The sequence below is a fragment of the Oryza sativa genome, chromosome 5 (genome assembly GCF_034140825.1).
Source record: "Oryza sativa Japonica Group chromosome 5, ASM3414082v1".
NCBI lineage: Eukaryota > Viridiplantae > Streptophyta > Magnoliopsida > Poales > Poaceae > Oryza > Oryza sativa.
Window position 1 is genome coordinate 1,077,552 of NC_089039.1, and position 50,510 is coordinate 1,128,061.

At 47.4% G+C, this 50,510-nt stretch overlaps 3 protein-coding genes and 1 long non-coding RNA gene across 4 annotated transcripts; 3 read left to right on the forward strand and 1 right to left on the reverse strand.

Moving 5' to 3' along the window:
- Positions 1–15,482: 15,482 nt before the first annotated feature.
- Positions 15,483–20,966, forward strand: LOC4337647 (calcium-transporting ATPase 4, endoplasmic reticulum-type). Its single transcript, XM_015784287.3, has 8 exons — positions 15,483–17,397; positions 17,651–17,720; positions 17,843–17,964; positions 18,100–18,378; positions 18,749–19,126; positions 19,426–19,535; positions 19,741–19,969; positions 20,072–20,966. Exons 1-8 carry the CDS (start codon positions 15,997–15,999, stop codon positions 20,648–20,650), a joined length of 3,168 nt encoding a protein of 1,055 aa, XP_015639773.1. The 5' UTR covers positions 15,483–15,996; the 3' UTR covers positions 20,651–20,966.
- A 17,373-nt stretch (positions 20,967–38,339) lies between these two features.
- Positions 38,340–40,162, forward strand: LOC4337648 (uncharacterized). The gene is made up of 5 exons (XM_015782509.3): positions 38,340–38,587; positions 38,672–38,748; positions 39,310–39,439; positions 39,723–39,820; positions 39,906–40,162. Exons 1-5 carry the CDS (start codon positions 38,392–38,394, stop codon positions 39,942–39,944), a joined length of 540 nt encoding a protein of 179 aa, XP_015637995.1. The 5' UTR covers positions 38,340–38,391; the 3' UTR covers positions 39,945–40,162.
- Positions 40,163–40,240: 78 nt separating this feature from the next.
- LOC136356587 (uncharacterized) lies at positions 40,241–42,638 on the forward strand. Its single transcript, XR_010741570.1, has 4 exons — positions 40,241–40,380; positions 41,095–41,147; positions 42,075–42,154; positions 42,282–42,638. It is a non-coding gene; the product is annotated as an uncharacterized lncRNA (long non-coding RNA).
- A 1,132-nt stretch (positions 42,639–43,770) lies between these two features.
- On the reverse strand, positions 43,771–44,974 carry LOC4337649 (probable membrane-associated kinase regulator 4). The gene has a single exon (XM_015782508.3). It carries the CDS (start codon positions 44,913–44,915, stop codon positions 44,037–44,039), a length of 879 nt encoding a protein of 292 aa, XP_015637994.1. The 5' UTR covers positions 44,916–44,974; the 3' UTR covers positions 43,771–44,036.
- Positions 44,975–50,510: the final 5,536 nt, after the last annotated feature.

Consider the following 50,510-nt stretch of genomic DNA (forward strand, 5'->3'; position numbering starts at 1 on the left):
CTGCTGTCTGCTGCTCGTGTGCACGGCACTGTACTACTTGCTCGTACCACACAAGGACAGCTGCACTACAACCTCTAATTTGATCCATAATTTAGTTAATTAATTAATCAGTCTCTTGGCAGAATTAAGCTGAGCTGAGCTGCATGCCTCCGAGACTCAAGGTTATTCCTCAACGATGTGGTTAATCTAATCTCTATTATTCGAGCTGTTGGTTTCACTCCAGCCATGAGCTCTGCAGACTCTGAACTGCCACTCTGTGATGCCTGCTTAACACAGCTGGCCTCCCTGCTCACGTGCGGATAAACTAAGCGCTAATTCTGCACTAAGTACTCCACTGACACTATCTTAATCACTTTCGAATCCATTATGCTTGCATCACTTCACATGCAAATTGTGTACTCCAATGTTCAGTTCTCCAATGCTAATATGTCAGTTCAGTTGTCCAATGTTAAGGTCGAATTTGCGATTATTTGTCTACTACTTGAATTATTTACTTGAATTTGGATCTGTTTTATTTCTAGGTGCATGTAGGATTTGGACAGAAAAAGTAGTACTTTCAGTCATTTATGCTGAAAAAGATTTGAGCTGTTGAGCAAGTAAATTAGCAATTTATTAGCAGTCACTCCTCACTAACAAGTGTCCGTACAGATAGATAGGGACTTAGGAAGCTCACAGGAAGGAGCTGCAATGGAGACAGCATCCAACCAGAGAATTGTTAGCCTCTTAAGTCACCGAATTAATTAAACCAAACAAGTAATCCTGCAGATCAAGACGTCCCCTTTGATAGACAGAAACCTAATTACAATAACATTAGTTGCCATGCATGATTACACACTCCTTCAGATCTATAGTTTGTGCCACCTTTAGTTGATCATTATTAGAATGATATAATTGAGATCGATCTGATCCATCCAAATTAATTACATTTACATCACCTTTGCTTACATCTTATATTTGCTTGTCATCTGCTTGATCATGTTAATTTTCTTTTGCGAAATAACGAAAGCCTCACTCTCATTCTTTTCATCCTTTCCTTTTCTTACATTTACTGAACTGTTATTAATTCAGAGATGCTGATTGACAAGGATGCCCATGTACATAGGACGGTCGAGATCGAGGCAAGGAAGAATCATGACCGTTGGATCGAACCGGGCGTAAACTAGAAGGCTCCTCGTGGCCGTTGGATCGCTGTCAATGTTCACCTACTCTTTTGGTTCTTTCGTGTATCATCTCATCTGAAATCTGAACCTGACCAAGAAATTACTTTAGAAAAAAAATGGAGTAAAATAACCCATTCGGTTCAAGTTTCACCGTCTTGTACGGACATTACGGACGGCTCCGTACATAAAGGCATCAATTTGATGACTGCATTTCACTGATTAATCAGTTAAGAGTTCATTAACTAATCCATCACATGCATTTCAAAATCATGCAAATCTTTCTTCCACAAGCAACCCAACCTGACAGGCCAATACATACAGGTCATCAGACCAAGAGCTTTCTCCTGATTTATCTGCCAAATTAAACCTGTCATATTTTAGGCGTATCTTTATATGCGTATATTCATAAATATACAATTGTGACTAAAATGCTAGTATTTGCTATTCTTTTTCGTGGCATCTAGCAATACCTTCTCCATGCTGCCTAATTAACAAGACATTTCAAAAATATTCTCCTTAAATTTCAATGTTCAAGGTCAACAAATGGCGTCGAGTATTTGCAAACGGAGAGAAAAGGGAATTAATACTTTCTTCATCGCACTAACAATCTTCCAAAAAGGACAAATGCATATTTCTTTTAGACAAAAAAGACGACATATGTGCACATTTGGTGTTATCTTGTGAGTTTCGGTGAAATTTCAGGTGAAAGCAATCGCTGGAATGATGTTGAACAACCATGTACTCAAAAGTACTTTCAAAGCGATGACTGATACAAGAAGAACTTAAGCAAATTGGGGTTCTTGGAACAACTTGTTGCTCACGTCGACGAATTGTCTTTTTTGATCTGTGATTTGACAATAATTGACCATGCCCAATTATCCAAAACTTGCCTTTTATCTACAAGATTTGTTGACTTGACATAGATGAGAATTATTTTAGCTGGACCAAACAATATTCCAATGGTAAAATGTTAGGCAATTTTCACCTTTTATTCCATGCATCAAGAACAAGGAATGTGCTTAAAATCCCCCAAAATTGAATTGTTTCATGTGAACACCCTACTTTACAAACATTTTCACATGGCTATATTTCAGCGTATCTGAAATGTTAGTACAGTGGCAAAGTTGACAATAACATGTGTTAGTGTGATTGCTCCATAACCTGTATAAAGGCCAAAATAATTGTACTTAAAGAAAGCTTGTCTTATCTTCCAATTGGTGATTAGTGCTAATATCAAATAGTGTGCTCCATTATGCTAATTTAACAAACTTGATAGAATCGGAGAGATCCTTGTTGGTGCACCGGAACTTTCCAGGAAGCAGCAGCAATCAGATGAGATTAATATTGTTTTAATTTTGTAGAGCACCCATGATTGTGATTTGGGAATCGGTAAAGTAAGATTAGTGCTAGTAGGAGTACCTAGTTTTAAATATTTATTAACTAAGCCTACTTGTACTTTCATCCGGTTAACTGCCCACTAGGTTTAGTACATAGTTCTAAATTACGATGGAAATTGGCTGTAAATTATGTTTTGGAGACCATGAAATTGACATAGCAAAAATGACATGTTTTAGTGGTATTTGAATAACTCAGATCACCTAGGACAATCTGGCACAATTAACTATTATTACTCAGTACTAATCTATTTGTCCCTTGGCTGCTAGTTGTTCACGCAGATACGTTGTTAGATTACCAGTAATTAATTGCTTCCACGATGCTTATTATGGAAGGATTAGTGGAAACAAAGATGCAAACGTATATACGGTCCTATCAAGAACGTCGTTTGGTTGAGTAGAACAAAAGCAACCAGCAAAATGTCCCTATCGTTGGTGCCTGCCTGAATGCAACTCCCAACCAATATTCACCAAACTCAACGGGTAATGATGTTGAGACAGGAAATACTCACCAAACTGAAATTTTACGTTGTGCATGTTTGAAGCGTTTTTTTCATGGATAATTGAGACGGATTTTTTTACTTGATTAGCATGGTAAATTGATATTTTTCAGAAATAAACTTTACAAATACTTCAGAATAATTGGCTAAACAATGCAGTAGAAGAATTTTCTTTTCTAAGAAATTGTATCTTTAGAAGCATGGGCAAATAATCCATGAAAAAATTAGAGAGAAAAAAAAAGCTGAGCAGAACAAGACCTAGTATATCGGAGTAATAGAAACTAAGTACACAGGAAAAAAAAACAATATTTGATTATCTTAAAAATTGAGAAAAATTAAAACATGGTGTTAATTTCAATCTTGCGGCAAGTGGTGACTTGGGGTATTTTTGATATGACAGAACCAGAAGAAGATACAAGCAAGCAACCTTGCATGTCCATCTATCAAAGTCTTTTGAATAAATGGGTTACTTATCTATCTCTATCTATCTCCGTACTGTTCTTTCTTGCGTCCAGACTCTTGACGACGTGTGACACCATGGTCTTCTTGTTAGACTTGTGCAAGAAACAAATTTTTAGAGATGCAGACAAAGATGGAACCCGGCAATTTTTCCAAAGTCTGCACCTGGGGCCTTAATTTCTCTGTCTATATACTACCTAGCTACCTGGCCTTGCTCTGTCTAAAAACCTAGCCATCAACCAATCTTTTATGACATACCTCTCTCTCCTCTCGCGTCGTCCTCCCCGGGCGACTCGGAAGGCGACGACGCCGCCGCCTCTTCGTCTTCAGCGCCTCCTCCCCCGCCTCGCCGCCGCCTGGGCGGGCACTGGCAAAGCCGTGCGCCCGCAAGGACGGCAGCGGCGGGGCCTCTCTCCCCTTCGCACCCGGCGGCTGGGGACGCCGCTCGTCGGCGTCGGTGGTGCCCAGATCCGCCATGGCTGGCCGGATCTGGGGGAGCGGCAGTCGGCGGCGGGGAATGAAGGTGGCGGCGGTGGACGACGTGGAGCGGGAGGTGGCGGCTGGGGACGCCGCTCGACGGTGGCGATGCCCAGATCCGTGCGGTGCTAGCTGGATCTGGGGGAGCGGCAGCCGGCGGCGGGGAAGGAAGGTGGCGGCGGTGGACGACGCGGCGGCGCTGGAGTTGGCGGTGGCGGCTGGTGGCGACTGTGGCTGGCTGGCGTTCGCGTCGGTGACTGCGGTTGTCGACGGTGGCGGCTGACTGCTGGCGAGGAGGCGGCTGGTGGCGAGGCGGTGGCTGCTATGGTGACTGCTGAAGCGGTGACGGTGGCGGCGGCTACTGATGCACCGGCTGGCGACGAGGCGGCGACTGGCGAGCTGTGGCGGCGGCCGGATGGCTACTGTGGTGGCAGCTGGCGAGGCAGTGCCGCGGCAGTGGCGGCCGTGTCTGGCAGCGGCGACTGCCGACGGTGGCGGATGCGGCGGCGGGGAAGGCGCGGAGAAGTAGGCATGGCGGCGGGGAAAGATGCGGCGACGGGGGTACGAACGCGGTGTCGACGACCGGAAACGGGCGTTGATGACCGCGAAAGGGCGGCGGTGGCGGTGGAAGGAGGCATGGCGGCCTCAGACGGCTAGTCGAGGGTGTGGCAGACGGCTGCATTTGGCCGGCGCGGCAATGGTTGGAGGAGGGTCGGAGACCGGCTTGGCGCAGAGAGGCGCAGCCGATGGTAGCGGAGGCCGGCTCGGCGCGAGAGGCGCGGGCGGCGGAGATGGAGGCCAGCTTGGCGCGAGAGGCGCGGCCGGTGGAGGGAGGCCGGATTGACGCGAGGCGCGTCCGGTGGAGGAGGCCGGCTTAGCGTGAGAGGCGCGGCCGGCAGTGGAGGAGGCGACCTTGGTGCGAGGAGGAGCTGCCGGTGGATGTGGCGCGGTCTTCGGCGCATGAAGGCTGGCCGGCGGGGGCGCCGGTGCAGTGGTCCCACATGTCGGCAGAGGTTGAGTGGTGGTGGAGCATCTGTGCATGAGCCGTGGATTCGCACGTATTGAGCAGCAGGTGAAAACCTAGCCCGGCCTTGGCCGGGCCGGCAACGAGGGTTAATTCCCCCTCCTGAGGGCGTTGTCGTGCTGTCTCATCCCTCACGGGTGGTTGCTGGGCGAAAGCCCAGTCTTGGCTCCTTTAAGCCCCGACGGACGGCGGCGGCGGTTTTCCGTCGTTTCTCTTCTTGAAGACGTCGTTTTGGCATCCCTTAGCCGAAGCCTCTCGATCGGTGCAAGCATGCTCTAGGAGTTGGCTTTGTGTTGGTTCTGAGGGTGTTCTTTTGGGCGATCTCGTCTGTATTCCTTTGTCATCTAGCGGCGGTTAGTCCGGTGTTAGCCTTCTCCCGATTATATGTCTTGGCGCTGTTGGTGTGTGGGTGGCAGTATATTTTTTTCTTTTTCCTGGTTACGACCCTCCAGGGTTGTAATCTTATAATTTTTTTCCTGCTCTATCAATACAACTTCGCACCGTCTTGTGCGAGTCGTTCAAAAAATCAACCAATCTTTTCTTGTGAAGAAATTCTGGAGATTATTTGGAGGCACGATAAGTGCCGCTTGCTGATTCTTCCTGGAAAAGGATGTGGCAGAATTTTGTTCTTGTTGCATTGCCGGGGACAAATAAAAAATACAGAAGTTTTCAATAATTGTAGGACCCCCTTAAATATATATGCAAAATGGCGCAGCGATAAAAAAGTACTCCCTCTATATCAGTTATATCAGGTTATAACATGTTATAAGTCGTTTTGACTTTGGTTAAAGTAAAACTACTTTAAATTTGACTAAGTTTATAGACGAATTTAATAATATTTATAATACCAAATTACTTTAATCAATGATTGAATATATTTTCATAATAAATTTGTTTGGGTTAAAAATGTTACTATTTTTTTTATAAATTTAAAATAGTTTGATTTTGACCAAAGTCAAAACGACTTATAAACGTAAAACGGACGGAGTACATGCTAATGTTCTTCTATATACGAGAGGAGCTGCCTCGGAGCTAGATGTATTAATTGTTTGATTAGATCGCATTAAGGATACACATATAAAATTAAGTTTTACTCACAAATTAATTTTTATAGTTAATAAGCCGTTACGGTTTATAGGACACGCTCAAAGGTAGCTTGGGATGGACATTTATTCACCCTATGTCGGAAAAAGGACTTCTCCATACAAAGGACTATCAATTAAAACATGCTAATTAAAATATTGTGTGATGTGTGTAAAGATCGGATATAAAAATATACTCTCTCTGTCTCAAAATAAATCAACTTTTAAAATTTAAACTTTATCCTAAAATAAATCAACTTATACATTCTTATCTACTTTCGGTTCGCAAACCGAAAAATTCTATTCCTTTGATATCCATTATCCACCTATTCACTGATACTAATTTGCTATCAATAAGACGTGTTTTGGACTTTATCTATATTGTTTGAAATGAATGAACTGTTAGTTTTTTTTAATTATTGAGGGAAGCATTATTATACATGCTGAAATCATCTATAGTTGAAGCGATGCAACAGTGGTGGTAAATCTGTCACCCACAAACTCTCAATAACTACCCTGAAGTCATTTAATTAGTATAATAAAATATTGCTTCTAGAGTTAATGTCTTCTTCCTTCTCTGCAATATAAGTTTATCATACTAAAATTCGATGGTGAAGTCACATACTCACATACATATGTAGTTCAAATGCTATTTTAATAATTAGAGTACGTGCATAGAATTAAAAAAAATCTAACAGTTCATTCATTTCAAACAATATAGCTCATGTAGCAGTGCTCGTTTTTCGTAGCAAAGCTCAAACATTTAGCTAGTGATGACGAAAAGTATCAATGGGAGCTTGATTTGCATATATCAGCATTTTTTCATTAGCACGCACAATATCATTCACATTACACACACATTTATATAAGGGAGAATTTACTATTTGCCATATATAAGAGGTAGCTGGTCTGTGATTACTTTGTACAACAAAAGTTTCATCCTTCAGAGACCAGATAATACATAGAGGATTAATTAAACATACATACATAATTAAGAGCAGTCTACTTATAAACACCAAACGCCTAATATGTAATTAGTACTACTTGACTGTACAATAGTTAAGTCCATCTCTTGAGTCCACAACTCCACAACAGCCAAAGACCACCTGACCGAAGCCTAATTAAGGGCATGTTTAGCTGGAAAAAGAAAATCCCTGATGTGATATATGCAGACACATATTTGAAGTATTAAACGTAGTCTAATAATAAAATAAATTACAGATTCCACCAGAAAACTGCGAGACGAATTTATTAAGCCCAATTAATCCGCCATTAGCAAATGTTTACTGTAGCAACACATTTTCAAATCATGGTGTAATTAGACTTGAAAGATTCGTCTTGCAATTTCCTGGCGAATTGTGCAATTGGTTTTTTTGTCTACATTAATTTAATGCTCTATACATGTGTTCGAACATTCGATGTGACAGCACGAAAAATTTTGTTTGGAAACTAAACAGGCCCTAAACAGCATGAACAACATGGCTACCTACATGGAAATGAAATAATAAGTACGGTCAGAAGAGGTAAATAAAACTACAACTCCTAGCTAGTTTCATAAATGAAAAATTACCTTAGATTGGGTGTAATAGATGAGGCGATGAAGATGCTGCATATTTTTCTACTGCCAATCCACCGTCAGGTCAAGGCGCCCATCCAGTAACATGAATTCTATTAGCTCGTCCATGGCTTCCACCACTACTGGTGCACTAATCCATGCGCAGAAGTTGTCACCCAACAAGATGACCAGACGATCATATGCGATGGCTAAGTATAATTTGGCGAGAAGAGCTAGCTAATCCCAGAGCTACCAAAGTCTCTACCACTACGTACCATTATCAAGAATCTGAGAGTGAAACAGAGAACGATCGAGAGAACCGTGAGCAGCCATAGCTTGATCCAGTATCGATTCGATCCGGAGTGGAGTCCATGGCGATTTCCAGCCTCAGCTCCAGGTGATCGATCGAGTAGCAGATGCAGCAATGGGATGATGTGCCGGCGCCAGATGAGGCCCAGGATGGTGCCTTCCACCAGCGAGAGGAGAGCTCGGAGAGGATGGAGATGGAGCTCCGGCAATGGCTGCAGGAGGAGGAGGAGGATGATTGATCCCCCACGCAGCGGTGGCATTAATTCTGACGCCATTGATGCCTAGCTCAGCTCCCAGCTTGTCGACCCAGCTTGTCGCAGATCAAGGTCTTCTTCCTTCACCTCGATCTCCACCTCCAGGCTTGGAATGGTGACCACCACCGACAGCTCAGCTTCCCGGCGAGGATTCAGCGCCGCCATCTTAGGGCATGTTTAGTTCGCGAACGAAAATTGTTGACGTGTCACATTAGATACATGGACACACATTCGAAGTATTGAACGTAGACTAATAACAAAACAAAATATAGATTCCGCTTGAAAACTACGAGACGAATTTATTAAGCCTAACTAATCCGTCATTAGCAAATATTTACTGTAGCACCACATTATCAAATCATGGAGCAATTAGGCTTAAATGATTCATTTCGCAATTTACACGTAATCTGTATAATTAGTTTTTTTTCCTATATTTAATAATTCATGTATGTGTATAAACATTCGATGTGATATGGTGAAAAGTTTTTCTTTGGGAAGGCCTTAGCTGGTAGATGCATCTTGCATGCATTGAGGCACTGGTTGGGATTAAATACGGATCGGTAAAATAGTAAAGTTATTAGTGTATAATTAATTAAATTTTAATTATTATAAATTGAAAAAACGAATTTATTTGATATTTTAGATAAATTGCTATATAAAGTATTTTTGCATGAAACACCATTTAGCTATTTGAAAAATGTGTTAATGGAAACAAAGATAAAATCTGCATGTTAATAAAAAAAGAGTTGTGCCTGAGAGAAGCTATGATGTCCACAGTAGCTAGAATGTTTTCGCACGAAACATCGTTTAGTTGTTCCGGAGGGCTGAAGTTCTTGAACTGCAATTCAAAAACTTTGGAGAGCTGATACATTGAAGGTTCTTTTTTTCTAATTAAGATGTGGATTGTACCTTAGTTTTCATTAGCACTAGCACGTTTTTTTAAAATGCTAAACAATGTGTATCATAAAAAAAACTTTCTATATAAAAGTTGCTTTAAAATATCAAATAAATATAATTTTTAAATTTGTAATAATTAAAACTCAACTATAATTGCGCTAATGACTTTCTCGTTTTGTGTGCTAACTTTCGTTTGATGATGTAAAATGAAGTTAGTGCACACAAAGCGAAAAGTAAGAAAGTAAATTTTATAACTCATATCCACTATTTTGTCATATAATTCTCTCGCAAAAACTTGCGGGGTTCTTATCTAGTTAATACATGATGAGGTGATCGAGATTAGAAATAAGTATGGGAAGGGTGCAGGTCTCAGAGGGCTGATGCGATGATGGGGCCTATCAGAGTTAGTAATGGAATAAAACTCATCTTTTTTAGCTATATTTATGACAAAATTTACACCTAAAATAGCTACATTCTATATTCTGTGAGGAATTTGGTATGCAACTTTTTAACTTTTGATACCATTAATATTATTGAAATTTACATCCAATAGATTTAAAATGTCAAAATGGATTTGATATATAACTCTTAGCTTCTTTTTCCATTGACACAATTGTATTTTCTATACAATAGTTTTCCAAAGTGTTTCACAGATACAATGATGAGAAAATTCCCTATGTAACATCAGAAAAAAGTTGCTCTTCCCTCTATAGCACCCAAACTTCAAAAGTTCCCTTCCCTATGTAGCACTTTCATTAGTTTTTACACTTGACGGTGTTAACTAGCAAGAGAAAAGATGGTTTTGCCATTCTTTAGTTTTCAGATTTGCCCGTACATGATCGTTGGTATTTAGACGTGCTTTCTCTTGATTTAATGTAACACTGCAAATATAACATGTTGATCCACTCTTTTGAAAAAAAAATAATTATCCTCTTGTGGTTTCACTTGTCATTAATTAACTTAAGTAATTAATAACCAACATCATGTATATGCAAGTCTGAAAACTAAAGAAGGACAAAACCGTCTTTTCTCCTGCTAGTTAACACCGTCAAGTGTAAAAACTAACGGAAGTGCTATATAAAGAAGGAAAATTTTAGAAGTGCCTAGATAGGGAACTTTTTAAGTTTAGGTGCTATAGAGGGAAGAGCAACTTTTTTTTGATGCTAGATAGGGAATTTTCTCTACAATGATCATACTTCCCATACGGGCAATTGCTTATTTGACTCTGTTTTGAAGTCTAATAACTAATTTGACCCTACTTTTTTAGGTTTGCTCATTTAACCCTGTTTTTCAAAATTGAAGATAAAGGTTGACCCTATTCTGTGAAGTCTAGATAACGGTGTTAACTGAGTGACGATTTCTCTTTTTTGCCCTTGCTCGTTTGACCCTAATGCTACATTTTAACATATTCGTAACAAATTTGACATAGATTTGAGAAAATTTTGACATATTTGATTTCAATTTGATAAATTTAGCTTTAGTTTGACAAATTTGACTTTAATTTTTTTAAAAAAAATTAAGAGCATTTCTCCTATCTTATCCATCCCAAAATGTATAAAATAAAGCAAAAACATGGCAAAGAGCGCTGCAGTCGCCGTCGCCGCAATGGCTGCCGCTCTGAGCACGATAGCAACCGACGCCACTCCCTTCCACCTCCCCGAGCACAGCAGCTGCTGTCGCTGCTCCCTTATTCCGCGTGCAGCTGCCGCCGCTGCTCCCTCCTCCAGCGCGCGGTCACCTCCTCCGTGCACTCAGATCGCTGCCGCCGCCCCCCTCGGATCGCCGCCGCCGCACGAGTCGCACGGATAGGGTTTGCCCGGTTGGATGGATAGGGTTTCTGAGGGTATTTTGGGCATTAGGAATATTAATAACATTTTCTTTTTTTAATCCAACCTTAACAGAGTAGTGAAAAGAGGGTTAGACGAGAGCTTTATTTTTGAAAAAGAGGGTCAAATAAACAAACTATAAAAAAAGTAGGGTTAAATTGATAGTTACAGCTCAAAACGGGGTCAAATAAATAATAGTCTCTTTCCCATAAAACTGTATCAATCAATGTACACTAGACGAAGACAAGGATGTTTTTGACACAAGGAGAAGAAGACAAGCATGCAAAGCTGCAAGCATTGACCCTGTATGTCCATCTATCAAAGTCTTTGGAAAATTGGGTTAATCTCTATCTATCTCCATAGTCGTCTTCTTGCGTCCAGACTCTAGACGACGTGTGACACCATGCTCTACTTGTTAGACTTGTACAAGAAACAAATTTTTAGAGAACCCGGCAATTGTTCCAAAGTCTCCAGCTGGGGCCTTTCTTTGTCCATCTACCTAGCTACTACTCCATCAATCAATCTTTTCTTGTGCAGAAATTCTGGAGATTATTTGAAGCATGATAGGTGATGCTTATTGATTCTTCTTGGAAAAGGATGTGCAAGAATTTTGTGCCTGTTGCATTGCCGGGGGCAAGTCAAATTTACAATAGTTTTTGATAATTTTAGGACCCCCTTCTCAAATGTACATGCAAATGTTCTATGTATCCGAGGAGCTAGTTGTTTGATTAAATTGCTAAGAACATGTATATAAAAGTTTAATCCAATAATCTTTTCTGGAGAATATTTGAAAGCGTGATGGTGCTGCTTGCTGATTCTTGGAAAAGGATGTGGCAGAATTTTGTGCTTGTTGCATTGCCGGGGACAAATCAAAATTACAAATTTTGTTTTGATGATTTGAGGAACACCCTTCTTTCGCAAATAGAAACCCCTTCTCAAATGTACATGCAAATGTTCTTCTATATCCAAGAAGCTATACATAATATTAATTATTTGATTATATATGTGTGAAATTGCCGGTAATTGGAAAAAAAATCCTAATGTGAAATTGTAAAAATAGAGAGTAAAAAGTACACGTATTCAGAAATTCAGATAACATAGGATATGCATACTATGAGCTTTTGATTAGACTCTACCCAATTACCAATAGTTTTGTCATCACTTCTACAAGTTGTAATTGTTTTGAAGATACTAGTACTAGTAGTAGTACGTTTTGAATACACAAATACAAACATATCCATGCATTGCTTGAACAGGACTACTGAAATAATATATTGTCAAGTTTAACTAAGGTCTATTGCGTCAAGGAAAGCTTTTCCACCAATAATTCGAGGCAGGTGACATTCTCCTTGATAGTGTCACTATTAGTTAATTAAGCACTGAAAGCTCTGACTTTGCTAGATGAGCCTATTTATAATGTCCAAAATATTTCACAAATGGGGGGTTTCATTTTCTCAAATCCAGCTAGCCCTCTGTAAGTCTGTATACATCCACCATTCACCATCAAGCAATAAAGAACATAAAACTGCTGGTCCCTCAAAAGAAAATCAAAAGAAAAAGGAACAAAAAAATAATTATCATTGTGCCCATATTTCTTTTTCTTTTAAAAAAATTCCTGTTCCATATCCCACGTGTCAAGCACCCATTGGCCAAGATGACGAAGTGGAGAAAAGTCAGAAGAAGAAAAAAAAGACATTAGAAATGGTATTCACTGTAGCGCCTTTCTGTGCACCCTCCAACAAGATGGCGCACTAGCCCTATGGTACACACCTTTGGTGTGTCCTTGTCTGTGGGGCCCACATGGAAATCCTGGAGGTGGGGCCCACATGTAAAGGTGTGGGAGCAAGGCAGGTCAAGGCAAGAAGGCAACAACTCTGGGGTCAATTCCGGAGTGTGCTTTACAATGATGTGTGATTAGTGATTACTACTACAACGGCAGCAGGATTGTTGAAGACGTCAGCTTCTGTAATTAAACATGCAGATGCAGGAGGAGGAAGGATCCATGCAGTTTCTTGCGTTTTATTATTGCAATTTGCAACCAGTTCAAGGAGGCATATGGACAAAAATAATGAGAAACCTCGGCGTTTGGATGCGCATATTCGTAGCCACACGCTGGTTTATTTTTACATAACAATTCGTTATCTATCCCACGCTCTAGTACTACGCTATAGTCCTGCATCGTTTTTAACACGTGCGTTTTTCAAACTGCTAAATGGTGTGTTTTTTTTAAAAAAATTCTATACGAAAGTTGCTTAAAAAATCATATTAATTCATTTTTTAAAAAAATAGTAAATACTTAATTAATCACGCGCTAATCGCTACTCTGTTTCCCGTGCCACCCTCACTCCCGAACGCAACCCTAATGGTTGATTCTAAATAATGATCATTTTCTCGTGCTTTTCAATGCTAGTTTTGGTTATATTCTTTTACAATTTTGTACGGGCTATGTGCTAACAAATATAGTATTGTGAAAAAAATAATTCGATGACAAAATTACTGAGATTTATGTTGCGAATATCTAATCTAGATGGTTTCAATTAAATCAACGGTCAAATAATAAAAGAGAAATGATATACATTTTTTTTCTTATGAACTCTCTTAAAAAGTTGATGTAGTAAAATGTGATTGCATCTTGGCTTTTTTTTTCGCGGGGAACAAGAACTTTGATTACTCAGCTAAATTGTCCTCCCACACAAGGTGAGAAATGGAATTACAACTTCCATGCGGCCAGAGTCCGTAAGGGACTCACACCTGGCTTTATTAGCTAGAGTATGACCAGCTAAGAAATGTGATTGCATCTTGGCTTTTAATAACTAAACAAAATGGTTAAGAAATGTAGTGCATATATAGCACTACTCACTATTTCACTTAGGGCCTCTTTAAATCGCAGGATTGAGAAAACGTAAAAATAGGAAAAACGTAGGATTTTAATTGGAATGTAAGTGTAAAACAGAGGATTGCAAAACGCAGGAAAAACACAGGAATGACCGTTTAATTGAACCGCAAGAAAAACGTAGGAATTGGACGAGAGAGATAGACTCAAAGGAAAAATACCAAGAGGTTAAAGCTCCGCTAAATTTCCTCCAAAATCTCTATAGGATTGTCCATTCCATAGAAATTTCAAAGGATTGGATATGATCAAATCCTTTGTTTTAAAGAGCTTCATAGGAAATTTTCCTATAGGATTGAAATCCTCCAAAATTCCTATGTTTTTCTCCAAATTAAAGAGAAACAACATAAGAAGTAGGAGTACATAATCAGCTTTACACGTGTTTACTATTTCCTACCGTTTGCCTTTCTTGATACAGACAAATTGTATGGGTTAATTAGCAGAATATCCATGAACCTCTATTGATATATGCAAAACAGAAGAGGAAAATAAATCGTTCAATCTTGGTGTACAAGCACAAACTGCGCGTGGAAAAGACGCCAACCAAAAAAAAAACAATCCAGGGAGCTGCATGAATGAATGAATGGATGGTCATGGAAGTAGTATGATATGATTCCATTGGAGTGGAAAAGAGTGGACAAATCATAGAAAAAGCAAACCCAAACCAAAGCAAAATCACTGCCTTTTTCGTTCCTCAATTCCGTAGTCCTCCAACTCTACTCGCCTTCACCTAGCACATCAGATAGGTATAGGTGCGTGCGTGCCACTTGGCTGCTGTACAGTGTTAACAATTTTTACCGGTCCGGCATTTCGAACCATGTCACGATCATAAATTGCTCGGTTTTTCGACCAAGTCTAAAAAAATGAAACTAAAATTTTAGTTTTTTATAAGATTTATCTAGATTTCACCCATTTGGATCCAACGAAATGAGAATATCGTGAGGCGGTTTTTCTGTGTTTCTTCGTACACACTAAAAATTTATCTATTCTGAATGTAAAACATGATAGTTATTATAGTATATTAATTAAGTATAAGCTTAAAAAAATTAATATGATGTTTTTAAGTAAATTTTTATAAATTTATTTTGGAAAAGTAATGTTTAACAGTTTAAATTAAGGTCAACAAAGAGATAGGAGCGAGGTTTACGTTACCGCTGGTAACCGCGCGGTTACCGGGCTTACCGCGGAGTACAGTAATATAAATACGTGGTAACCTTCTTAGATTCAAATAAATTTAAAAAATAATTTAAATGTTTGATAAATTTTACACGGTTTTGTATGATTTCACGGTTACCGTGGTAATCGTGTCTACCGCTGGGGCGCGGTAGCCTCGGCCCCAGGCGGTTTTGGGAAACCCTGGTAGGAGCTGAGAAGGATGCGAAACCAACGGTGCTGGCTGCTCTGAACGCTGTTGGTTGCTGCTGCCCCGTGGCGACGACACCTCACCGGAGGCAACACAACGCAACGCATCGAAATCGAACCGCAGCGATCCAGCGAGCGGTTGAGTGTTGCCGCATCACCGAGTCACCGAGACATTTTTCCTTTTTTCTTTTTTTGTAATTGCAGCCGCCTCGCGAAGCTTCGTGCCACCTTCCTCCCGTCGCCACTGCGTCACCTTCCCTCTTTTCAACTCTCTCCCTCTCACACACCGCATTGCAGATTTCATTTGCTGCACCGCCCTCCCCTCCCCTGCAAATACTACTAGTAGCACAAGAGCCCCGCATGCCGTTCACACCTGCCCACCACCACCACTCGTAGCCCCCACCGCAACCACCCACACCCACACCACTCTCGATCCTTCTTCCCCGACTCCGGCCGGCATTGGCGGTGGTGGAGGAGGAGGAGGAGGGGAGGACTCTGGGCTGTGTCTCTGTCTTGCGCGGCGGCGGCGCGAGAGGGAGAGATTGGTTGTGATTTTGGGAGTCCCGACGTCGCACGCGCGCGCGTGTGGAGTGGAGGAAGAAGAGATCGCGTCTCTTCGCCCGAGGATTTCTCGGGATATTTTTATTTGTTAGTTAGTATTTATAAAGACGCCGCGGCGGCGAGGGCGAGGTCCCCGATTCAGTTTGGTTTTTCTTCTCGCCGACGCGCAGATCGATCGCGTCGTGGACTGGGAATTCTTCCCCCCGCATTGTTGTTTGAGGTGAGGTGGTGGTGGTGGTGATCACGATGGGCGAGGCCGGGCAGGACGCGCCGCCGCCGCCGGAGAAGGGCGTCGAGGTGGAGGTGTTCCCGGCGTGGGCGCGGGGCGTGGAGGAGTGCGAGGCGCGGCTGGGGGTCTCGGCGTCGCGGGGCTTGTCGTCGCGGGAGGCGGCGGCACGGCTGCGGGCGCATGGCCCCAACGAGCTCGCCGAGCACCCGGGACCCACGCTGCTGCAGCTCGTCGCGCAGCAGTTCGACGACACGCTCGTCCGCATCCTCCTCGCCGCCGCCGCCGTCTCCTTCGCGCTCGCGCTCTCCTCCTCCGCCGGCGCCGTCACGCTCTCCGCCTTCGTCGAGCCGCTCGTCATCTTCCTCATCCTCGTCGTCAACGCCGCCGTGGGTGTCTGGCAGGAGACCAACGCCGAGAAGGCGCTCGAGGCGCTCCGCGAGATCCAGTCCGACCACGCCGCCGTCCTCCGCGACGGCGACTGGCTACCCAGCCTCCCCGCGCGGGACCTCGTCCCGGGCGACATCGTCCAGCTCCGCGTCGGTGACAAGGTCCCCGCCGACATGCGCGTCCTCCGCCTCGTCACCTCCACGCTCCGCGTCGAGCAGGGCTCCCTCACCGGCGAGACCGCCTCCGTCAACAAGACCGCGCACCAAGTGCCCCACGACGACGCCGACATCCAGGCCAAGGAGTGTATGGTCTTCGCCGGCACCACCGTCGTCAATGGCAGCGCAATCTGCCTCGTCGTGCACACTGGGATGGCCACTGAGATCGGCAAAATCCACGCGCAGATCCACGAGGCCGCGCAGGAGGACGACGACACCCCGCTCAAGAAGAAGCTCAACGAATTCGGCGAGGCGCTCACCAAGATCATCGGCCTCATTTGCGCTTTGGTGTGGCTCATCAATGTCAAGTACTTCTTGACGTTTGAGCTCGATGGGTGGATGCCGAGGAACATCCGCTTCTCTTTCGAGAAGTGCACATACTACTTCGAGATCGCTGTGGCGCTCGCTGTCGCTGCCATACCGGAAGGACTTCCTGCCGTGATCACCACGTGCCTTGCACTTGGTACAAGGAAGATGGCCGCCAAGAATGCTCTTGTCAGGAAGCTTCCAAGTGTGGAGACCTTGGGATGCACCACCGTGATTTGCTCTGACAAGACCGGGACGCTGACAACGAACCAGATGTCCGTGGCGAAACTTGTGGCGATCGGAGATGCTGAAGGGAAGGTCAGGAGCTTCAAGGTCGATGGGACGACATATGATCCCCGGGATGGTAGAATTCACGATTGGCCTGCAGGGAGGATGGATGCAAACCTTCAGACGATCGCAAAGATTTCTGCTGTGTGCAATGATGCCAGTGTGGCACATTCTTCACATCAGTATACTGCAACTGGAATGCCGACAGAGGCAGCTTTAAAGGTGAGAATCGATAAACTGTATGATATTCTCATTCTGTTAAAATGCTCCAGTTTTTGGTCCAAGAATATGGTGCATAGTTTGTTAATCCACTAGTTGCACATTTTTCAATCATGATTTGAGCAGTCTAGGAACATTGCCTACTGAAAGTAACGTTCTGGCATGTGTTGGTTCTAATTCAGATAATGCTGCTTGATGTTTGGAAACATTCTGTTGTAAAGCTCTGATATAACTTTTCTTTATTGGTTTCTTCTAGGTCTTGGTTGAGAAAATGGGAATACCTGAAGGAATGAACGGATTGTCCTTGGATCCATCTGAAACATTAGGTAAGCTAGAAATGCCTTTTCGGCTTAGCTTAGTATTACCTATCAGTTTCAACTACGTGCTTCTTAATTAGGATATTCTTCTAATCACGCACTGAGCTGATTATGAAATTGTTTGCTAACAGGCTGCTGCCAATGGTGGAGCAATGTTGCCAAGAGGATTGCTACTCTTGAGTTTGACCGTACAAGGAAATCAATGGGAGTAATTGTTAAGTCCAAATCAGGAAGGAATGCTCTACTTGTGAAGGTGTTAATTCTTTATTTCTTGCTATATAGTCATCTCTTACTGATCTGCTGGACATGTATTGTTCACTGCATCTTTTTAGTATGTTCCAGTGGTTGGCGTTGTCATTAGTGCCTGATTTTGTGTTCTTAATAACAGGGAGCTGTTGAAAACTTGCTGGAGAGGAGTAGCCACATTCAACTGCAGGATGGTTCAGTTGTGCCGTTAGATGAAAAATCAAGGAAAGCTATTTTGGAAAACCTCCATGAAATGTCAATTAAAGCTCTGCGCTGCCTTGGTTTTGCATACAAAGAGGATCTAGCAGAATTTGCAAGTTACGATGGTGAAAACCACCCCGCTCACAAGCTTTTGCTGGATCCAGTCAATTATGCAGCAATTGAGACCAATTTGATATTCACTGGTCTTGCTGGCCTAAGGGTAAGATGATGCTTCTCATGATATGTTTTCAACCAGATTGTTTCCTTTTTTTTTTAACTCCAATCAAGGAAAATTCCTGTTTCTTCTTGGTTCAACAAAATATGCATAGTAAGCACGGTTATGGACTTCAAGGCATATAAGGTCTAAATAAGATATACTTGACTAGGAGATAACAGAAAAGGCTAAGCATGAATTCTGTATAGCTAGGATAAGCTAATCCAAACAAGTACAGTCATCAATTATACAGAAAGTGATTTGCTGGGGACCAGTATTTAAGATCAATGATCATCTTGTGTAATTTTCTTTTCTTGGCAACCTATCTTCTTACAGTATTAATGTATCTTTCTCATTGATGTTTTAAATATGACAGGATCCTCCAAGGGAAGAGGTTTTTGATGCTATTGAAGATTGCAGAGCTGCAGGCATCCGTGTTATGGTGATAACAGGAGACAACAAAGAAACTGCTGAAGCAATATGCCGTGAAATTGGTGTGTTTTCACATGACGAGGACATTACCTTAAAGAGTCTTACAGGAAAGGAGTTCATGGCACTTGAGGACAAGAAGACACTGCTGCGAAGGAAAGGTGGCCTACTGTTCTCTAGGGCAGAGCCTAGGCACAAACAAGAGATTGTGAGACTGCTCAAAGAAGATGGTGAAGTTGTTGCTATGACTGGAGATGGAGTTAATGACGCCCCTGCGCTAAAGCTGGCTGACATTGGAGTAGCAATGGGTATTACAGGCACTGAGGTATGTACTTATTTCAGCACCATAGGTTGTTTTCAGCCAGTGCTTTCTTTCTTTAATTTCCTGTGCAGAAATATACAGGCCTTAAAATTTTCATGACATTTCCCTTTCAGTCCTTTTTTGGTTGTTAGCCCTTTGTACTTGTCTGCCAATATTTCAGCTAATCATCTATACTGTTCTGAGTTAATTTGAACAACATTGGTTAGAGATAACATGAATTTATAGGTCTTTTATTGTCCCAAAAGTACTGATATCTGTGACATAATTTGAATTGGTATCTCACTTATTTTTCTTTTGTTCAGGTTGCAAAAGAGGCCTCTGACATGGTTCTTGCTGATGACAATTTTAGTACCATTGTTGCGGCAGTTGGTGAAGGAAGGTCTATTTACAACAACATGAAAGCTTTCATCAGGTTAGTGATCTCAGAGCCTGTTTTTGTTGTTGTTCTCACTTTTTGCTTCAACACTTGCTTTTGTCACTTCTATTTTGGCAGAAACAAACAGACTAATGCTGCAGTAAAACATTGTTTCATCTACATTTGCACCTCATAGTTGTGCAAGTTATCGTGTTTTTTTGTCTGTTCTGAGGATTCTAGCTGTCTTTCTTCACTGCTGCAGATACATGATTTCCTCAAACATTGGTGAAGTTGCGTCAATTTTCCTAACTTCTGCTCTGGGTATTCCTGAGGGGTTGATACCGGTTCAACTTCTATGGGTAAACCTTGTCACCGACGGTCCTCCTGCAACTGCATTAGGTTTCAATCCACCTGATAAAGACATCATGAAGAAACCGCCTAGAAAGAGTGATGACTCACTGATTACTCCCTGGATTTTGTTCCGTTACCTGGTAAATGATCTTTCTGATCTTCTATCATTTATGACAAAAATGATTCATCTCCTTGGCCTTACATTTTGAGATGATTTCTCATGAGCTATACCTTATTCGCAGGTCATTGGCCTTTATGTGGGGATTGCCACGGTCGGCATCTTTGTCATATGGTACACACATGGATCTTTCATGGGCATTGACCTCACCGGAGATGGTCACACCCTTGTCAGCTACTCTCAGCTCTCAAACTGGGGCCAGTGCTCTACCTGGAACAACTTCACAGTTACGCCTTTCACTGCTGGAGCTAGGACTTTCACCTTCGATGACAATCCATGCGAGTACTTCCATGGTGGCAAAGTGAAGGCGACAACGCTCTCGCTGTCTGTCCTGGTGGCGATTGAGATGTTCAACTCACTCAACGCCCTCTCCGAAGACACTAGCCTCCTGAGGATGCCTCCTTGGGTAAACCCATGGCTGCTCCTCGCCATGTCAGTGTCGTTCGGGCTCCATTTCTTGATCCTCTACGTGCCGTTCCTCGCGCAAGTGTTTGGCATCGTGCCGCTCAGCTTGAACGAGTGGCTGCTGGTGTTGCTTGTTGCACTCCCGGTGGTGCTCATCGACGAGGTTCTCAAGTTTGTCGGAAGGTGTACAAGCTCATCAGGCCCCAAGAGGCGAACCAGGAAGCAGAAGGGCGAGTAAAATGCTAACAGTGATTCTTCAGACTCATCAGTAACAAAAGTCACTGAATTTGTTGTGATCAAGTAACAATGATCACCAAATGATGTTTATTCAATAGAAATATGTCCAATACAAGAAAGTTCAGGAAAGAGATTTTCTCAAAACAGGTCATCACTCTTTGGGAAGTTGATAACCTTTGCTGTTCTTTTATTCCTTGTCCTAAATGGTACTATACTGAGCTCACAGCAAACCAGCAGGCAGCAGCATTGTTCTGTTGGCAACATTTTGCTTCTGTGAATTATTATATATAGATGAAATATTTAGATCAAATTATACACATTTCTGCCTACCTTATTATGCTTCTGCTGTGTGGTTTCTGAGCTGGTTGATCTGGCAGGCCAATACTCAATTAATTCTCCCTGTGAATTGTCTCTACTATCTACGTGTGTATTAACACCTTTATATATTAATTTTTACTAGAAAAGATGCTCTGTTGCGCAACAGGTGAATACTATTTAAATCTTATTATTGTTATACGGTTTAGCTAATGTGAAATTTATTGTGGGAATTCACTTGGATATTTTTTTGTTAGAAAACCATGAGCTGCAATTAGGAATCCGGCATTTATCTCAAGTTAGCATGCGTGTTTTTAAAGATATTTCTTATACGACTCCTTTTGTATTTTTAAAAGATCCGACTTAAGCACGGGTCCTTATTTTTAAAAGCAAACGAACTTAAAATCCGTCTCAAACACGGATCAGTATTTCCAAAAGCGAACAGAATACAGACAAAAACATATTCAATTTTTATAATAGTAGAGATATGCACCACTTCCTGAATTCAATATGAGCTGAAACTGGTAGCCAGGTCTGCAGAAGTATGATATCTACACCGAGCATACAAACACAACTCAAGGCATAATGGATCGAGGAAGGATAAATGAGTAGATTGATCCACCTCTCCGTTGAATCTCGCTGGGCCATCAGCCACGTGCACAACCGAGCGATCAAGGTGTTACGAGAGGAAAAGGGAGGACGGGAAAAACTCAAAAATAAAGTCGCTTATCACCTGGTGGGGCCGTGCGGTTGTGGGCTGGGGCCTGTGGGCTCGCCGCTTTATTGTATCTTCGTGAGCAGCCGGGTTGTCTCCTTAGCTCCATGATTCTTGCATCCGATGCGAGCGATTTCAACAGATGAAAAAAACGGAATGAAACGGGAACGTCGGAAGTTTACGATAACTGTGTCCGACACGATCTCGCAGTGACGTACTAAAATCCTTGGCAAAAAACACCTTGAATTTTTATAATAGGTAAAGAAAGTGCGTAGTATACAGTGTTACAATTCGATTCAGTTCGTGCTCAAATTACTCAAAGAAGACAAGGGCACAAGGCCCATGGGATTAAACAAGACTATATTTATATATTCTCTACACCTTACAACACTGCCGCAGCGTGATTGTGTGTTACTTATACACTTCCGCATGAAACATGCAAACAACACTCTTCACTCTCATCTTTTGCTGCTTGCTTAATCTTTTCACTGACGATATGCAGAGTTTCAGTAAAACACCTGTCATCTTACATGCAACCATATACGAAGGCTATCAGCAGCTTCGAAAATAACAGTGTAACGTACTTCGATATAAACTGGCTCAAAGATACCAGCTTAAAACGCTAGTTGGTTTTCAGGATTTCGTTCAGCTGAATATTAGGCTAAAGCAAGCACGCAAGAAAAGAAGAAGACAGTGTAACGTACTACATATAAATCGCAAAGGGTGGTCGGAGTTTTAAACGCCGACCCCCTGTTAATAACAGAAACATCGAATTACCACTCGGCCCAATTGCGATTCGTTGAGTACGCTTTGAGCAGCTGATCTACTCAATCTGAGTCACATAACTTGATCCAACGGCCAGTAGAGACCCTAATAGGGTCGGAAATTTTGATCTCCGACCCACCCCGCTGAGCTTCATGATGTGCCTTGCCAGAACGCAGCCGTACCAAGGTCGACAACACACAAGAACACAAGCAGTTTATTTTCCGGTCGACAATGACTTTCTCTTCCCTCAGCTGGTCACACCTTTTTTTTAAAGGGACTGTCTTAAAAAAAAACCATCTAAATCTTCGGTTTTTATTTTTTTAAGGGAATGTCTTAAAAAAACCATCTAAATCTTATAATTGTTAGATCATTAAATTGCTTTAAGATTTATGCACGCTCCCCTAATCCTAACCCCCTCTTTCTTTTCCTTTCTTCTCCTTCCCGACGATTCGATGCCACGACGCGCTCCACCGCTTCCTGCCCCACCGCCTCCCATCAAGCTATTGCCTGGCCTCACCGGTTGGCCGGAAGAGGTCATCGGCGCTCCACCTCCTCCTCCTCTCCTCCTCCACTTTGATGGCCTAATGTTTACTAGTGACCCAAATGGGAAGTCGGAGTTTTAAACTCCGAACCCTGCTGCGTGCAGAAATGGACATAAATTTGAGGCAGAAGCGCTATTGTTTTTTAATAATATATAATAGAGAAGATGAAATATTTAGATCCAACATTGCTGCCTCTTGTTACTTTGCTTGTGCTGATATGATTTTTGAGGAGGTTTCACTGGCAGCTGGTTCATGCATGAATTCTCCCTGGTGAATTTTTATCTCTACAATCTATGTGTATTTACACTTTCATTAGTTGTGTATTAATTATATCATTATCTTTTAAAGTATGGTTAGTACATTGTTACATTATCAATTCAGGATGTCTTCAGCTCAAAGACAGCCCATGAGATTTGGTCTTCCTCCGCCATGGCCGCTGCTCGGCCTCCTCGTGGCGAGCTTACATATTGCTTCGTTGAGCAAGACGTACGAAGCACCAGTGGCGACACTACAAGAATCAGGAATTTTAGCTAGAAACCGTCAATAATAGAATTATAATCGCCAATATTTTATACAGTATCCATCTTATTGACCAACCTGAAAGTACCTTAATGTCGCCTAGAGAGGGGTGAATAGGCGTTCCTAAAAATTATCACAACTTCATAGCATATTAGAATGATGAGAACTTTCGGTTCAAATAGTAACTTCCGATATGAGATTGGAAGTTCCGGTCTCAACCGAAAAGTTCGGCGGATAATGGAAGAAAACACTACTAGCTATGAAATTGTAGCTCAAATAAACAAAATGTATATGAATAAAAAAGGTGACAAATAAGGTATCTAAACAAGATATAAGGTCACCAACTAAATCAATTAAGCATGCAAGTAGATTAGGTAAAAACAAGCTCAAGCACAATATGAGAGAATGCACAAATGGGCAAACCAAGAGAGGAGACGCGTGATTTGTTTCCCGAAGTTCGGATCCACGGATCCTACGTCTCCGTTGAGGAGCCACAAGGGCCGGGCCTATTTCAACCTTTTCCTCACGAGGTTGCACAAATGCACTCCTCGGTTTCACTCTTGATTTCTTCCCTTGCGGAGGCGAAATTGAAGCCTTCACAAACTTTCCGTGGCACACCACAACCTTGGGTGCTCACCGGCGACGCCTAGCCGTCTAGTAGATCTTAGTCCCCAAGAGTAACAAACACAATCGAAGATTTGCTTGCTATGAACTCGAGTGCTCAAAGTATGGAGTGAAGCTCACTAGCTCTCAACTTCTCAATCACTCAATCCAACTCTTTCCCCTTCTCAAATCCCTCTCACAAAGAGGCACCACAAAGGATGGAGTGAAGCTCACTAGCTCTCAATTCTTCACTCTCTCAATCCAACTCTCCCCCCTTCTCAAATCCCCCTCACAAAGAGGCACCACAAAGGTAGAGAAATGGGGATGGCTATTTGGCTTTGAATGTGTCTAATACTCCCCAAGAGCAGCAGCCACTCAAAGGAGGGGTGGAGGAGTTTATATACCCGAGCCCCTTAAAAACTAGCTGTTGGAGGCCAAGACTGTAATTTTCGGAGTTTCCGAAAAGCATTTTTGGACAAGTCCGAAAACTTATAGAAGCAAATCTCAGATTCGCAGCCATTTTCGGAATGTCCGAAAATTTTCGGAGTTTCCGGTAATTTTTCGGATTTTCCAAAAAGCACAGAGTAAAACGACTATAACTTTTCGCTCGGATAACTTTTCGCTCGGGAGTCTGTTTTTTATGAACTTGGACTCTATGGAAAGCTCACTCAGAGGACTACCCAACTCAACCAAAAACAAGGTCTAAAACCACTCAAATGATAGGTTAAATCTTGGGTTTCTCTCAAGGTAGCACTATGATAGGTCACTTTGAGCACCAAGACATACACAAACACCTCGACGTTGCATCCCTCTTAATAGTACGGCATTCCTAGACTCAAATGTAAATAAGAAGATAATTATACCATTAGGAATGCCTTTTTTTCATCTTTCTTTCATTGTCTTGAGGGACGCCAATGCCGATACCATTTCACCATATATTCTTCAAACGATTGATGCGGTTACTTGTAGCTTCAAATGGTCTCGCACGGTCCATCATGATAAAGCCGTCACTCGCCCTTCACCACCGGATTTGGTTCTTCGGCGCCAAGCCCCTTACTTGCCCTTCACCGTCGCATGGTCCATCGAGACCGAGCATCGCTTGCCCTTCACCGTCTTGCCATAATAGCCACTTCGTATCACACATCTTCAATATCTTCACTTTGTCACTCTTGGTATTGTTAAGTGTAATGATATCACTTGAACATCAACACCTTTGTAATCCTTTGGACCTATTTCTTTCATTCAACTCAATAAAATTATTAGTCCCAATGATCCGGTTGTCAACCTTCACATGTTGACCAACCAATCGCATGTATAAAAGTATATGAATAAATGATGAGTATTAATCAACACCACAAGTGTCATATACTCAAATATAAAGATCCCAATTAAATGAAGGTGAATAACTTGGATCGATTACATGCATAACTAAAGTATAGGATTTGCTCCCCCTAAATGTATGCATACAAAATATTTGTGTGAAGCAAGAGTATGCATAACAAGATATTAAACATTGAGAGCTTATCCTATACAAGAATAGAAGGCATTTCTCAAATATAGATATTAAAATAAAAACATACCTTCATCATCTCCACGTTCTCAATGTAAATAGATTAAATAAGAGATAATACTCAAACAAAACATTAGTCTCACATGCATATGCCAATCACGTGGAAATATTATATACGAACATATCAATATGTACATGAAGAGAAAGATTGATACATATAGCTTGATCTCCATGCATTTCATCCTTGTGATTTAGGTCCACCAACACTCCACTTTCATATCCACATGAGACTAGGCAAACAAATGTTTATAAAAATATTAGTCTCACATAATTGGATTTGTTATTAATCATCAAAACCAAATCAATGGCACTTGAACTTTCACAACCATCAAGAAATAACCGCCAAGCCTAAAGAGGAAATTCAAATACCTTGTCGGCTAATCATCAGTAAAAGTTTTACTGGCGGTTAGACCGGCAATAAAATTGCATTCATTTCTAACTTTCGGTAGCGCCAAGAATTATAACCCTGTCAGTCTGGAGATGCAAACAGATTGCACCACCATTCGCCGGCGTTAGAGATGATGGAGGGAGGCTAGTGACCCATACGAGGGGTTGGAGATTTAAATTCGGAAAAAAAATCCACTTTGACTCTGTCGGTGACATGGGGCCGGGGGTATCGTGACTAGAGGCTTGGGTAGCCGCGGTCACCCACGTGGCCTGACCCCCTCGGGGGGGTCGGGCCCGAAGGTGACGTGGCCACCCCTCCCTCTGTCTCCCCGAGGGGTCGGGCCGCTCCCGTTTCGGCCCCGAGGGCTGGGGCGCCCGACCCCCTGTGGTTTTGGCGCCACGTGTGTGGGTTAGGTGAGCACAGCGGGCTCACCTAACCGCATTTATAGCAGGTTGGACGAGCGCGCCACGCCGCATTTAATGCGGCGCAGCGCACGCTTATCCGGTCCGTGACCGGTCGCGGTGAGTGACCGGTCACAGACCGGTCAGATCGCGGGTTAGGTGGCAACAGGCGGCCTGTCACACGCCTCGCCCCATCCCGTCGGAATGATGAGAGCTTCCTGGCTCTCGTCCCTAGCCGGAGCCGGCGTGCCAACTCCAGGAGTTGGTATGTCAGTCCCGGTCAGATTCGTTCCAGGCTTCAGCGCAAGTATGGCAAGGAAGTCGCTGGCCATTAAATGAAGGTTGAAATGGGCGTCCACCGGGAAAAGCGGGCGAGCGGGGCAGGAGGCGTGCGCTCTGCTTTTTAGAAGTCATTTCCGGCTGTAGATTAGCCCTGATTGTAAAAAGCATGTTTCCCTTCTTAGGCAGCTAGAGGCCCATGTGGTGACCCCTGACCAGATAAAAAGGAGGCCCAGGCCTAAGAAAAGAAGAGGGGGGAAAAGAAAGGAGGGGGAGTTGGGACTCTGGCGAATGGTTCCTAGAGCCTGAACTCTCTCTCGCTCTCCGCCCTCTGGATTCCTTCACACACAGATCCACCAGAACACAGGAGTAGGGTGTTACGCTTCTCAGCGGCCCGAACCTGTCTACGTCGCCCGTGTCTTGCGCATTTCTTTTCTCGCTGACGTTCCTCAGATCGAGGGCGAAGAACCTCACTTAGCGCCCCCGGCCGAACCGGCAAAGGAGGGCCTGCGCGGTCTCCCGGTGAGGAGCCCCACGCTCCGTCATCTGGCGCGCCAGGTAGGGGGCGCGCGTGTCTTTTGAAGCCCTCGTCCTCTTTCGTGTGCGCCAAGCTTCTCCCGCTCAGCCCAATGGCCGAGCGGGCAGTGGCGCACAGGCTCTCTCCGAACGCTAGCGGTGACGACGGGGAGCAGAACCCGCGCCGTCGGGCTCGCACCCTACCGTCCCCCTCTCGCCGAAATCTTGGGCGGGGGGAGGCGCTCGGGGAGGCCGGAGGATCCGCGACTTCGCCGCCCGCGGGCGACGGGGGAGGACGGCGAGACGGGGCGCGTCGCCGCCTCGTCTACGGCGATGGCGGCACGCCCCAGGGCGCGCTCCAGGCTGCGGGCGCGCTCCTGCGTCACCCGCCCGTCGTCCCCGATCCAGAGACTCCAGCCCGACGTTGGCTGGATGATGTGGCCGACTTGGTCATGACGGCGCAGCAGCGCCTAGGCGCCGGCGGGCGGTCCTCCGCCACCGAGACCTCTGGCGCTGCCGCCGCCGGCTCCATGTCGTCGAGGCGGAGGGCGCGGCAAGCGGCGGCCGTTACCCGCCGTTCGTCCGCCATTCCCTCGTCAACGCCTCCGACCCAAGGAGATGTGCGTGGGGGGCCGGATGCCTGCCTCGACATCGAGCGCCGGCGCGACACTCGTCGCGCCGCCCACGCAACGGAGGGCGCTTCCTCGTTCGGAGCACCACTTCGGTCCGGGCACGGGGGCCGGCCCCCCGTGTCCCCGGTTGGCGGTGCCGGCTGTCGAGCCTTTGTGGCGAGCCTTCGGAACGTCCGTTGGCCCCCAAGGTTCCGGCCCACCATCACCGAAAAATACGACGGAAGCGTCAACCCCGCCGAGTTTCTCCAGATCTACACGACCGGGATCGAGGCCGCCGGGGATGACGACAGGGTCATGGCGAATTTCTTCCCCATGGCCCTGAAGGGTCAGGCGTGGGGTTGGCTAATGAACTTGCCACCCGCGTCGGTCCACTCTTGGGAGGATTTGTGCTAGCAGTTCACCACGAACTTCCAGGGCATATATTCGCGCCCAGGCGAAGAAGCGGACTTGCATGCGGTACAGCGAAGGGACGATGAGTCTCTTCGCTCGTACATTCAGCGGTTCTGTCAAGTCCGCAACACCATACCGTGCATCCCCGCACACGCGGTGATCTACGCGTTCAGGGGGGGCGTGCGGCACAACCGCATGCTCGAGAAGATCGCCTCCAAGGAGCCCCAGACCACCGCGCAGCTTTTTGAGCTCGCGGACCGTGTGGCTCGCAAGGAGGAGGCCTGGACCTGGAACTCCTCCGGTTCTGGTGTGGCAGCTCCGGCCGCCCCCGGGTCCGCCGCTCGGTCAGGGCGGCGGGACAGGAGGAGGAAGAAGGGGCCGGCCCGTTCCGACGACGAGGGTCACGTCCTCGCCGTCGAGGGCGCTTCGCGGGCCCCCCGAAAGGGGAGGCCTGCGAGCGACAAAAAGAAGGAGGCCGGCGCTCCCAGCAGGGAGCGCCCAACCGGCAAGTGGTGTACCGTGCACAACACCTCCCTCCACGACCTCGCGGACTGCCGCGCGGTCAAAAGTTTGGCTGATTGAGCACCGTCTCGCCGTGCGGCCGGGCGCAAGGCCGGTCCGGCAGAAAGTGCGGCGACAGGCCCCGGAACGTCAAGCCTTCATCCGCGAGGAGGTGGCGCGACTTCTGGAGGCCGGATTCATCCGTGAGGTCATCCATCCGGAGTGGCTGGCGAACCCGGTCGTCGTTCCCAAGGCGAACGGCAAGCTTCGGATGTGCATCGACTACACCGACCTTAACAAGGCATGTCCTAAGGACCCTTACCCCCTGCCACGCATAGATCAGATTGTCGACTCCACCGCGGGGTGCGACCTTTTGTGTTTTCTAGATGCATACTCTGGTTATCATCAGATTCGCATGGCTAGGGAGGATGAGGAAAAAACTGCATTCATTACTCCCATAGGAACTTATTGTTACACCACAATGCCCTTCGGGTTAAAGAATGCAGGTCCTACTTTTCAACGTACTACTCGAATTTCTTTAGGTAGCCAGATAGGACGCAATGTTGAGGCCTATGTTGATGACTTGGTTGTGAAGACGCGCAACCAAGAGACCTTACTCTCGGATCTAGCGGAAACTTTCGAAAGTCTCCGCTCCGCCCGCATAAAGCTGAACCCCGATAAGTGTGTGTTCGGTGTGCCTGCGGGCAAGCTTCTCGGGTTCTTGGTCTCTGCCCGAGGCATCGAGGCCAACCCCGAGAAGATACGAGCTATAGAGCGGATGCGCCCCCCAGCAAGCTTAGGGATGTGCAGTGCATCACCGGCTGCATGGCCGCCCTAAGTCGGTTCATATCGAGGCTGGGAGAGAAGGCACTGCCCCTGTTTAAGCTCCTCAAACGCTCCGGGCCGTTTACCTGGATGGAGGAGGCTGAGCGGGCCTTCACTCAGTTGAAGGCGTACCTCAGTTCTCCCCCAGTCCTGGTCGCCCCGGAGCCAGATGAGCCGTTGCTACTCTACCTGGCGGCAACCCCGCAGGTGGTCAGCACGGCGTTGGTCGTGGAGCGCGACGAGGACAACCCTCACTCCGCGCATCCCCACCCTGCGTCGACTTGACCCGGGAGAGAGGAGGGAGGAGAGGCCCCCGAGCCGAACGGTGGCCCAAGGCCCCCGACGGCCGGAGCTGGCCCTCCGCCTGCTTGTCCGATGGTGCCAGGCGCCCCCGACCCCTAGGATGGCCCCGGGGCCACTGCGGGAAGGCCGCGCCTGTCGCCCTCTGACCCCGAGGTCGTCGGCACAGAAGCCGAGTGCGCCCCGCGTGGCCTCTCGGACGAAGAGCGCCCTGGAGATGCGGCCCCTGGCGAAGAGGATCGGTCCCGCCGAAAGGTGCAGCGGCCCGTCTACTTTGTTAGTGAGGCCCTCCGGGACGCCAAGACCCGATACCCTCAGGCCCAGAAGATGCTTTACGCTATTCTGATGGCTTCGAGGAAGTTGCGCCATTATTTCCAGGCGCATCGGGTCACGGTGGTTACGTCTTACCCCCTCGGCCAAATCTTGCATAACCGAGAGGGTACTGGACGGGTGGTGAAATGGGCAATCGAACTCTCTGAATTCGATTTGCGCTTTGAACCACGCCACGCGATCAAGAGCCAGGCCCTCGCCGACTTTGTGGCGGAGTGGACCCCAGCTCCCGAGCCCGTCTCCGCCCTCGAGGCTAGCTCGGGCCCCTCGCAGCTGCGTCACACCGCCTACTGGGTGATGCAGTTCGACGGCTCCCTGTCTCTTTAGGGCGCCGGTGCGGGGGTCACGTTGACCTCGCCGAGCGGAGACGTCCTCAGATACCTGGTCCGCCTCGACTTTCGGGCGACCAACAATATGGCGGAGTACGAGGGACTCCTTGCGGGACTCAGAGTGGCAGCTGGACTAGGGATCCGCCGCCTCCTGGTGTTAGGCGACTCCCAGTTGGTCGTTAACCAGGTCTGTAAGGAGTACCGGTGCTCTGACCCGCAGATGGACGCTTACGTGCGCCAGGTGCGGCGTATGGAGCGCCACTTCGACGGGATAGAACTTCGGCACGTGCCCAGACGGGATAACGCGGTCGCCGACGAACTCTCAAGGCTCGCTTCCTCGCGAGCCCAGACCCCACCGGACGCCTTTGAAGAAAGGCTCGCCCAGCCGTCGGCGCGACCCGACCCCCTAGGGGAGACGAACGCGCCTGAACGGCCCCCGAGGCCCGTCGGAGTCCAGGCCTTGGGACCCGAGGGGAGCGCTCCCAGCTCCCCTAGATTGATTGCTTGGATCACTGAGATCCAGGCGTACCTCGCAGATAAGACTCTACCCGAGGACCGCGAAGGGAGTGAACGCGTCCGGCGCATCTCCAAGCGCTACGTGCTGGTGGAAGGGACCCTCTATCGGCGCGCGGCTAACGGAGTCCTCCTGAAGTGCATTCCTCGGGAACAAGGCGTCGAGCTTCTCGCTGATGTCCATGAAGGCGAGTGCGGAGCCCACTCCGCCTCACGCACCTTGGTTGGCAAGGCCTTTCACCAGGGTTTCTATTGGCCGACGGCTCTCAACGATGCGGTCGACCTGGTCCGGCGGTGCAGGGCGTGCCAGTTCCACGCCAGGCAAACCCATCAGCCGGCCCAGGCCCTGCAGACCATACCTCTTTCGTGGTCGTTTGCTGTCTGGGGGCTCGATATCCTGGGTCCATTCAGGCGGGCCCCGGGCGGGTTCGAGTATCTGTATGTCGCTGTCGACAAGTTCACTAAGTGGCCCGAGGCTTATCCAGTCATCAAGATCGATAAGCACTCCGCGCTTAAATTCATTAGGGGCATCACTGCTCGGTTTGGGGTGCCTAACCGTATCATTACGGATAACGGCACCCAGTTCACTAGTGAGCTCTTCGGTGACTACTGCGAAGAGATAGGCATCAAGCTCTACTTCGCCTCCCCCGCCCACCCCAGAAGCAATGGCCAAGTGGAGCGCACCAACGCGGAAATCCTCAAGGGCCTCAAAACCAAGACCTTCAACATCCTCAAGAAGCACGGCGACTCGTGGATCGAGGAGCTGCCAGCGGTGCTCTGGGCGAACCGAACCACGCCAAGCCGAGCAACCGGGGAAACGCCTTTCTTCCTCGTCTACGGCGCGGAGGCGGTCCTCCCATCTGAGCTCACCCTGAGGTCCCCTCGGGTCACCATGTATTGCGAGGCTGATCAAGATCAGCTTTGCCGAGATGACCTCGACTATTTGGAAGAGCGAAGGCGGCGCGCGGCCCTCCGAGCCGCGCGCTACCAGCAGAGCCTGCGGCGCTACCATCAGCGCCACGTCCGGGCCCGATCACTCTGCGTCGACGACCTCGTCCTACGCCGCGTCCAAACGCGTGCTGGACTGAGCAAGCTCTCACCAATGTGGGAGGGTCCGTATCGAGTGATCGGCGTCCCCCGGCCGGGCTCCGTTCGGCTGGCCACGGGCGACGGCACAGAGCTGCCTAACCCGTGGAACATCGAACACCTTCGTCGCTTCTACCCCTAGTGGGGGTCGGGTGTCATGCCTCGGGCTCGGGCCAACCCCGCACCCCCCTGGGCGTGCAGGGTTGGCCGGGGGCTACCACATGCATATACTTACCTTTTTTCTCTTCCGTATCTCAATAAAAGCATTTTCGATTTCTTGAGGACTGTGTCTGTGCCATCGTTTCCTTTTGAAGAATCTTGGCTTGAATTAGCATGCTCGTGCTCGACCCTGCCCTCGGTGGCCCGGGCCGGCTAAAATCGCCAAACGGGGCCCAGAACTGAGCCGTGCCCCGGGGCGTGGCGAACTCCGGGGGGGAATCGGCAAAGGCCCACAATCGGGTCATCCATAACCCTCGGTCACCGCACTCCCGGCCTGGCCAGTCTCGACACGTGGATCTCCCCAGGCACTAGCCCTGACCCGCGCCGTTTGAGGCTGGGACCTGGGCACGAGCCCTTGTTCAAGCCAAGACACAGAAGAACCGCGGCACAGACCATCCTCGTCTCATACACACAACAAACAGAGCTGACGCAGAAATTTCCTCTTTACTTGATTACAGATTAAATCAGTCTATACAAGAAGGGGGCCCGAAGGCCTCGGAAGAAGAAGCAAAAGTTATTAAGATTGGCGGGGGCCTGAGGGCTTACTCCGACGCGCCCGGGTCGTCGGCCTCGTCGTCGCTGTCGTCCGCACCGTCGTCACCGCCCTCCTCGTCGGAGTCGAGCGCGAACGCGAGCCGAGGGGCCGTACCCTCGAAGCTGTGGACGATGTGGTCGGCGGCGTCCCGGACCTGCGCGCGTGCGCTGTCCTCGGTTCCGGGAGGGAACTCTTCCAGCACTGCCCACGGGGAGAAGTCAGGGTCCCTGGCCTGGTAGCTTGCCAGTACAAGCTCCACCGTCCCCCGGGCGAGGTCCCTCGAGGATGACTTGATCGTCCCCTCGAGCTCCTCGGGGAGCCGCTCGAGGGCCCCGGTCATCTCTGAGAGGCGCTGGGCGAGGCCCCCCTGGTTGGCGGCGTACTTCGCGTGCCGCCCGCCCCAGAGGCCCGCCCGCCGCCCGGCGCGGTCTAGATGGGAGACGGCGTCCCAAAGCATGCCGGGCCCTACTTCGCTCGCCAAGCGGAGGGCCTCGACCTCCCCGGCGGACGAGTCCAGCGCGCCCTGCAGCTCGGCGATGGTGTGTTCGGCGGCTGCGAGGCGGGCGACTAGGTCGCCGTGGCCCGCGGCCGCCCCGCCGCTGCGCGCTCTCCCGTCCAGCTCCTTCGCCCGCGCCTCGAGCTCAGCGGCCCGCTGATCCAGTGCGGCCCTCTCGGCGCGGGCGCCTTCCAGATTGCGGCGCGCCTGCTCCTCCCGCGCTGCCTCGCGGAGGAACAGGATGTCCGCCAGCCGCTGCGCCGCGGCCTCGGCCTCCTCGAGAGCTCGCCCCCGCTCGGTGAGCGCGTCCTCGCGGAAGCGGAGTGCGGACTCCTCTTCGGCGCAGGCGGCCTCGTGCGACGGCGGCCTCGCGGTCCGCCAGGTCTCTCTCCTTCGCGTCCAGGGCGCGGGCGCGCTCCTTCAGCGCCGTGGAGCGAGCCTCAAGGGCCTCTTCGCGCCACCGGGACGCCGCCTCGTTCTCCGCCGCCCGCCGTTCCCGGGCAGCGGCGGCGTCAAGGACCCCCCGGGCAGCGTCGAGCTTCTCCTCCAGCTCCGCCGCCCGGCTCCCGTATTGGAGGCGGAGGTCATTCCGCGCCTCGTCGAGCACGGCGGTGGCGATGAGGGCAGTCTCCCGCTCCTCCTCCACCTCCCTGGCGATCTCCGCCAGGTCCCTACGACGGGCCTCGAGCTCTGAGGCGTGCCGGCGGTGTGCCTTGCGACCCGCCTCCACCATGGCCTCCACCGAGCGCCGCCCCTCCTCGACGCGCGCCCACGCCGCGTCGAGCTCCGCCCGCTCCGCCTGCAGGGCCTCCATCTGGGCACTTAACCCGTCCAGCACCGTGCTGTTCGCGGCGGCCAAGGCCTGCAGGAAGGGCTCCGTGCTCAGTGGGGCAGCGGAAGGCCGAGGGGAGAGCCCCCTCGGTGTGGGTGCCGCGCGGCTCGGCCCGCCGATCGACGTGCCGGACTCGGGGGCGCCCCCCGAACCTGGCTCGTCCCAAGCGTCGCCCGAGGGGTCGGGCCCGAGCGGCGCGCCCGCGGCCTCGTCATGGGTGGCCTCTGAAGTCGTCGTCGCCTCGGGCGGAATCGAGTCGGGGGTTTGGCAGGCCACCTGGCGTGCGCGCGCCGCCTCTGCCACCCGGACGGACTCCCCGGCCCGGCGGAGTCTGGCCTCCTCCCGAGCGGCCTCCTCAGCCTGGCGAACCCGGACGGCCTCCTGGGCAGCCTCCTCGGCTTCCCGGAGGCGGTCCGCGGCTTCTCGCCGGTCAGCTTCCCGCCTCCGGGCCTCCGCAGTCGCCGTCTCCTCGGCCTCAGACCGGCCGGACTAGGAATGGCGGGGGGGGGGGGGCGACGGGATCTCGCTGAGGCAGAAGAAAAACCAGAAGACAAAAAGAAACGGGTGAGTGAAAACTCGCCTTGGGAGATGGGAGAATGAATACGGCCGCGGTGGGCGCGGGGACGAACCTGCGGGGAGGTCGGCTAAACGACCACCTTGGGGGCGAGATGAGGTTCCCCCGGCATGGTACGATCCCCCCCATCTTGCGGAGCCGTTTCTTCTTTCGCTCCCCCTCGGGCTGCGGCGTCGGCACGGCACCCTCCGGGCGCCTGCTGCTGGCACGCACCGCCCCGCCCCCTCGGGGAGGAGATGGGGGAGGAGTACCCTCCTGCTTCCTCTTCCCCCGGGCTTCGGCAGGGCGGCTGCCCCCCGGGCCCCCGTCGCGGGGCCCAGAAGCACGACCCCCTCCCGGGGTAGATTGTTCCCCCCTGCGGCTCCCGCCCGCGCCATCGTGGCCTCGGGGGGCCCGCTCCCCAGACGCCCCGACCACCTGCATGATGGTCAGGATCTTGGCGCGCTCTGGATCGCAGCAGAGGGGGAGGACCCCTTGGGGGATGAGGGATGCCTCCACGGAGCTGAGATTCAGCACCCGTTGGACCACCATCCTGAAGACCTCAGGGTCCCAGTCCCATTTGCACCCCTGGTGGGTCCTCATGTAGTCCTCGGGCCCGGTATACTCCCAGGCGCCCCGGGCGCGCCGCTGGAGCGGCGCGATCCGGCGACGAAGGTAGTCGCCGAACACCATGGCCTCCGTGAGCCCCTGGGATCGCAGACCCGCCAGGCGGTCAAGAACGGCGTCGTAGCCGTCTCCCAGATCTACCGTCGCCCGCCAGCTGGAGGCCTGCGCCGGGGGCTGGCTCGGAAGTCGGAGGCGCGCTTCGTCGGCGAGGGGGGTGTAGAACCAATCGCTCTTCCAGTCGTCCCACTTTTTGCGGAGGACGCAGGGAATGTAGCGGTTCAGCACCTGCCCCCGCGGCTGGAAGTAGCAGCCACCGACTACCGTCAGCGGCGACACCGGCTGTACGGTGAAGAACCACCGGAACAGCTGGAGAGATGGGCGCACCCCGATAAACATCTCGCACAGGTGTGCGAAGATGGCCAACGTCATTATCGCGTTGGGGGTGAGGTGCGCCATCTGGAGATCATAAAACTCCAGAATATCCATGAAAAAAATAGAGAATGGCGGGACCAGCCCCGCCATTGCGAAAGAGAGGAAGAAGACGGACCGCCCGGGTAGTGTGGCGCCGGGCGTCCCTCGCCCAGCGCGACCACCTCCCAGCCGGTGGCAGATTCCGGCATGAATCGGCGCGGCAGCCCGGCCTGCCTCTCGCTCACGATGCGGGAAGGCGGCAGCACGCTACCGTCGAGCGGTGCGGAGCCCCGTGCCATGACGCCGGCGGAGGAGGAGCTTGAGAGCGAGCGAGTGCGGCAAGGGTAGGGCACCGGAAACGAAGAGTTAGAGCACAAGTGGCGAAGGCAAGGGGAAGAGTGGCGAGAGGAAAGAAACGAATCCCTCCCTCGGCGTCTTTACACCCTTGCCAACGCTATGCCCGGCTCCTCGATTCCCGCGCCCACTACCTCGCCCCCTCGTTTCTCGCGCCCACGCCTCCACTAACCCCGCTCGCCCGTTTGCGGCGCACGCGGCAGATGTGCGGCCGTGGCAGTCGAGATGGGGCAGATCGTGCGCGCATTAACTACGCCCGCCAACCGTGAAATGCGCCGTCATCATGTCTCCAGGCGAAACAAACCGGCTCGTCCCGATTCGCGCGCTGCTCGAGTAATGTAGCGGTCTTAAAGAGGCCGCTCATTATTGTCGGTCGGTTTTCCCTTGCCGATGCGCGCGATTTGCGACCGCTGGGTTTCTGCCCGCCTGTAGGGACCGGCCCCACCTGTCACCGGGCCTAAGGAGTGGCGTCACGCCCGAGCGCTTCCCTCGAGGGGGGCGATCGCCCTGGCGTAACGCCGGGGGCTACTGTCGGTGACATGGGGCCGGGGGTATCGTGACTAGAGGCTTGGGTAGCCGCGGTCACCCACGTGGCCTGACCCCCTCGGGGGGGTCGGGCCCGAAGGTGACGTGGCCACCCCTCCCTCTGTCTCCCCGAGGGGTCGGGCCGCTCCCGTTTCGGCCCCGAGGGCTGGGGCGCCCCGACCCCCTGTGGTTTTGGCGCCACGTGTGTGGGTTAGGTGAGCACAGCGGGCTCACCTAACCACATTTATAGCAGGTTGGACGAGCGCGCCACGCCGCATTTAATGCGGCGCAGCGCACGCTTATCCGGTCCGTGACCGGTCGCGGTGAGTGACCGGTCACAGACCGGTCAGATCGCGGGTTAGGTGGCAATAGGCGACCTGTCACACGCCTCGCCCCGTCCCGTCGGAATGATGAGAGCTTCCTGGCTCTTGTCCCTAGCCGGAGCCGGCGTGCCAACTCCAGGAGTTGGTATGTCAGTCCCGGTCAGATTCGTTCCAGGCTTCAGCGCAAGTATGGCAAGGAAGTCGCTGGCCATTAAATGAAGGTTGAAATGGGCGTCCACCGGGAAAAGCGGGCGAGCGGGGCAGGAGGCGTGCGCTCTGCTTGTCAGAAGTCATTTCCGGCTGTAGATTAGCCCTGATTGTAAAAAGCATGTTTCCCTTCTTAGGCAGCTAGAGGCCCATGTGGTGACCCCTGACCAGATAAAAAGGAGGCCCAGGCCTAAGAAAAGAAGAGGGGGGAAAAGAAAGGAGGGGGAGTTGGGACTCTGGCGAATGGTTCCTAGAGCCTGAACTCTCTCTCACTCTCCGCCCTCTGGATTCCTTCACACACAGATCCACCAGAACACAGGAGTAGGGTGTTACGCTTCTCAGCGGCCCGAACCTGTCTACGTCGCCCGTGTCTTGCGCATTTCTTTTCTCGTTGACGTTCCTCAGATCGAGGGCGAAGAACCTCACTTAGCGCCCCCGGCCGAACCGGCAAAGGGGGGCCTGCGCGGTCTCCCGGTAAGGAGCCCCACGCTCCGTCAGACTCCCTTAAAAGTCGGTTGAATCTAATTCATGCTCTTTAACCACAAAACCGGATAGAATGTCTCCCCGAAATATGAAATCGGTGTAATTTGACTCCCTTAGTGGTTTTGGAGGGTGGTTTCGCTGATGTGGCGCTTACGTGGCGGCATTGACTGGGTTTTCATCACATGTGGCGTTGACGTGACGCTTATGTAATATTAGAATTAAAAATAGATATGTGTGACCCACATGTCATCCACACACAAAATATACAATGGACCCACTGACTGTGGGGCCCACATGGTCATCCTCTCTCTCCAACCCTTCTTCTTTCTCACTCTCTCCCCCTTATCTCTCTCTCTCTCTTTCTCTTCACGTCGGCGGCCGTTTGCGAGGAATGGAATTGGAGCGGCGGTGGCGGGCGGTGGAGCGGCGGACAGGGAAACGGCCCATATCCCGTTCCGGCCCAACACATATGGGCCGCACTAGAGTTCTGGTCCAACATATATGGGCCGCATTTAAGCTGGAATCTTTTGCTCCGGTCCAACTGTAGTGGGCTGCCTTCCCAACGGAGACGACACAATACAATCATGATGACATCATCATCCCACCAGAGCGGGGAAGGAAGAAGCTCCGCGAAGTCCGGCGCGGCGGCGAGCACGAGATGGTGGTGCTCCACGTCAGGTGGGCTGCAGCCTCCTCCTCCTCCTCGCCGCCGCCACCGTCATCGCCGGAGGAGGAAGAGATGGAGTTCCTCCACGAGTGCGCCGCCTCCACCCCCGTCGAGGACGTGGCGGCCGCGCTCGCCGGCGTCGCGGCACTCCAGGCCCGCCTGCTCTCCCTCTGCCGCTCCCTTCGAGGTCAGGTCACCGCAACTTCTTCTGCGAGACCCACTCAAGCCTTGGCTGCTGTCATGAACTGACGCGTTGCGGTTTGTGTTGCAGAGAGGGGCGCGGCGGCGGCAGCAGCGGCGGGTGAGGTCGAGAGGGCGGTGGCGGAGGCTGAATCCTACGCCTCCAAGGTCAGCTTCTCACTCCGATTCGGATGCTGCTCAGCTCAGATAGTTTTATTTGGTTGTTACAGTTTTGAGCGATTTATAATTTTGTGGGTTTCAAAGTATGTCGCCTGAATTGTTCATATCAATCTTCTTCCTAGTTGCTACGATTGATTGAGTACACTAGCCTTCAAATTGAACTCCACAGGCCAAATGGAAATGGACATTGGCTTCAAATTTAATTCCACAGGTCAAATGTATCACTAGTTCTCTGCTACTAATACATGTTACATGATTTTTAATTGGATGATAGGCTGATATTGCATCTGTCACCACAAGTGACCAGTAACTATTCTCTGGTACAAACTACCATTATGCAATTACTGTTTTGTGAAAGGGAATCTAAACTTGGCATCGTTGTTCTCTTCAATCTTCATCATTTGTCAAGCTAAATTTTGTAAGGTGTCAAGCTAATTAAGCAAATATATGCCTGTTGCAATCAATGTTAGAGCTTTCAAGTTGAAACGACAGCCCCTTTCCAGGGTATTTCCGTTCGAGATTTTTATATGTGCCCGGTTTTTATTCCAGGAGCAAGTGCGGTACAACAGATTCTTATCCCCTCGTGCTCTAAGGGAGCATATCAAGAACATCGAAAAGACAGCTGTTACCGCTCTACAGGAGTCTCCTGAAGCGTTGTGCCTGCAACAGAAATCATCAGGTAATGCATGAATTGAATTTGCGTGACGAAGATATGATTTTCCAAATGAAACGGTAGTAAATGTTGTATCTGGAGAAAAATAATGAATTGCCTGCTAGATTGGCTATTTCCATCTTTTGTTTGTAGTTCCGTCAATCTTTATAAACTGTATCGACCCTGATGTGAGTTGTTCTGACTCTGAAGTTGGCTATTTTTTTGTCGTAACATGGTTTTTCTTCCCTATTTCACTTAACACAGAATATCATCGGCTTACTGTTAACTTGTTCTTGTAAGCGATATCCAGGCGACAAGCTTGAGAATGTTCAACTTTGGTGGGCTGGAAAAGAGCTGGCCATGGGCAAGAAGTTATGTGACTATATTGGTGTTAATGACAAAACAAAGGTAACCTGCAACTGTAGTTTAAAATGGTTCCTTCAATTCGTGTTTTCCTTTTTTACATTTTCTCTTTTTGTATTAACTTATGCAGATTATCATCAGGTTAAAGCATGTTCCTCAATCCTCATGAGCTTTGAGTGTGCTTCAACTACCCTTCATTGTTCCTGCAGAGTTAGTTTACTTTTGTTTTTGGGTAGTATGCTAGTAGTATGCAAGTTATCCCCGTTGTAAATTATTATTCATCTTCTTCAGAAAACTCCTATTTTTATCTGTGCCATTGAAAACCTGTATAGACACCTTAACTGTAACATTTTCTTTTGATATCTTAGTATTCAATTTTGTCTTCAAGAGATGTGACCATTCAAGAAAGGCAATACTCCAGAATTTAATAAGCGGTTAAGAAAACAAACCATAAGAAACAATGTCCATGGTTAGGTTCAGGCTATCTTGGCTTGGCTTCAGAGTTTGTATGGAAACTGGACATCAATCAAGACTGTCTTGGAAAAGTTCAGATTTACTGAGAAATGATCACACCTAATACCATGCTTAGAGGACCATGAAATCAGGTGATAACCAAACTCATTTCACAACAGTTTTTGTTATTAACAGTGATGCTCTATCGATTTTCTTTGCTAAGAAACTAGAGAATCGTGCGCAGAAAAGTTGCCCAGCTTGTCTAGCATTGCAGCCTATATATATAAAGGGGCCCTAACATGATGTGCTCGACTCTGGCTACTGTATTTAGCTTCTGACTTCTGGAGCTTATTTGTCCCCATATGTGTGTCTCTTGAGTTGCTATGAACAAACACATACTGAGGAACAAAAAGTGTAACTTGTTTTGGATATCTAGGTTTCTTTTATCAGTAGACTATGCTCCACGCTGCAGGAAGGTAGCAGACATCATAAACAGATGCATCTGATTCTTTGCTTAATTGATTTATGTGTTGACAAGCAAAGTGATAGTGAGACAAGTCTTTCGAGTCATGATTTTATCTGTTGCAGCAATTTCTTGTACAATATTTCTTCTGGGTGCTCAGGTTGAGATACCAAAGTATTTGAATTGTTGCCATCATAGATCTTCCAATCGTGAAACCCTACATATGACGTATGGTCGGTGGCTGAATGCCTGAATGCAATTCTTGGCGTTTGCACAGCATGGCCATCACAGGGGTCAGCAGCAAATGTTTCCCATGGGAACGAGAATTTCACAGGATTCAGTCATTTTGTGTGGTTCTGGGATTCTAGCTTGCCCTAATAACAAGGTGATTTACATGTTTCAGTTTGGATCTTTGGGACAAAACAAGGTGATGAAGTTGGTGCCTCCTGTCTACAGGTATAAATCCTATTTGTCAGATCTCTTGTCCTTTACTGGTTAGAAACAAACATTAGCACATTATATTATTATTGTTCTTATCATCACATGAGCTAAGTTGGATGAAGCATTGAAGCCTGTCCTGCCTTGCAGCTGCATTTTACTACTCCCTCCGTCCCAAAATAAGTGCAGTTTTAGCACTATTTATGTCCAATGTTTGACCGTTCGTCTTATTTGAAAAAAGATTATGATTAGTATTTTTATTGTTATTAGATGATAAAACATAAATAGTACTTTATGTGTGACTAATTTTTTAAATATTTTTCATAATTTTTTTAAATAAGATGGATGGTCAAAACGCTGAGTACGCATATCTATGGCTGCACTTATTTTAGGATGGAGGTAGTACCATCAACATAAAGTATCATATCTTGGTCGATTTGTTCAGTGAAACGTTTATATATTCTTTTCATGGCTTTGACCTGTCAGTCAAACAATCTGCTGCCCCTTCTGGGCTACTGCTGCCGAGTTACCAGATGCTAACAACCTAACAGTACAGTAATTCCATTGTTCTTCTGCTTCATCTGTGCCACCACTTGATGGTTGTGGTTTGCCAACATTTAATCTACTAGTACTGTTTTCTTGGTTTTTCGTTTGATGACTCATTTTGCATCCAAGAACACGACAACTGTTAGCTAAGGATTGCACACGAACCAAAGCACTGGTGAGTGCTGTCATCATATGAGGCTCTTGACACTTTTCCAGTTGTTTTTTGCGATTGGAAATCTCTCTCCTTGAAACTTTTTCTCTTTTTTTTCTTCTTCTCCTCTTGAGCAACAGAAAGGTGAAAACTTTTTGCCATGGCCACTTTATCCACCCCAATTCCCCCTTTTTCCCTCTCTCATCTGGGAAGATTCTTTGGTTGTATCCTGAGAGCTGGTTTGACAGGCAAATGGTTTGCTCCATCCAAGGTGCTGTTAACATTAAGCCTGCACTGTAGTAACTTTGACAGTCATTCACAGGCACAGGTATGGTGAAAGTATGGAATCTCTCTTGTGTTTATGCCATTGCTTGCTTTCTCTCTGGCTCATCACAGGGCTTGCTCGTGCTCATCTGGGCCTGTTTGTGTGTTGTTGCATGACCCATCCCAATCAGAAGCTGGCTGGACAAGCCATGGTGGTGGGAGAACTGGGAACTGGCAATCACAACCCCAAAGCTGCTCCCCTTTTGGCCACCCCTACTGTGTTTGTGTGAGTGTGTCAGTGACCAATGCTAAGAGCAGGTACAATAGCAGGCTCTAAGCCAGCTGCAAACATATTTTAAGGAGATAAATGAGGAGAGAGAGAGGAGAGAAGCGGGCTACAGATTTATAGCCAGTTGTAGCACGGACTCCAAGACGCAATGTGTGTATGACAGATGGGACCATGTATTAATAGTGTAGTATATAACTATTGTATAAATGAGCTATTAGATTAGCTATAGATGAATTGGAGCCGGTAGTTGGCTATACTATTAGACTTGCTCTAACAGGAGGGAGTATACTGCATTGCTAGTGCTACTACCTTGCAACTGTTTCAGATGCTATACTTACTACTATCTCCCAATTCAAAAGGAGTAGCAGCAAATCCGAACCATCTTGGTAGGACAGTATACAAAATTTTTGAAATGATGGTTTGAAGATACTAGTCTGGTCTTTTTGGACGATGCCATCCGTAATCGATGGCAATGGAGTACTGTTAGCTTGTTCTTGATTTTGTTTGCTCATCACTGCATTTGCTCCATCTCGATGTCTGTCTGCAGATACATGGGACCCCTAATCTCCTCTTGCTAGATTCCTCAAAAGCATCACCGGCCATGAGAGTGAGCTCAACTGAAAGCAAGCATGCATTGCATTTTCATTTATACATTTTTCAGTGAATACACTACTACTCCTACTACAAAACCTTTGTTTTGAAGCCAAGGAACAGCGAGATGCAGCAGGAGCGTGGCGTGGAAGCTGACAAAGTCACAAAGAGATGTCTGCTTATTAATTTGGGAGCCTGGACTTTGGCGTGCCTTGTACAACTACACAAAGAGATGTGAGGTAGGTGAAGGGTAATACATGATGCAATTTATAGCCAAAAGATTGATTGGTACTCCACTCTACTCCTGCATGAACATGAGGCATATGGTATGGTCAAGTAGCGAGAAGAGAGTGTACTTCGAGAGAGGAATCAAATCTGCCACCAAGTCAGTGCCACCCTAGCACCATTTATCAGTACAGTACCCCAAGCCCCACAACAGTACAACTTCTACCCCCCCCCCCCCCCTCCCTCCACTGCTATGGTAATGCAACGCAATGCAGTATTGGAATGCAATGCTTCTCAACACTCTGTCAACAAGGAAGAAAATTGTATGAAAATGAATGCATCAGAAGTTCAGAACAGATTCAGGATGGAAGCAAATGAACAGAGATTCATATTAATAAAGCTAAAGATTCATATGCTACATTAGGAAAGAAGAACACTACTTCGAAACAGGGAAAATTCCACTGCTATGGCAATGCAATGTGTTCTAAATATTGGTAATGCAATGCAACACTCTGCAAACACAAACCAGGAATGAAGAAATTGGGATGGGGATGAATGCATCAGAAGTTCAGAACTGAAACAAATGAACAGAGAGATTCATATATCATACAGCTAAAATCCTTTGGTCCAACAAAACAAGAAGGGGAGAATCAAAGAAGAAAAGAGTCCATGAATCATCACAGCAATTCATTCACAACAAACATTGCTCATCTTCACAGGGACTCTGGAACAACCAAAACAGAAAATGAAACCAAGAAAAAAAATATGGTCTTCTTTTTCTTCTTCTGTTCTTGTCAACCTCATGAGCCATGACGGTCAAATCAAGAAGAGAATGAAATCATCATCCCCTGCACATCTCCTGCCTCTCCCCCTGGGCGACCTCGCCGCCGGCGGCGGCGGCGACAGATGACACCCTGGGCGTGTTGGTTACCGAGTAGAACACCACGTCGCTGACGCTTCTCCTCTGCTGCTGTAGGTGCTGGTGCTGCGACCTCTTGCAGTGCGCAATGGCGCCCTGGATGGCGCCCTCCTCCGACGACCCGGCGCTGCTACTCCGCTTCAGCGCCGGCGCCGCCGGGAAGAACCTGCTCGCGTTGCCGCAGGACGGCGTGGACGACGACGACGACGAGGTCGAGCACAGCGGCGAGGTCCCCGGCGCCGACGCCGACGCCGCCTTCGTCGCCACCAGCCGCACCCGCCGGATGATGCCGGAGAAGGACTTGCGGTGGCCGCAGAGCTCTTCCTGATCCATCACGCCGCCACCATTGCCGCCGCCGACGACGGCGATGCCGGTCGGCTTGGCGGTGGCCAAGAAGAGGGACTTGATGTACTCCCTCGACGTCCACCTCTTCATCAGCTTCAACCTCTTGGACCACGAGTACTTCTTGGCAGCACACACCTTGCTCATGTCAACCATGTCGTCGTCTTCAACCTCCTTCTTGGTCCCCTGCACCTGCACCTGCTGCTCCTGGAGCAGCTTCTGCACGAGCTGCAGCCGCGGCGGCAGGTGGAGGGGGAGGAGATTGCCCTTGTAGAACAGCTCGTCGGCCGGCGACGCGAACGCCTTGCTGACCACGGCGCCCGAGCTGTGGAACTCGAACTCCCGGAATCCGCCGCCGCCGCAGAGGCGGGGGGAGGAGGGGGGCAGCGGCGTGGTGGTCGGGGTGAGGTCCATGTCGATGTAGTCCTCTTGGATCACCATTGTGGGGGCCCTCGCCATTGTTGCCACCTTTGGGTGGAGGAGGATTGGATGGACAAAATGAGTCTCTCTATACAAGTGAGGGAGAAGAGTGTGGTGAGAATGGTTTATAGTTGTAGGGTTTTGTGTTGGAGTCACTCTACTACTTGGAATGGTAAGACTTTTCTTTTCTTTTCTTTTCCATGTGCAACAATTTTTATTTTTTTTATCAAGAAGAAGAAAATGTTTTTTTTTGTTTCTGGAAGACAGTGTGTGTGAGCTGGTGTTTGGTATGGGAATGCAAATGCAGGCAGGAATGGAGGATGTGCCTCACTTGCAACAGAAATTGTTGTTGCTGAATCACGTTACTTTGCATGGCTCGTTTTGGTTTCCTTTTAGTTCTTGATTTTTTCTTTTTATGTCGCCAGCTTCTCTCTCTCTCTCTTTTTTAAATCCCCTTTCCCTTTTCTTGTTTGGTTGTCAGGACAGGAGACAAGCTTAATACTGAAGTACTGACAATTACTCCTTGCTCTTTCAGGATAACAAGGAGGTTCATTTCATATTCAGCGTTTCAGCTTCAGGATAAACTCCATATATAGAATGAAATTCTCTGATTTGAACTAACATAAGTACAGTAGTAACTTGGTTGTTCAGATTTCAGAATCTTTTGCTCATGCATGCAGGAAGCAGAAGCAGGGGAAGAAGTAAAATGTTCCAGCTGAAAAGTCATATCCGCTCTGCAGAATCCAGACACAAACGCAACAACGCCTTGGAACGTCGCCATTCAATTCAACGCAGGTTTGGTTTCCGTTCTGTTCTGCAAACCCCAAAGAAAAAAAATTAAAATAAAGAAAAAAGAAAAGGAGTAGAGTGCTCGTAGGCCGGAGCAACAAGCAAAGCTAACGATGCAGGATAAAAGCAGTCAACAAAAGACTTCAATGGCTGTGGAAGTAGTAACTGACCAGCAGTAACACTCACACCCAACCCCATTGGGTACAGTAATATATAATCTCCCTCTTTTGCTTCTAAAAAAAATACTAGTAATACTCCAATAAGCTTCTCTTTTCCAAAGCCTACCAACACACCAACCAAGCCAGCATCATTGATAGGCTCAGCATTTCCCTTCTTTTTAATCACCACATAAAATGCTGGACAGATATGATCATCTGCTCTCCTTTTTTTCCCCTCTCTCTCTTTATCTCACTCAAGAAGATGATTGGCTCTTACTACTACCCTAGTACAACTCCAGCTAGTAGTTGTTGTTAGAGCAAATTTAATAGTATAGCCAACTACTGGCTCCAAATTATCTATAGCTAATCTAATAGCCTATTCATATAATAGTTAACTATAAAAATATACATCATTAATACCCGGTCATACCTTTCATACACACATAACGTCTTAGAGTTTGTGTTACAGCTGGCTATAAATCTGTATCCCGTTTTCTTCTCTCTCTTCTCTTTTCTTCTCGATATATGGTTATAACTGGCTTATAGCTTGCTATTGTATCTGCTCTTACAGTGGCTTACTACTATACTCTATGGTGGTAATTACAGAGAGAAGGCAGTGCAGAAGAGATGATGGCATTCATTCAGTCACAAGGGTGGCAATTGTAGCTTGTTTGACCAGCCTTTGGCTTTGGTCCGAAAGGGAGCTCTAAAAACTTTGAACAGTGAGAGCGAGCTCAGCTCTTAACCCAATGGGGCCATAGGTATGTGTGCACTGTGCAGTTGGTTGTGCCTCACTCCCACATGCTGTGCAAAAACCCATTTCTTTACCTGCCCCATTTATCTCCTTGAGTTTAATACTACCTCTCAAAATATAGCAACCTATAATAGGTCCCAAAATATAGCAACCTAGGATACCCATCCTACAATATACCTTATGTCCAGGTTCATAGTCCTAGGATGGGTCTCATCACATCTTAGATCGCTATATTTTGGGACGGAGAGAGTAAGAATCTAAGAGCTTGAACGAGAGTTTCTGGTACCTACAGCTTCTGCCAGGATCAGAACTTCACCCAAACAATATAACTTTTCGTCCAGATTTTAAGAATTTGTATTGTAGAATTCAAAAAATGGACTAGAAGCCTCAACTTCTTTAAATTCTCAGAAGCTAAATACCAACCAGTTGCTTCTTAGAATCTTCTCAGCTTCTTCTTCTTCAGATTCTCAGAAGCTAGCTACCAACCAGTTGCTTCTCGGAATTTTAAGCTCCCAAATAAACCCTGAGTTTAATAAGAGTAGTTAGGATGGGTGCCCTTCTCAATTTGGTTATGGTTTGATTCTCGTTTAAGCATTGTTTGTTTCAAAAAAGATTCTGGTTTAGGTTCCTTTGGGATTGTTGGATTGAAAAAGAAACAAGAATATGGAAATGCAGGAAATAGAGTGTCATGGTTAGCTCAATCCTACAGGAAATAGAAACATGTGAATTTAGGGCCCCTTTGAATCACATGAATGAAAAAATAGAGGAATAGGAAAAACATAGGATTCTGACAGAAATGTAAGTGTAAAACAGAGGATTGCAAAACACAGGAAAAACATAGGAATGATCGTTTGATTGGACCACAGGAAAAACACAGGAATTTGAAGAGAGATAAAAGACTCAAAGGATTTTTTCCATTAGGTTCTACCTCTTGTTAAAATTCCTCCAAAACTTGTATGGAAAGAGACATTCCATTGGAATTTCATAGGATTCCATAAGGTTTATTCCTTTGATTCAAAGGGCTTTGTAGGAAAAATTCCTATAGGAATAAAATCCTCTAAAATTCCTATGAATTTCCTTTGAATCAAAGGGGGCCTAGGATAGAAAATCATAGGAATTCTAAATTACACACTTTATTAGAATACATAAAAGAGGATAGATAAAGAAATATTTACCTTGGACTTCTGAAAGAAAATGAAAAACATTAACTTTGATTGATTGTCTGGTAAAAAGCGGAGGACTCAAAGAAATCCTATACGATTTTTTGGAATATATCCCTATAATTCAAAGGACTACATACGAAAATTTTCCATAAAATTCCTTGGTTCCAAAGTAGGCCTTAAGCATTGTATAGCACTTATGTTTGATTTCCCACCTCCTGTGTGTCTTTATTGTGTGTGTATTTGTGCATGGCCTTCAATGGTGAGAAAATTGAACTGAAATTCATGCTCATCCAAAGAAATTGCCAAAGTTCTAGTGGGTAAACCGTAAACATCTCTCGGTGTGATTTTCTAGCCATCCTTTTCCTCTGTCCTCAAGATATAAACAAAACTAAAACGTGATTACGTGAAGCACTTCCCCTTTATCAAGATAAGGCAGGATGAATTCATAAACGCGTGCAGCCATCTCCAGACTCGAACAACAGCGAGAGATGCAAATTGAACTTTTTGTTTAGTTCTTGTGGGAAAAGGTTGTCAGGTGTAGCTTAAGTTTGATAATAGTTGAGCCCATAAGATTGAGATTCTAACCAGGATTCGGGATCAATGACAAGGCGAAAATAATAATGTATACTATTACTATACTAATTTTGTATTTTTATCAGCCTGTGAACCTTGTACTTAGGAACTAATTAAACAAGATACTCCTAACACCTTTTCTTCACTGGCCTTCTTTCATTTCAAGCTAGGTAGCAAAAGAGAAGAATGTTGTAGCACCTAAGTAACATAATGATTTGCCCACTCTGCCCTAGATTCGACGAGGATTCGAGATCAGGCTCATGTGCTAATTAATTTATATATCGCGTAATTAACTCTACTTGATTTGCTCTCTTTCATATGACCTGTGCTGAAGTGTTGTGTGTATATTACGCTTATGCGGTGGCATAAAAAGTATAAAAACAGTTCACGTATAATAGTGACACTTAAAAGCAAAAACAAGTGATATATACAATAATACAAATGCAATTAAAAATAATTAAACCCACATGATCCTACTCACTCAAACTAGAGTAGCAATCCGGAACTTTTGCTTAATTACGACGAATTTAGTTAGAAATTCTTTTGTTTGGTGTAGATTGTAGTACTGTAGTAGTAGTAGAAGTACAAGAAGATGATTTTCTGATTTGACATGTCCTCTTCCTAGGCATACATATTCACAAGGCTAACCTAGTACTCTCTCCGTCCCAAAATAAGTGTAGTTTTACACTATTCACGTTCAACGTTTGACCGTTCGTCTTATTTAAATTTTTTTATGATTAGTATTTTTATTGCTATTAGATGATAAAACATGAATAATACTTTATGTGTGACTAAATATTTTTAAATTTTTCACAAATTTTTTAAATAAAACGGACGGTCAAACGTTGGACACGGATATCTATGGCTGTACTTATTTTGGGACGGAGGTATTACTAATCTACGGTACTCTTTTCTAACTCCAATCGTTACCTATCACGTTGATGATCACACATGGCTGTCATTGTTCCCAGCGGAGTTAAAATTAACTCCCTGATTTTCCCTTTTGCTAGTAACATGGCTGTGCATTTTTTCCCCATTTAGTCAGATTGTTTTTTCCATGAACTTATGCAATTGGGAATATGTCAGAAGCGGGGATCCAACAAAAGTTCTATTAACAAAAAACTAAAGTTTCTCATGGTTTTCTCAAGGAAAGGTAATATCATTATTTTGTTGATTTGTTTTATTGTCATTAAAATCTTCGGAATTGCTGTAGAACATTCGCCAGTTTTATAAAAAAAAACCCCGTTAGATGTGCTTATAAATTCGTGCATGAGAGGGAGAGGAAAACTTCACACATGTTTTTGCGGGGATCAAACCCGCAAGCCACATATGTATGATAGAATTGTACAAGTTACGTCCTGATTACATGCTAGTTACCCTCAAACGATCCTCGTCGGCCTCCCAGATGATCAGCTGTTTTACTGAAATTTGCACATCATCCCCTCCGCTGAATTCCATCTGTCTTAAAAAGGAAATTAAAAAAAAAGGAAGAATAGAATAATTGGCACTTCTGCAGCTGCTGTCCACGACTAACAATCATTTCTCTTTTAATCCTGAAATTTTGAAAAATGAAGTGGCAGATTGACTTCAGCTTGCAGCTGACAGAAAATTCTCAGATCCTCGGCGACCCAAAGGGATTGCATGCGTTGTCTGTGTCACCAGATGGAGCTCGAGGAGGGAGGAGAGTGCGAGGAGCAGGAGACGGCTCAATGAAGTCTTCTTCTTTTTTCTTTTTTCGGTTAGTCTCTCGATCTCGTGGTGAACTTGTGATCGTCTTGATCAGATCAGACGAGATGAGATGCAACATATCTCTGCAGTATGTGTTACACTGTCATCTTTTCATGTAAATGAAATCCTGAAACCAAACCAGCAATGTTGAAGGTGGTGTATTGATCTTGGATTGAGGGAGTTTTATCTGAAGACTGAAGTGGTCTGGTAATCAATCCTTTTTTTCCGAACCCGACCGGGTCTCTACCAACCGTTCGATCAAAGCTGCGCGGTGCAGATTGAGTGTCTCAAAACGTCAGCAGTTTAAAACTCCGAACCCCGTTGCATCTCTACCAACCCTTCGATCATGTCGTTCGAAGGCATAATATCCATTCGATCAACTGCTCCTTGAGAATTCTCAGCGACTTGCAATTTCCATGCAACTACTACTAAGCAAAACTGTCAACAATTAGCTTGTATGTAGATATAG

Coding starts and splice junctions, on each gene's coding strand:
- LOC4337647 (XM_015784287.3), top strand. CDS start 15,997: ATGGGCGAGGCCGGGCAGGACGCGCCGCCGCCGCCGGAGAAGGGCGTC. Junction 17,965..18,099: donor GGAATGCTCTACTTGTGAAG/GTGTTAATTCTT, acceptor TCTTAATAACAG/GGAGCTGTTGAAAACTTGCT. Junction 18,379..18,748: donor CTGGTCTTGCTGGCCTAAGG/GTAAGATGATGC, acceptor TAAATATGACAG/GATCCTCCAAGGGAAGAGGT.
- LOC4337649 (XM_015782508.3), bottom strand. CDS start 44,915: ATGGCGAGGGCCCCCACAATGGTGATCCAAGAGGACTACATCGACATG.
- LOC4337648 (XM_015782509.3), top strand. CDS start 38,392: ATGGTGGTGCTCCACGTCAGGTGGGCTGCAGCCTCCTCCTCCTCCTCG. Junction 38,588..38,671: donor CCTCTGCCGCTCCCTTCGAG/GTCAGGTCACCG, acceptor TTTGTGTTGCAG/AGAGGGGCGCGGCGGCGGCA. Junction 39,440..39,722: donor CCTGCAACAGAAATCATCAG/GTAATGCATGAA, acceptor AGCGATATCCAG/GCGACAAGCTTGAGAATGTT.